This window comes from Giraffa tippelskirchi, chromosome 14 (genome assembly GCF_054371585.1).
Source record: "Giraffa tippelskirchi isolate mGirTip1 chromosome 14, T2T-mGirTip1v1.2.pri, whole genome shotgun sequence".
Taxonomy (NCBI): Eukaryota; Metazoa; Chordata; class Mammalia; order Artiodactyla; family Giraffidae; genus Giraffa; species Giraffa tippelskirchi.
The window spans coordinates 46467209-46539297 of record NC_137288.1 but is presented as its reverse complement, the minus strand read 5'-3'; the positions used below and the strand labels follow the sequence as shown (position 1 = coordinate 46539297).

Sequence of the window (72089 nt, the reverse complement as noted above, 5' to 3'; positions counted from 1 at the left end):
GTGCATTGTTTCTGCACTATTTGGGCTTCAGGTGGTAAAGGATCTGCCTGTAATGCAGGAGACCTAGGTTCGATCCCTGGCTAGGGAAGATCCCCTGGAGAAGGGAATGGCAACCCACTCCAGTATTCTTGCCTGGAGAATTCCATGGACTGAGGAGCCTGGTGGGCTACAGTCCAGGGGATCCCAAAGAGTTGGACACGACTAACACTTCTACACTTTCATTTCTCACTAAGACCCTGGACTTCCTGGTCGAAGAGTTGATTTCTATCTATAGTCAAGGACTGTTTTACAAGTATTTCTTTCCTAAGTTTGGATGTAATTTTTACATTCAAATCTCAGAGTATCATCTTTATTTTTTTGAATTTCTAGTCTTTAGGAAGTGAATAGTAATTCCCTCCAAAAAAGGTTATTTCCTTAGAATAGATTTCCAGAAGTGGATAAATATTTTCAAAGCACTAATAAAATAAAGGAAGACTTGTCCATGGCTCTTTTTTTAAAAAGAAATTGCCTCCTTAATTCCCTTCTGATCTTTTTTTTTTTTTTAATAAATTAACTTATTTGGCTGCGCAGGGTCTTAATTGCAGCATTCAGAATTTGGTTCTCTGACCAGGGATCGAACCTGGGTCCCATGCATTGGGAGCGTGATGTTCATGGTTCTTAATCATTCACCCATTCACTGATTATTTGACTTACTAGGTCATTAAGTGAACATTTCTTTAGTGCTTATTATATGCCAGGCAAAACACTCTCTGTGTCTTCTCTTACTTTGCTCATAATAATTCCTCTCGAATGAGGGCTCCGTGTGGATACAGCCTTTGCCCCTTGTTGGCTGTTTTGTCTTAAGTACCTAAAATTGTGTCTGCCACATACAGATTTGTTGGAAAAAAAAATAAGTGGAGGTAGGTAATATTATGATGTCCCTTTACAGATAATGAAACTGAACCTTAGATGGGTTAAAGAATTTGCTTAAGGATTCAGAACTCATACCAAGCAGAGCAGGCATTTAATTTCATGTGACTCCAAAGTCCTTAAGATGACCTCTGTTTTCTAAAGCACTTACAATTTAGGGAAGGAGATGTTATGTATTTAAATAACTCTCATACAAAGCAGAGGAAATGAGTAGAGGTAGGAGCAAGGTGTTGTGGGATCATAAAGAAAGGACTTTTTTTTTTTTTTGGTGGGGGAACCCAGGAGGGCCTCCAGGAGGAAGTGGCATTTGGATCTGGACCTTGAGGGATGAACTTCTATATTTGATCTCAGCTGTTCATTGCTGGCAAAATAAGTTTGGACTAAGCTGTGATTTAATGGAGACAAAAATGCAGGCCCGTTTCAGATTGCTTATTTATATTAAGACTTCTTTAGTGCAAATTCCTACCTGAGACCCTTCTGTCCCTGGCTGTGATGGTATCTTGTCTCTGTGGGTTTGATGGAAAGCGTGCTGCCAGTGACCGCTTTCTGAAAGGTATTCCTAAATTGCTCTGCATAGTTTTCTAAATCATAGGACTCGCATCTCCTTTTCAGAAGTTACTATTTGGATTAAACATATTTGCTTGGCTGATGACTGTAAAAATCCTCATTTCTTACTAATGGTGGAAAACTGCTCTGACAGTGGACTTCCCCCCTCACCCCATCCCGCCTCATCCTTCGTAATTGGAAGGGGACAGTGAATACTCTTTGCTTTTGATCAAGACATGTCTCCTGGCAGGAGAACGGAAGGATGTGTAGGAGGGAATGTCTCCGATAGTAACAATAACAAGAGTAATGAGTAAAAGTTCTCAACAGGATCTTGGGCAACTAAGTTACCCAGGCGTTTATACATGTTTACAGTGTGAGTGTTTTTTTTCTCCAGCTAACAATGGTTCCCAAATGTCTTCCTTCCCTGGGCCCCCTCCCAAGCATGTGAATGGTCCTGTTTGAACTATAGAGAAGCAGCTTTCAAAACCAGACTTTTTTTGTTGTTGTTCCTGCTTGTTTTTGGCACAAAGCTGATGGGGCGCCCATTGGCCTTTGGTCATGGAGGGCAATGCACTCAGGGAGCCTGGGTCCTGGCTCCAGGGCTGAGAGCATCATGTGACCTTATTGAGCCGCAGGCGACTCTTCAGCCAGTGCCACTGCTTGTCCAGTGAGAAAACTTTTCCTTCATTTCCCTCCCCTCTCAGCTCTAAGATAATCAGAGTGTGATCCTTCTGTTTAAGAAACAAAATGTGACTTGAGCAACAATGAACTGACTTCCTACATACCCCTCTGTGCCACCTCTTGGGTGACTTCAGAGGAAACAAGGTTTCCTCCTCCCTGGCTCTGCTGGACAGAGTCTCAACCTCCAGCTCGGGTCAGCCCAGGCTGAGCTGCGAGGCCGCAGGAAGTTTCTCTCATCCTCTCTCATCCTCCACACCCCCTTCACATCCTGGTAACAGGAGGATGAGCAGGAAGCAGAGAGTGTCAGAGCTAAGTCTTTCAAGCTCACAGTGGGTTCAGGCAGCGCAGGGGCCTCTAGGAAAACAATACAAAACTTTCCGAATGGTCCTGCTAATGGCTCTCTGCAAAGCCTTTACATGGTTGTGTTAGAAACTGTGAGTCACCAAGACTTTGGGTTGTTTAATTATTTATTTCATTTTTCTAAAAATAAAGAAAAAAGAAAAGTGAAGTTTAAGTGTTGCTCTCAGCTGCTCTTCCTGGTTGCTTGGGAGAACTTTGTGGTGGGTGGGACAGGCCACTATGAGGCCTCTTGTAGGAGGGACAGGCTGTAGCAGCCCCTCTGCTCAGGGTAGGATACGGGTCAGCTCACAATGATGCTTTAAATTTGGGAAAATGCTGGGACTTATCAAGTTGGGAAAATGCTCTTGCATACAGGTGCCAGCAGCTGGCTTGTTCTGAACCTTTGGACAGCCCATCACTTTCCCAGATGACAGTGTCTGGTTTGTAGCATGAAGGGGCTGGAATTTTTAAGATATGAGGTTCTCTGAGTTAGTGAGACCCATGTGGAGATCTTCTGGACCTCCTGGGAGCAATGAACCTCAGGTGCCCCTCAAGTCCCCTTTCTGGGGGCACGTTCTTCCCTTCCTGTTGGGAGTTGGCCTTGGAAGACTGTTTAGCAAATCTCCACTCTTTTAGTGTAAGACACGGTCTGGAGTTTGAAATTTCATAAGGTGGTTTTCCAGAGCCTTTATTTATTTATTTTTAATTTATTTTTATTTTTGGCTATGCTGGATCTTTGTTGTTCTGCAGCTTTCTCTAGTTGTGGTGAATAGGGGCTACTCTTCCTTGTGGTGCGTGGGCTTCTCATTGTGACAGCTTCTCTAGTTGCAGCTCATGGGCTTTAAGGTGCCTGGGCTTCAAAAGCCGTGGCACGTGAGCTCAGTACTTGTGGCTCCCGGGCTGTAGAGCACAGGCCCAGTAGTTGTGGTTTACAGGCTTAGTTGCTCTGTGGCATGTGGGATCCTCCTAGACCAAGGATTGAACTCGTGTTCCCTACATTGACAGGTGGATTATTAACTGCTGGACCCCAAGGGAAGTCCTGGAGTCTTTATTTTTTAAAAATACAAGTGGTTAAAAAAATTTTTTTTAGTGTAGGATTACAAGCCGCTCTCAAACATGGCACCTGCTCATAAAACCTTTGCTTTTTCACCGACTTCTCTTATTTAAGCACTCTTGCCCTTATTACTGTTACTCCACTTACTGAACAAAGCCAAGATGGAAAGTAACCCAGAATGCTTCTCCCTGGCCTCTGCCCACTGTCCATCCCTTTTCTTCTTTAGCTGTTGTGGGAGTGATAGGAAAAGGGAGGTCTGCTTTTTAGGAGGTTGGCATTTACCAAAAATAACATTTTCCCTGACTCATTTCCAGATACTGCCCATTCATTACTTTGGAATGTAAATATATTTGAAAAGCAGACCTGTCCTAAGGCACTCCCCATCTCACACGATTAGAGACCTCAGGGCATCATCGCTTTGACTCCTGGGAGACTGGCATTCAGAAGCTCCAGGCAAGATGCAGAAACCAACTCCTTCTGATTCCAAGCTAAAGGCAATGATACATGGCAGAGTTACTTCTGCACAGGGCCACTCTAAATTGAGAAAATACAGGACACAACAGAGAGACACGATCAAACTGGAACTGAAAGGGATATTTTGGGAGTTACCTTTCTCATTTGCTAGTGAAGCCCTTTTATTCCTTGTTCTATGTGAGATGGCTTGTGACAAGCGTCTGGCACAAAATGGGTCCTCAGTTAATGTGAGCATCCTTCCCTGTTCCCATTGCTTTCCATTTCCATGAACAGGTGGGTGCAGCTGCTTAGGGCTGCCATCCTAAAAGGCCAAGGAGCAGGGGTTGGTGGGGGGGGCAGAGAAAGATCAGGAGACCTGTATCTGCTGGTGGAGAGCCCTTCTCTCCAGAATAAAACTGCACAAATGAAATGATGAGGTCTCAGCGGATACCTAGGGTAGTCTTCAAGGAAGAAGGGGGAGCCTGAGTGATGTGTTTGAAGGGAAGCAGACTTCAATGGGCATGAATTTGAGCAAACTCCGGGAGATAGTGAAGGACAGGGAAGACTGGTATGCTGCATTCCATGGGATCGCAAAGAGTCAGACATGACTGAGTGACTGAGCACACACACACACACACACACACACGCTCGTGCACTCCAATACAAAGTAAAATCTTTTTAAGAAGTATCCAAATAAAAAGGGAGAGCTTTGAAAAAACCACAGAAGAGTTAGCTGTGGTATCTACCTAACCCAGGAGGGTGAGAGATAGGCCAGCCCTGGTAGCCTACACACCACCCCTTCTTGGGTTTATCTGCGTGTCCTTGTGCATTCAGATCTCCTTCCATTGCTGTTCAGTTGCTCAGTCGTGTCCGACTCTTTTTGACCCCATGGACTGCAGCATGCCAGGCTTCCCTGTCCTTCACCAACTCCTGGAGTTTGCTCATATTCATGTCCACTGAGTCGGTGATGCCATTCCACCATCTCGTCCTCTGTTACCCTTTTCTCCTTTTGCTTCCATTGCTGCCTTGTATTTAGAATTAGGCCCAGCTGCAGGGGCAGATTGCTTTTGAGAAGTGTGCAGCTTTCCACCTTTACTGCTTTTCTGCTGTTCTCATGGTTTTGTTACATCAGCTGGTTTCTAAATTTGATGAATTTCTCTATTTATGGGAGTTTCTTCTCTTTCTTTTTCTTGGCTGTAGCTGCATAGTCTGTGGGATTTTAGTTCTCTGACCAGGGATTGAACCTGAGCCCTCAGCAGTAAGAACATGGAGTCCCAACTTCTGGACCACCAGGGAATTCCCTCTCTCTGTATTCAGGGAGGTTACCCTCTGGTCAGGTCCCCAGATCTCTGAGGAGCCTGCTCCTTGGCAGTATGGCTGGTAACTATCCTGGCAGGAGCCATGTGATTGACCCTGGCAACTGAGCCTCCCTGGCCTCCCTCAGGTTTAACCTGGATGCTGCCTCCAGGGCTCCTCCACTGACTTTGGGGGCAGTGATTTCTCTGGTAGCCTCTTTACGGTCTCAGGAAAAGGCTGCTCATCCTGCCTTATGGTTTTGAATGTGAAGTAGCTGCTTCCAAGAAAAATGTGGTCAGAATATGTTCTGTCTTCTGGATCAGAACACAGATTTGTTGAGAACCAATCCCGAAGCAGGCACTCTACTAGGCTCCCGGGTCCAGAGAAGAAAGACAGTCCTTGCTTCAACAAGCTTTCAGTCTTGGGGGTAAACACAAAAATGTCATTTCAAGACAACTTGCTAAATTGAGGGGTGAAGCAGGGGAATTCCCTGGAAAGTCCCTCAGACCACTTGGCTCAGACAAACCTGATGCTTGTGTCCAGCCTGTTTGGCTCCTCTTGTGAGTGGATGGTGCCCAGATAGACAGAACTGAAAGTCCAGGGACAGATGCAAGCAGAGCCCTGAAGAAGGACACTTAGCTGAGCCCTAGGATATGGGAGGGGAGATGCCTCAGAATCTGGGTTTCTTATGGATGACTTGAAAGAGGAGGCCGAGTTGGTGAAGGAAGAGAAAAAGGGTATATCTGGCAGTAGCATCCGCTGAGGAGAATAAAAGCAAGTGTTAGAAGGTAAGGAGTGTTCCTGCGTCCCCGGACGGCCAAGTCCATGGGGATGGGGAGGTCAAGGGGGCAAGGGATCCTGGTAATGATGAATGAGCTTGAGAGAGACCTGATCAGGTTTTTCAAAAAGTATACCCAAGTGGCTAAGAGGAAGATAGAATTGAGGGAGGTGAGGTTGGAGAAAGAAGTTTCATTAGGGACTTCATGGAACCGAGGGATTCAGGAAACAGACAACTCCCTGCTCTTATGGGGTTTCCCTTCTTTCCCTCTTTTTCCCATTTCCCTCTTCATTACCAGTTTTGAGGGGAATGACTGAAGGGCCATCCTTTTCCTCCTCTTTCCCCCTCCTTTTTTCTTTTTTTTTTTTTTTTTTTTACTTTTTATCTTGAAATGATTTTAAACTCACAAGATAGCTTCCCTGGTAGCTCAGCTGATAAAGAATCCTCTTGCAATTCGGGAGACCTGGGTTAGATCCCTGGGTTGGGAAGATCCTCTGGAGAAGGAAATGGCTACCCACTCCAGTATTCTGGCCTGGAGAATTTCATGGACTGTATAGAACATGGGGGTGGCAAAGAGTTGGACACAACTGAGTGGCTTTCACTTAAACTCATAAGAAGTAGCAATACATAGCACAGAGTCCTCTTTAACCTTCATCCAGCTCCCCACAATGGTATCAGTATAAATTCAGGAACATATCAAAATCAGGAAACTGACAATTGGTACAAAACCGTTAAGTAGGCTATAGGTTTTATTCAGTCTTCATTGGCTTTTGCATAGTGTGTGTGTGTAGTTCTGTGCAGTCTTATCTCACATGCATGTTCGGATGACCGCCACTCTAACCAAGACCGACCCCACCAGGGACCTTCTTCTGCTGCCCCTTGCTGGCTACTCCCTCCCCCAACCCCCCTTCCCCCACCCCATCCTGAAGGCCACTCTAATGAGCTAAGCGAAAGCATTCAAACTGCTGCTGACTCAGAAAGGAAAAAAAAAAGACCCTTCTTGGCACATGTAAGTCCTTTGAGTTTTTCTTCCTTACTCTGAATAGGTCACGTCTACCTCCTTGGAGAGCATGGGTGTGGGGGGAGACCCTGTACTTTGGGCCAGAAGCAGGCTTGTTTTTATCCCCCTGAGGGTTCAGAGTCCTGCCAGGTCCTGAGGCTGAGGACAGGGGCTCTTTTTCTTTGTTTGTTTGTTTTTTATATTTTGCGGCTCTTCTTGGCAAACTCTGGGAGATAGTGAGGGACAGGAGGGAGGTCTGGGGTGCTGCAGTCCATGGAGTCCCAGAGAGTCGGACACGACTGGGCAATTGAACAATTTAACTCTAAAGTACTCTTTTATGAGATTTCTTAAGTCCTCAGTAGAAGACAGAATCCAGGCTTAGTCAAAAGTGAAAAGGGTGATTTTAAACTTATAATAGGGATGCACAAGAAATAAATATGTGCTGAATACATGTTCATTTTGTAAACTTTAAATACTGTTCTGTAGAAAGGTCCATTTTTTTCCCAAATGATGAATGGTTAATTCAATAATGGTCTCTCATCCTCTTTCTAGAGTGTATTTGAAGTTCATAAGTATCATTTTATGCAGACTGACCTCATCACAGGTGCATTTCAGAGATGTACATACAAAGCATGTATTTCAATATCCACTAGCAGGAGTAGTGAAACAATGTGATCGTAATTTTGGAGATGTCATATAGTAACAGCTTAGATTCGAGTCTTTTGGTATCATCTGGTATAACTTTTTAATTTACTTTAGAAATTGCTTCTCTAAAGCACTGATGTTCATGGATGTACAGGCATAGGAGCCCACCAGTTTACATGCAGCTGCCCCCTCTGTGTTAGCTTGAATTGTTGGTGCATTTTCCATTTTGTTTGTTTGTTTGTTTTTGATTCAAAATCTATCATGTGCATTTCATTTATTTGTTATAGCTTGTACTTTCAAACTTTTCCACACACTGTCTTGTTGGATTTGAAAGCAGTTTTCTGTTTCCGTGAAACCTTCTTCTAGTATAAACACCTTCACTTCCTTTCACTGGTCCTCACAGGCCCGTTTCCCATACTCCGGGCCATCCCGTCATCACTTCCTCAGGAAGTGCCCTCATTTACCCATGTCACTATTAAAATGTGGCATGCACATTTTGTCTGTTAGCACACAAAGAAAAACAACAGCACAGTTTGAGGGATCAAACTATGTAAACCACATGTAGGATATTAAATACTTTCAACAGTATTCTGCTTTAGTGATGTAACAGTCTCTGCCTTTAATTCTCCCTAAATACCTTGTAAGAAAATTAGTCAAATGAGCACTCCCTCCATAGAGTAAGCACTTAAGGTTCACTTTCATTATTATCACTAATTTAAAACAATGAACACAATATATTTTAAAAACAGCAAAAAGACCCCCCCAAAACAAAAACCTCTAAACAGCCACAAAGTCACACATCAAAAGGCATGAATATAGGGAAAAGTGAATAGCCTAGAACAATAAGGTAGCTCTCCACACCTTTTTTTCTTTCTATTGAAATATAATTGGGGAATTCCCTGGTGGATCAGTGGTTAGGACTCTGTACTTTCACTGCTGGAGCCCAGGTTTGACCCCTGGTCAGGGAATTAGGTCTGGCAAGCTGGGTGGATTGGCCAAAAATAAATAAGTAAATTAAAAAAAAAAAAAAAAGAAATGTAACTGACATATAACATGTAAATTTAAGGTGCACAATGTGTTGAAAGTGAAAGTGGCTCAGTAGTGTCTGACTCTACGTGACCCCATGGACTGTAGCCCACCAAGCTCCTCTGTTCATGGGATTCTCCAGGCAAGAATACTGGAGTGAATTGCCATTCCCTTCTCTGGGGGATCTTCCTGACCCAGGGGTTGAACCCTGGTTTCCTGCATTACAGGCAGATTCTTTACCTCTGAGCAACCAGGGAAGCCCCATACGATGCGCTACTTTGATACATTTGTGTGCTGTAATATGAGTGCCACTGTAGTGAAAATTAGCACCTCTCTTGTGTTACATAATTGTCATTTCTTTTTAGGGGCTGGAATAATTAAGTTCTAGTCTCAGAAAATTTGCTGATATTGCCTGTATTCACCATGCTTTTCATTAGATCTCTAGGACTTATTTACTACTGATTGCAAGTTTTTTTCCCTTAAACAATATCTATCTTGTCTCCACACCTCCATCCTGTGGGTGACTATCATTTACTCTCAGATTTTTACAAGTTTAGCTTTTTTAACATTCCACATATAAGTGAGATCATACAGTACGTGTTGTTCTCTGCCTGACATAGCTCAGTTACTAGAGCAGAGGCCAGAGGTTCCAGTCAGTTACAGACAAGCCTTCCTGACTCTTTAAGGATTCTTTCCTTTCTGAGAGAATAATGGTAAGAATCAATTCATTATTGACAGGCGTGAGCAGCAATCTTATTTCCTTGCATTCCTGAGATAAAGCCTAATCGAGCAGTGTGGTTTTTTTTTTTTGAAAAAGAGGAGTAAAGCTCTATCTCTGGGTTTTAGAAATACTTTTTAGGTAGTAACACAAATGTTTCCTTGTTTCATTAAGTAATACTAGATATCAGAAATCATCATGCTGTGTGGTGAGGCCAAAAAAAAAGTTTGGGACTTGTCTGGTGGCTCACTGGCTAGGACTCCACGCTGCCAAAACAGGGGGCCCAGATTCGATCCCTGGTCAGAGAACTACTGAGTTGGCCAAAAAGTTTGTGTGGATTTTTCCGTAAGTGAAAAAAACCTGCACGAACTTTTTGGCCAACCCAATAGATAGCGTGTGCTGCAACTGAGTGCACAGGCTGCAACTAAGACCTGACGCGGCCAAATTAAAAAAAAAAATGCATGTGGAAGAATGATGGTCCTCTAACTTAAAATCATTCTGACATCTCCTTGCTCTAGAGTGCAGAATCTTGAGGCATAGTTTGAAAGGCCTTGTACAATCTGGTCCCGTGTCTGTTATAGCTGTTTGTACACTTACCCTTAGATCAGGAATACCAGCTCACCTTTCACCTCCTGGGACCACTGGTCTCCAACACACCTTAGAGCCTTCACATAAGCCTCCCTTTTCTCTTTACCTCAGATCTCAACTGAGATCAGCCCTCAAGGAGACATTTCCAACCTCCCTTTAACCACCGCCTTCCTCCCCCCGCCACCCCTCACCAGCTAGGGTAACCTGGTTATATATCCTCAAGCGGTCCTATACTTTTTCTTTAAGTAACTTCACTTACTTACAGATAGAACATATTCACATTTATTTATATGATTGCTAATATTCTGAACTTTATATTTTAGTATTTTAACTTAAGGATATTTGTGTTACATCCCCAGCATCGTGTATGGATTATATCAACTCACTACAGACTCATGAATGAACCATGAGGGACTTCCCTGGAGATTCTGGGGTTAAAACTCCATGCTTCCACTGCAGGGGGCAAGGATTCCATCTCTGATTGGGGAACCAAGATTGGCATCACGGCCAAAATATTAAAGAAGAAACACAAGCTCTCCAAACCCCTCATGGTCTGACTCCTGTCTCCTCTCAGACCTCACCACGGTCCCCCTCACTCTCTCTGCTTGAGCCCCACTGGCCTTCTGGGGTCCTGAGGAAGTCTAAAACCGAGCAAGGAGAATTCCATTAGAACTTAAGGCTCATGGGTTTTCCTGTTTGGTTCAATGCTCTGCCTTCTGGTCACATACATGGCTCTAGGCAGGGGTACCTGATTCCACTTGGTGGGGGTCCTCTCCTACCCCAGGGTCTGCCAGGTGGTCCTGCTCCCAAGAGCTCTGGGTGGTGGCAGCTCGACCTGTTGAAACCACAGTGGTGGCCTCGCCCTTCAAAACCAAGATGGAGGCAGCCTCAAGATCTCTGAATCATCTCTGGGTCATTTTCTTTTCTTGAAGAAAGGCGTACGTTTGCAGCCCGGTGGGGCAGTCCTGTGGGATCCACAATGTTCAACAGCCTTCCTTCATTTCATCTTTGTTTCTCCATGCCTGGTCTTGGCAGTGTTTCTGCTGGTATAATCCCGTCTCTGTCTCTTCCTGACTGCCTCTGAGGTGGTGGATTAAATTTTTGGTTCATATCCATACTAATCTTCTTATCAAATGGTGTTTCAGCCACACCCTTAGTGTTTTCTGTAGAATGTTCTTCTCACTTTTTGATGCAAACCTTTTTTTCTGGCAAGGGGGATTTTAAAAAATTAATTAATTTATTTTAATTGGGGAATAATTACTTTACAATATTGTGATGGGTTTTGCCATATATCAACATGAATCAGCCATAGGTACACATGTGTCTCTCCCATCCTGAACCCCTCTCCCACCTCCCTCCCCACCCGATACCTCTGGGACTTCCCAGAGCATCGGTTTTGGGTGTCCTGATTCATGCTTCGAACTCACACTGGTTTTCTATTTTATATATGGTAATGCATATGTTTCGATGCTATCTTCCCAATTCATCCCACCCTCTTTTTTTCCCACTGAGTCCAAAAGTCTGTTCTTTATGTCTATGTCTCCTTTTATAGGATCGTAGACACCCAACCAGGAATGGAACCCTCGCTCCCTGTGTTGGAAGCACAGTCTTAACCACTGGACTGCCAGGAAAGTCCCAAGAACATGTTCTTCTCATTTTTTACTACATGAATAGGCTGAGAATTTTCCAAATCTTCATGCTCTGGTTCTTCTTGGCTTAAACTTTCCTCACTTTCTCTCTCTCTCCTCTTGCATTTTATCACAAGTGGCAAAGGTTTAGAAGCACCAAGCCTTCTAAACTTTGCTTAGAAATCACCTCAGCTAAATATCCAGTTCCATCACTCCCAAGTTCTATCTTCCACAAAATGCTAAAACACAATTCAGCTGAGTGGATGGCTTTTCCTCCAGTTCCAAAAACATCCTCTTCCTTTCCATCTGAGACCTCACCAGGGTGGCTTTACATGTCCACATTTCTACCAGCATTCTTCCTCTTTCTCTGAGAAGATAGAGGCTCTCTCTCCAGGGCCCCTGTTTTCTTTCTGTCATCAACGTTCCCTTTGACATCCATCTTTCTACCAGGAGTCCCTTCATAGAAATGAAGGCTTGCTCTCGCATGCACCTGAGAACTCTTCTGTCTTCTACTCACTCCCCACTCCCAAAGCCTCTGCTCATATTTAGGTATTTGTTTCAGCAGCATTCCCATCTCACCTCCCACCCTAGCCATGGCACCCAAGTCAAGTCTGCTTGGGCTGTTGTCACAAAATACCACCAACTGGGTGGCTTAGACAACAGAAATGTATTTCCTTACGATTTTGGCCTCTGAAAAGTCCAAGATCAAGTTTCTGGCAGGGTTCAGTTTCTGGTTTGCAGACAGCTGTGCTATGTGCTCTTGCCTGGGAAACCCCATGGACAGGGGAGCCTGGTAGGCTGCAGCCCATGGGGTCGCTGGGAGTCGGACACGACTGAGCGACTTCGCTTTCACTTTTCACTTTCATGCACTGGAGGAGGAAATGGCAACCCACTCCAGTATTCTTGCCTGGAGAATCCCAGGAGCAGAGGAGCCTGGTGGGCTGCCGTCTATGGGGTCAGAGTCGGACACGACTGATGCGACTTAGCAGCAGCAGCAGCAGTGCTGTGTGCTGTGCTTAGTTGCTCAGTCATGTCTGACTCTCTGCGACCCCATGGACTCTAGCCTGCCAGGCTCCTCTATCCGTGGAGTTCTCCAGGCAAGAATACTGGAGTGGGTAGCCTTTCCCTTGTCCAGGGGATTTTCCCAACCCAGGGATTGAACCCAGGTCTCCTGCATTGCAGGCAAATTCTTTACTGTCTGAGCCACCAGGGAAGTCCAAGAATACTGGAGTGGGTAGCCTATCCCTTCTCCAGGGGAACTTCCTGACCCAGGAATTGAACTGGGGTCTCCTGCGTTGCAAGCAAATTCTTTACCAGCTGAGCTACCTGGGAAGTCCTTGCAGACGGCCGCTCCCTGTTTTATTATCCTCAGTAGCACTGAGCACTGACCAGTATTCCTTATGCTTCACTTGCTTGTCTTCCTGCTCTGGGAGAGGAAGCACCAGGAGGGGGAGAGCCCTGCATCCGAGTGGTTCACTGATGCATCTTCAGTGCTTAGAGCCAGCCTGGCACATGGCAAGTGCCAAATGAGTATCTGTCAAAGTGAAGGAATAAGTTGCTGCCCATTGTCTGTGTGTGTGTGAGTGTAATAAAATAAAGAATATTATTTAATATTTACTTTGTTCTTACTGATGAGGAAAGAAAACCTTGTCACAATGGCTTAAAATCTAAGGTTTCTCTTCTCTCCCCTGTCCTCTCAGTCTCCCTCCTCCTCCTTCATGATTTTAAATGTTCTTGTTCATTTTTATTTCTCGACGCCTAACAGACATTTCTTCTGAGTATGTGTTTGGTTTTACGTTCCTGAGATGCTCCTCTTGAGAAAACCCATATTCCTGTTTTTCTCATCATATGTCTTAAATGGAACTGAGTGAGGGGGGTGTGTCCTAGCACAGATAACATCCAAATTGGAGAAAAGTTTCCCACTGCAGGTGGCAGATAATGTTGCTGAGGTGAGAATCCTTGCCGCCGTAGACAATTGGTTAAAATGAAATAACAAGAGAATAGAAAGATAATGTATCATGCAGCAGCTTTTGTAGCCAGAACCACCGCGGGTTTGAGGCTCATGGCCAAGTGCCAGTGAAGCCAGCCTCAGCCCCAGCTCATGGGCAGAGTCTCAGGCCAGGCCCGCCACACCCCCTCCCTCCCACACTCCGCATGTGGATGGTGACAGCCACACAGGCTCCAGGCTCTGGCAGTTCCAGGTGGGAGCGTCTGTTTGCACAGGTGCGCCCCGCAGTCTGGAGTTGCAGTTTGGCTCATACTGTGTTCCTGAATAGAAAAGCAAAAAAAAAAAAATTTTTTTTTTTTTTTTTGGAATGAATAAGAATCTCCCTTCAAACTACGGAAGCAGGTCATAGAGCATTTGACATTTTTGGACCCAGGGATGACCTGTCTTCCATTGTCATAGGGAAAGTTGATTTCTGCTCCAGACAGAAATGGACGATGATCATTCGTTGAATTTATTATGTAGTTTGAAGTCTTTAGGGATTGAAAAACAAAACAACAAAATTTGTTTCTTCATTCCCAAACTTTGTTTTATTATCTATCTATTCAGCTGCATCGGGTCTTAGGACACACAGGATCTTCATTGCACAGATTCTATAGTTTTGGTGGTCAGGCTCAGTATTTGAGCCTCAGGCTTAGTTGCTCTGAGGTATGTGGGATCTTAGTTCTTCGACCAGGGATCGAACTCATGTCCCCTGCATTGCAAGGCAGATTCTTAACTACTAAACCACCAGGGAAGTCCCATCTCAAGCTTACTTTCAGACAAAGAAAGAAAGCAAGAAAGTGAAAATTGCTCAGCTGTGTCCGACTCTTTTCGACCCTATAGACCATAGCCCCCAGGCTCCTCGGTCCATGGGATTCTCCAGGCAAGAATACTGGAGTGGATTGCCATGCCTTCCTCGAGGGGATCTTCCTGACTCAGGGATTGAACCTGGGTCTCCCACGTTTCAGGCAGATTCTTTATTTTCTGAGACATCAGGGAAGCCCTTAGTTTCAGAAGAGGTCCCCAAATCACAGGTGTTCCTTGTCTTTTGATAGTTAAAAAGAATCTGAGTAAATGATCTTCTCTATATTGCCAGTTCAGATTCTGCCTTTGTTTAATTGTACATTTGCATTACTATTATTGTTGTTTACTATTTTAAAATCTGCATTAGTCACAGAATCTTTAGTCTTCAGTCTTGAAGAGTTGATGCATGAAGTGATTTCTGAATGCTGGTACTCCGGCTTCATCAGCACAGAAACGCAGCAGTATGTGATAGTTCAAGAATACTTCTGGAGTCAGGGTGGCAGTCTAACTTTTAAAATGTATGTTACCAGTACTTACATGTCACTTTTGATGTGCCCCCTGAACTGTAGCCCGCCAGGCTCCTCTGGCCATGAAGTTCTCCAGGCAAGACTACTGTAGTGGGTTGCCATTCCCTTCTCCAGGGGATCTTCCGGACTCAGAGACTGAACCCGGGTCTCTTGCATTGCATTGCAGGCAGATTCTTTACCATCTGAGCCAACAGAGAAGCCCCTTTGATGTGCCAGACCTTTTAAAAAGGTTTAAACTGTCAAAATTCATTTAGTCCCTGTAACAATTCTGCACATTGGATATTAATGTTGACTTCTGTCTGCCGAGGAGGGGTGGTTTGGGTATTGTCCTCTTAGCAGGTGGCAGAATTAGGATCCGAATCTAGGCAACCCGAGCCTTGAGTGTGCCCTTCCCCACTTTTGACTTGTGGTTGGTGGTCTCAGGTTGCTTACATGGGGAGCTCAGGTTGGACACTGTGGGCTTGGCCACTTACCCATCTCCTGACATCACCTGTCACAGCCGCTTTCCTTGGCTGGGGCTCAGTCTCACTGTTGGCTCTTTCAGGTCTCTTGGGAGTTTTGAGAGTCCCAGGGTTTCGGTGCCTCCTCCCACACAGCAAGCATGTCAACCTGAATGCCTGCTCTCTTGCTGGGCTGTTTTTGAATATCCCTCCTTGGGATCCAAGGCGAAACTCCTACCTTTCACCTAGTTGGAATTGTTGGCCCCAGAGTGTGCAGGAGCCACTCAGTGAAGTAGGCGTTGGGAGTCTGTACTCGGAAGGCCAGAAAAGCATCTCTTTGTGATGGGAACAGAGAACGTGACGTAATCCCTTGGCATCCCAAACAGAACAGGCTGTACTGTTTTAGAAACAGCGCTCACCTCTTAATCAGTTATTTTGGGTCTGTGCATCCTGAGCTGTCACCAGAACCTCCTGAACTTCAGGGCTGACTGAAGGTGTCCGGAGAGGCAGCGTCATCCTCAGCGCCTGGGGTCAGGGGCTGGGGAGGCACCCAGACGAAGGACTAAGTGGCCCCTCAGGGGTTCTAAATAGCAACCAGCCAGGCTTGTGCCCTCTTCCATGAATGTGCTTTGCCATTTCTAATCAGTTCAAAAGAGGATGAAGTGTATTCTCCAGGGAGTTGCACTCTAGGTCATTCTAGAGACAAGCCCATGGGAGTTTTTATGGTAACATCCAAATTGTCCGACAGGGAATTCAAAGAGAGATCATTTCTTCAGCAAGTGCCCTGCTGGCCACCAGTCTTGCCCTGAGTGTCTAAGGACAGCCCTTAGTCTTTCTTTCTTTTTTTTTTTAATATGAAAGTAGCTGCATTTTTTAACCCAATTTTTAAATTATTTATTTATTTTTGAATGCACTGGGCTTTCTCTAGTTGCAGTGAGCAGGGGTTCCTCTTTGTTGCAGTGTGCAGGCTTCTCATTGCAGTGGCTTCTCTTGTTGAGGAGCACAGGCTCTGGGCACACGGGCTTCAGTAGTTGCAGCATGTGGGCTCAGTAGTTGTGGCACATAGGCTTAGTCGCCCCACTGCTTGTGAAATCTTCCTGAACCAGGGTTTGAATCTGTGTTCCCTGCATTGGCAGGTAGGCTCTCATCCATTGTACCACCAGGGGAGTAAGGATAGCCCTTCTGCCTTGACCTCTGGGGGAGACATCCCACTGGCTTTCCATGTGGGTACCAAGGAGGTGTGATCAGCAGTGACTTCTTATAGGTTTTATGTACCGTGTCCTCAAGGGACTAAAAATATGGGATTAGAATAGTGTGGATCTCAAAACTGAGCCAGGAGCCAGCATGGCTGAAGGAGAGTGGGAGGCATGGGAAGAGGAGAGCTGGGATCCCGCTCGGTAGCTTTGGGAAGCCCTCAGGGTCGACCTCTTGCAGGCGGGCACAGCCCTGGTTCCCAAGGATTGGCTGGGGAGCAGGTGCCGACCCAGACCCTTCACTGGTTTTCATAGCAGTGTTTCTTGCCAGCCTCACACCATCGAATGAGATGATCATATGAAAGAACAAGGGAAGCCATAAAGCAATAACCACACGAGCAGGGAAGGTGTTGTTGGTGTAATTTATTTCACTAGTTGAGTTTAGGATTGTTTCTGCCTTACTTTACCCCTTCCTTCCAGGCTTTTTGGGCTTCCTTGGTGGCTCAGATGGTAAAGAGTCTGCCTGCAATGTGGGAGATCTGGGTTGGGAAGATCCCCTGGAGAAGGGAATGACAACCCACTCCAGTATTCTTGCATGGGAAATCCCATGGGCAGAGGAGTTTGGTGGGCTACAGTCCATGGAGTTGCAGAGTCAGACATGATTGAGTGACTAACACTTTCACTTTTCAGGCTTATTGGCAAAACTCTTCCTTTCCTTACTTGACAATAAATATGGCCATGCAGGCTTTACCTTGCTCAAAAGTATATCCACTGTGAACCTAAAACTGTTCCAAAAAATGTTTACTGAAAAAAAAAAGAGTATCTACTTATTATTATTAGCTTCATTCATTCATTCAGGGGCTTCCCTGGTGGCTCAGATGGTAAAGAGTCTTCCTGCAATGCAGAAGACCCAGGTTTGATCCCTGGGTTAGGAAGATCCTCTGGAGAAGGAAATGGTAACTCACTCCAGTATTCTTGCCTGGAGACTCCCATGGACAATGGAGCCTGGTGGGCTACAGTCCATGGGGTTGCAAAGAATAGGACACGACTGAGTGACTAACACTTGCACTTCATGCTGTTCATTTATTCATCAGATTTGCTTGTGGCATGGCAGTTCTTGAGTGTGGTAAGGTCCTAGAAGATGGTGTTATTCCGTGGAGAGAAATATAAAGCTAATTATAATAGTGAGCCATGTTATAGTGGAGTTGTGTGTAAAGTCTTATGAGACACACAAAACTTGTACACAAATGTTCATAACAACATTATTCATAATAATCAAAAAGTGGAAACAACCCAAATGTCCATCAACTGATGGATGGGTGAATGAAATGTGGTGAAAATGGAAGTAAAGTGAAAGTGAGAAATGTGGTATATCCATATAATGGAATATTATCCAGCAATTAAAAAAAGATGAAGTACTGGCATTATAATTAAGGAAAGAGGCCAGACAAAAAAGATATTGTATGATTCTGAATGTTGATGTTGTATGATCCCATTTACCTTGAACTATTCACAATAAGTGGGGCTTCCCAGGGGGCTCAGTGGTAAAAGAATCCTGCTAATGCAGGAGATGCAGGAGACACAGGTTTGATCCCAGGGTCAGGAAGATCCCCTGGAGAAGGAAATGGCAACTGACTCCAGTATTCTTGCCTGGAGAATCCCGTGCAGAGAGGATCCTGGCCAACTACAATCCATAGGATCTCAAAGAGTGGGACATGACTGAGCGCACACACACACACACACACACATTCACAGTGGGCAAGTCTATAGAGACAGAAAGTAGAGTAGTGGTTGCCTAGGGCTGTGGCAGAGAGAGGAGGGTTGACTACTAATGAGTATAAAGTTTATTTTAGGAACAGTGAGGATGTTTCTAAGTTACATTGTGATGATAGTTGTATAACTCTTTGAATATACTTAAGACCACTGAGTTGTACACTTTAAATGGTTAAATTTATGGGGATTTTATTTTATTAAAGCTGTTAGAAATTGATATGTAAATTATAGGAAAGGAGACATTAATTTTGATTTAATATCCAGATATCCAGAGGCTTCAAGTTGAAGGGATGTTTGAATCAGCTCTTGAGTAAGTTTCCTGAGTGGAAAGTTCTGGGGCAAGCATTCTGAACAGAGGCCATGTGTCTGCAGAGGCGTGGAGGAATGAAAAGGAATGACACCTCTGAGGAGCAGCCAGAAGCCTGGAGTGGCCAGAGCAGGCGCCACGGTGGCAGGTGGTGGCAGCACATGAGGCAGGAAGGGTAGGGTGGGGCTAGACTGTGTAGGGCATTTTGAGGGGACCCAGGAGCTGGGCATGTCTCATCCCTGGTGGAAAGTCATGGAAGGGCTTTCGTGAAGAAGCATCGTGATCAGTGCTGGAAAAGACTGAGGGTGAGAAGAGAAGGGAGCGACAGAGGATGAGATGGTTGGATGGCATCACTGACTCAACGGACATGAGTTTGAGAAATCTGCAGGAGACGGTGAATGACAGGGAAAACTAACGTGTCGCAGCCATGGGGTTGCAAAGAGTCGGACACAACATAGCAACTGAACAAAAATCATGGTCAGATTTAAGCTGTAAAATGCAATGGAGAGGATGGTGTGCTGGAGTAGAAATAGAGACAAGTTATGTATGTGTGAGTGAGATGAATTCAAGCCGTGTTTGGGAGAGGGAATGCTCAGGACCTAAGGCCCAATCCTTTATTTATTTATGGCTGCTCTGGGTCTTTGTTACTGCACTTGGACTTTCTCTAATTGCAGGGAAAGGGGGCTATTCCCTAGTCGAAGCACACAGGCTTTTCACTGTAGTGGCTTCTCTTTTTGCAGAACATGGTTTCTAGGGCACATGGACTCAGTAGTTGCGGCGAGCAGGCTTAGTTACCCTGAAGCATCTGGAATCTTCCCAATCAAACTTGTGTCTCCTGCATTGCCAGGCAGAATCTTAACCACTGGATCATCAGGGAAGTTCAGAGAGGAAGAAGACATGAAGTAAGCTAGCCTGGGTGACTGGGTGGGTAGAGGTACCATTAGACAGAAGCAGGACGCAGCAGACAGGGGGCAGATTTGGACATATAGATCAGGAGTTTAGACATGTAAAGTTTGAGGACTCCTCGGGACATGTAGGTACAAATGGACAGAAGGCAGTTGGGACTGATCACAATCATTATGAATCACAGCAGCAACCAAACCTAACATCCAGAGGTGGTCTGCTACATATAACCCACTGAACTAGGCACTTTATATAAGGATTTCTGGTCATAATGAGCAGTCTCTGTAGAAAGATACGGAACATCACTTCCATTTTACACACAAGGTGAGAAATAGAGAAGTACTCTAGAAACAGACACTCTGGAAACATTGAACATTTACATTTGTTTCCTGAAACTTGACAGAATCATTCCACCATTGAAACGCAGTTTACAGAGCTTCGCTAGTGGCTCAGTGGTAAAGAATCCACCTACCATGCAGAAGACACAGGTTCGATCCCTAGTCTGGGAAGATCCCACATGCTGCGGAGCAACTAAGGCCATGCATCACAACTACTGAGCCTGTGCTGCAACAACTGAAGCCCGGGTTCCCTAGAGCCCGTGCTCCCCAGCAAGAGAAGCTACTGCAATGAGAAGCCCACCACTGTAACTAGTGGGTAGCCTCCACTTGCCACAACTAGGAAAAGCCTGCACAGCCACAAAGACCCAGGAGAGACAAAAATAAAAATAAACAAATGAATAAAAATTAAAAAAAAAAAAAGAAGTAGAATATGGCCAAGACTGTGACAAGGAGGAAAGCCAACAGAAGAATGGGAAGCATTTGTGGGGGGAGCTAGTGGCTGAGATCTTGAGAGTCCCTTGGACTGCAAGGAGATCAAACCAGTCAGTCATAAAGGGATTCAATCCTGAATATTCACTGGAAGGACTGATGCCAAAGCTGAAGCTCCAATACTTTGACCACCTGATGTGAAGAGTCGACTTGTTGGAAAAGACACTGATGCTGGGAGATATTGAAGGCAGGAGGAGAAGGGGGCGACAGAGGGTGAGATGGTTGGACTATTCAATGGACATGAGTTTGAGCAACTCCAGGAGACAGTGAAGGATAGGGAAGCCTGGCATGCTGAAGTCCACGGAGGTGGTGGTGGGGTGGTCACAAAGAGTTGGACACAACTGAGTGACTGAATAAGTTAGAAAGGAAAACTGAGAATCATCTGTGTTCATTTGGTGACAGAGTGGAGCCTTTTCATTACCACAGGGCTCCTTTTAAGTATTCACTCAGTTTAGCAACTTCAAGAAAGTTTAGTGTTCTTTCAAATTTTTAAAAAAGGTGACTGGCCTAGAGATGAATCTTCCTTCTTTTCGAATTATTTACATCTTTGTTTTCTACTAAGCTCTCAGCTCTTTTTAAATCTTGGTTTTGCTAAATGAAAGCGCCGTTTAAGTCATGTTATGGAAAGTTAATTTTTTTTTTTAAGTCAAACAATATGAAACCAGGCAATAAAATTCAGGAAAGGGGCCTGTTTAAAACTCATGGCTTTGTCTAAACCTCTGAGTGTCCATAAACAGCTTCCGAAGCAGGTGGGACACCGTCTGCCTGGCTATGGTCAGAGGGCCTGGTGTCCTTCAGGGGCCCATGGATCCCTGGGCTCTGCAGTCACATTCTATTAATGCCTCATTAGACCAGCTATTCAAGCCCTTGTCTTTACATGTTATGTGTTTGGTGAAGGGAGAGACAGATGCCAGTTTCCCAAGAGGGGGGAAAAAAAAGCAACTGGAAAAAAGGAAATGGCAGATCGTCAATGAGATAGCTTTTGTTTCAATTTTCCCTCCTTTGTTTTCTTTTGCAGCCCTCTGTGAATTACCGTACTTTCCCTTTTGGTATTTTGGACCATAGATCTCCGCATTAACCTGAATTTCACTTTTTTTTCCCTTTTCCCTAATATTCATCTGGAAAATACCCGCACACCTGACTGCCTCATTCTAGCGAGACCCACTGGCCACTTCCAGATTGATTTACCGAGGGTGAGTGGCGTGGTCCCGTGGCTGGAAGCCCAGACTGGAAGCCAGGAAATTTGGGCCACGTTCCCAACCTGGTCACCACGCCTCTGCAGCGCCCACAGGTCCCCGCTAACCTGCACTGCGCCTGCGCTTGCGCGGATGATACCCGCAGATAAGCCAAGGGCAGGCTTTGTCTGACGGTGGTTCCCACCTCCGCCATGAACTGGCCGCATGACCTTGGGCCCAACCAGAGTTCCTATCTCCGAGCCTCAGTTTGCTCTTTTGTAAACGGGGAATGAGAAACCAGTAGGTGATTACATGGAGTTGGGCATTTCAGCCTCGGTGGGCCTCACAGGGCAGACAGGATACAGGATGTGACCCTTTAGGACTAGGCAGGGTTGGGTGGGAAGGGATCAAGGAAGCAGGAATCAATCAAGCTGTGGTGTCAAGGACAAGTTGTTCTGCTCTTCTGTTTTCTCACAGTTTGGGGTAATATGAGGGGCCCCTGGCAGCAGTTATTCAGGTGGGTCCTGATGCCAGCAGGCATCAGGAGAATGGCTGTCAAGAGCAGAGAAGAGGAAAGCCCTGGCAGCAAGTGGGACCAGGCTCAGTGATGCAGGTGACGACATCCACTTACAGGGCTGTGACCTGGGGGTCTTTGTAGGGGACAGTGCCTCACCAGGATAGTCCTGGTGGTGCTGTTGAAAGTGAAAGTCACTCAGTCATGTCTGACTCTTTGCAACCCCATTAACTAGCCTGCCAGGCTCTTCTGTCCATGGAATTCTCCAGGCCAGAATACTGGAGTGGGTAGCAGTTCCCTTCTCCAGGGGATCTTCCCAACCCAAGGATCAAACCCAGGTCTCCTGCGTTGCAGCCAGATTCTTCACTGTCTGAGCCACCAGGGGGTGGGTGGTGGTGCTGGTGGTGGTAGTCTAGTCGCTCAGTCGTGTCCCACTCTTGCGACCCCATGGATTGTAGCCCGACAGGCTCCTCTGTCCTGGTACTTTCCCAAACTTTGATTCTGGCACCGATGGCTGTGGTTTTTAACAAATGTAAGGAGAGAGAAAAGAGCACTGGACTTGGATTCAGACTAAGGGGATCTTGGATTTGAGTTTTTCTTTTTCCAGTTCTGTGACCTTGGCTCATTGCCTTAATTTCTGAGCCTCAGTTTCCCCATCTGTAAGTTTTACAGCCCTGCTGATTTTTCTGGTTTGTGATACCAGCTCTGCTGATCTTTCTGGTTTGGTGTGAGGAGCACATAAGTCACAGTACACAGGTGCATTGTGTAGGCTTTGTTTTCTCATAAAACATTTTTTAAAAAAATTATTTTGGGCTGTGCTGGGTCTTCGTTGCTTTACACGGGCTTTCTCTAGTTGTGGCAAGCGGGGGCTTCTCTCTGGTTATGTTGCTCAGGCTCCTCATCGTGGTGGCTTCTCTTGTTGGGGAGCATGGGCTCAACGGCACACAGGCTTTGGTATTTGCAGCACGTGGGCTCAGTAGTTGTGGTGCTCGGGCTTAGTTGCCCCAAGGCATGTGGAATCTTCCCAGACCAGGGATTGAGCCTATTTCCCCTGCCCCGACAGGCAGATTCTTAACCACTGAACCACCAGGGAAGTCCTCTCATAGGACATTTTAAGGACAAGCTAAATGAAAGTGGCAGTTGGGTATAGACGTTGGAAGACCTTGGCATGTTCACCGTCCTATGAGGGAACAAGGTCAAATGAACGAGTAGCTGAGAATGAAGAGAGTGTTCAGAGGGGCCCACCTCCCCCTCCTTGATTTCTTCTACTAATGGACATCTATGTTTCCACTCAAAATTCCCATTCATTTGTCAGGTACAAGGCCAGATACCAAAATAGCACTTGTGTAGGGCTGGAAGTATTAGTGCTCAATTGTTTCTGGGCTTTACTTCTTTCTCTCAACTCCACCTCTCTCAGAGTGTCTGCAGAAGTGTCAAGGATGTAGTACAGGCCGGGTGATGGGGCTCAGACATGGTCCAAACATTACACACGAAGACAAGAATTTCAGAGATGTTACAGGGCATGGGTGCAAGCCTTGCTTGTGCAAGCTGATCGTCCAGTGCCAACATGTGCTGCGAGAGACCAGCTTATGCAGGGAAAGAGGCCAGTTCGACAGATGTTCAACTTTAAGTGAAGAATTTCGGATACATTTCTGTACATGCGATGGGTGTCATGGGTCAGCAGTTTGAAATTCATCACTTATGCTAACCAGCATATTCTTTTTCGGAAACACCCCAGGGGGTTTCAAACGACAGAAGCAATGAGTCTCATGTTTTTTTGGTCAACAGCTGCACTTAAATGATCTCGGGAACACGGAAAATGTCACTTTGAGGAGGCATGGAAGCCTGGAGGACAGGCACGGACTTTAGGCCACCTCTTATTTTCTGTCTTTTCCAGTCTTGTGGCCTCAGCAAGCCAGCAACCTTCTCAGTTCCTGTTTCCTCATCCTCAAAGTGGGAGAAATTATATTCTGAATTTAGGGATCATTGTGATGGGTTAAGGTAAGAACTGGACCTGGATCCAGTGGTGGTAGAAATTTGAAATGTGGAATCTTTTGTGGTGTTTGTGATTGAGCACTGCAAGCTCCTATCAGATTTTTTCCCCCTTCTTGGTACTTTCCTGGTGGTCCAGTGGTTAAGAATCCACCTTCCAGTGTGGGTTTGATCCCTGGTCGGGGAACTAAGATCCCACATGCTGTGGAGCAACTAAGTCTTTGCAGCACAACTACTGAGCCCATGTGCCCTGGAGCCTGTGGGCCACAACTAAAGAAGTCTGCATGCTGCAATGTAGAACCCACGGGCCACGGTGAAGACCTAATACCGCCACAACAAACAAACAAAAAAATATGGAATATGGTGGACAGATTTAGTAGAACTTACATGATTTGGTTTACTTAGTATCTTAGCTGATTTCCTTATGGTGGTTTACCTTAGAAATTACCCATAAAATAAAAGGAATAAAATAAACTGGTAAAATTTGTATTATATGCCAGGTAGACTGCACATTCTATGTGTAGAAACAATTAATACTCAACAGACCGCAGGCAGCGGGTGTCATGTTCCCCTCCCCCCCTCACTTTTCAGGCAAGAGGACTAAGAGTTTGGGTCATTCGATCAGGGCCACATGGTGAGTGAGTGGCAGAGCTGGGACTCAGAGGGGGGTTTTATGACACCAGAGGCCACATTCTCAGGCACTAAACTTTACTGACTCTACTCTAAAGCTGCCTGTTATTGGAGCCTCCTGCTTCAGAGCAGTTGTTAAACTTGTCATGGCTACACAGTGACTAGTCAGAAGTTTTGGGGAGATGATAAAATGCAGTGAGAGCTGTCAGTTTTGTGGGATCCACTTCTGGGCATTTTCCTTTGTATGTTTCACTGCTCAATGGCCACCCCACCCCCACCCCCCCATCCTCCCCACCGCAAGCAGATGCCCTGTCCATAGCATCCCTCTTCTTCCATTTATTCCACATGTATCTCCAAATGCACTTTCTCTTGCTTACTTTTGGTAGCACCATCTCGCTCTTTGGAGCCTGGTTGATTTCCAGTTATCTCGGAGTCAATTCAAGCCCAAGGGTCTCACGAGGCTGCCTCCAGTGACCTCTCACCTCACCTTCTCGTGTTCCATCTTCCCTTGGTCCCTGAAAGCACACCCCTTGGGTGCCCTCCATGGACTCAGCGCCTGCCCCTTGCCACCTTTGTGCCTTCTCCAGGGAGTGCTGCCAGCCATGTGGAAGGGCAACTCAGCAGCCTCGCAGGCAAGACCCAGCCCAGAAGTGGCCTTGTTGATGGATAATCCAGAAGTTTTTAAATTCACTCATGCATTCATTCCTCCATTCAACATTTTCTTTTTAATTGACTACCAGTGCTGGAACCAAAACAAATAATCAGACACCAGTCTGCACTCACAGTGTAGTGGAGGGGACAGACTCAGAAACAAAAACGATAGGTCGGCAGTATCGGTCTAACATGGTCCCATCACAGCATCACTGTGAGTGTATAGAAGGGAACAGAGGAGAAGGAGCTGAAGGACAGGGAGGCTCAGGTGGAGGGAATAGAGCATGCAGAAGCTGAGAGGTGAGATGGAGCTGCTATTTTCCCAGAAATAAAATGCTGTGATGGAAACAGATTGTGTGTATGTAGAAACGGTAAAAACCTGACTCATTCACCGGCCACCATCTCAGCTCACACACAAGTGGAGTCATTGAGATGTCACAGCCAATGCTTACAGAGGTGTGGGCATGGCTGAAATGAGCCAGTAAAGGTTGGGGACATACCCTGGGGCCAGCATTCATAGAAAGGAAGAGATGTTCCCACTTCTAGCTTAAGGGGCAAAAGGAGGAAAGAGTTATTAAAACCCTAAGAATGCTGGGGGACTTGCCTGGGTGTCTTTTAGACTCTGCACTTCCACTGCAGGGGGCTGAGTTCGATCCCTGGTTGGGGAACTAAGATCCCATATGCTGTGTGGCAAAGTCAAAAAAAAAAACAACAAAACCCAAACCCAAACAAAAAACCCCAAGAAAGCTATAGCTGTAAGCCTAGGAGAAGGCTCCCAGATAAGAACTGGGAACTTTGGTAACAGAACACAACCACTTCCAATCCACAGCCTGGCAGGGAGATAGAGAGCAGGTGGAAGGGTATGGAGAGTTTCATGGAGGGTAGCAGAAGACACCCAGCGCGGCAGCCATCAATGCCGTCGTCTCCCATCTCTACCCCATCTGTAATCTGTATCACAGACGACACACCTCGTTCTGCAAACGGTTGGGCCAGCGTGCAGCAAAAATGCACAAAGAAATAAATATAGATTCAAAAATAGAATCCAGACCACAGGAGACAAAGAGGTCAAGTATGAGGAACGGGAGAAGAAGGCTGGATAATAAAACAAATCTGTGGAGATCATTTGGACATACGTAGTCACTGTAGTTGAGCCAGAAACACGAGTCTGAGCTTCTTGGTGGCCAAAGTTTGGAGGAAGATGAGGTCAGTTATATAGCTGTCCTTGTCCAAGAGGTGAAAACAGACCAGTTTGTATCAGAAGTTGCATTTTTCCTAGACCTCAGCGTGAATAGGCATTTTCTCTGTGGGGGCATCGTGATTTAAGCAGACTGTGACCCTAAGAAAATGACTCCAGCAAATTCTGGTCAATGCCCCACATCTGTGTTGTCCGCTGGCTGTGTTCAGCTCAGTGCTAGTACACACTGATGGTGTCCAAGCCCCGTCTCTTATCGGATTTCATGTTCCTCACGATCAAGGATCATGCTTGGGATGTCTTTGCTACCCCCTGTTCTCAAACTATTTTGAAATTGAATCCAGTGAAAATATTTTGAGTATTAACTTTTCTTCTGTCACTGCAGAAGTAGTCTTAATACATTCTCAAGAATAATTAGACCAAGAACAGCCAACTCCCTAATCCTCTGAATGAGCTCCAAGAGCAGGTGCTCTGGGGTTCAAGGTACAGTGGAGAGTGGTGTAGGAATCCTTATGGAGCTGAGATAGAAAGAGCAACAGCAATTCATCCAGTTCTCAATTCAGCCTGAGTGATACGTAGTTGAGACCTGTGATGCTTAGCACGTGGGAGTCAAAGACCCCTAGAAAAGACAATAAAAACTAAAGACTCTCTCCCCAGAAAAAGACAAAAGTTCACAACTTTGATTTCCATTTCAGGGAATTTGCACACTTCCTGGAGCTTAGCTGTGGACTCTAGTTTAGAATCTCTGATCTAGACTATAGGCCTCATATTTTGCAGAAGGGATTTTCTTCTGGAAACTCTATGGCCCCCTTAGTGATGGGGACAAAGGATATCCAGGTATCAAGTTCATCCCATAGAGGGTGAGAGGAGTGGGCCGATTACACAATCAGCCTCTTACTCTCCTCACCACACACAAATATTCTATACGTAGGACAAAATACATATGACACGTGAAATATTATTCAGCCATAATTTGGATGGCAATTCTGATAAACGTTACAGCATGAAGAACCTTGAGGACATGATGCTGAGTGAAACAAGCTGGTCACAGAAGGACAAATGCTATATGATTCTATTATGATTCTCTAGGTAGAGGAGTCAAATTCAGAAGGACAGAAAGTGTATGGTGGTTGCCAGGGGTGGCAGGGAGGGACTGGGGAGTTAGTATTTCATACGGACAGAATTTCAGTTTTGCAAAATGAATAAAGTTCTAGAGAAGAATAATATGATGACTGCAAAGCAATGGAAATGTACTTAATGCCACTGAATTGTACACTTAAAAATGGTTAAGGGATTTCTCTGGCAGTCCAGTGATTAAGACTTCACCTTCCAATGTGGAAGGTGTAGGTTTGAACCTGGTGACTCAGACGGTAAAGAATCCACCTGCAATGCAGGAGACCCGGGTTTGATCCTGGGGTTAGAAAGATCCCCTGGAGAAGTGAATGTCAACCCACTCCAGTATTCCTGCCTGGAGAATTCCATGAACAGAGGAGCCTGGTGGGCTACAGTCTCTGGGGTCACAAGAGTTGGACACAACTGAGCAACTAAGACTAAGACTTTAAAAAACTGTCCATATAAAAATTTTTTTTCTAAAAAATGGTTAAGGTGGTAAATTTTATATTATATATATTTTACCAAAATTAAAAAAAAATTAGACAAGAGCTTAAAACACAGGAGCCTGAAGATGGAGTGTGCAGCCCTAGGCTAGTGGGAAGCCAGATAGGCCTAGTCTGAGCTCCTAGCTTTGGTGGACTGTGGATCCCCCCACCTCCTGGAAAAAAAAAAAAGTGTTCCTGGGATCTCTGCTGCCTGGTGGGCTCCCTGGGCTGTGGAGAGTGGTCGTGGCATTGAGCACGAGCACCAGGAACACCTTGACTCGCTTTGGGATGCTCCTGCTTGCAGAGGGTAGTGGCGGGATGGCGGGGAGGGGGGCGGTGCTTCCCTTGTGGCTCAGGCAGTAAAGAGTCCACCTGCAATACAGGAGACCTGGGTTTGATCCTTGGGTTGGGAAGATCCCCTGGAGAAGGGAATGCCAACCCACTCCAGTATTCTTGCCTGGAGAATCCCATGGACAAAGGAGCCTGGTGGGCTACAGTCCATGGGGTTGCAAAGAGTTGGACACGACTGAGTGACTTGTCATTGCAAAAGTTTATTTCAGCCCTCCATCTTGTTACTGACATAGATTTTTCCTGTACGAGGATGGCTAATAATGGCTCTCCATATAACTTCTAAAAGAAAACTGTGGCTGCATAAGTGATTCACCATTCAGGAACTCTTCATTTTATAGGACCCATCTTTTTTATAACAGGAAGTAAATATGCGTTGCTAAGCTACTATGTCCACCAAAAAAAAATCATATAGTAGATTCCATTGTGTTCTTTGTGTTCTGTGAGAGTTGATGATTCCTCTATGTTAAGCTAGTCCTTTTGTTCTTGACCTCTTTTGCCTAAAGTTAATTAGAGTTTGGCCTGAGTGTACTTGGGGTAAACAGAAAAAAAAAAGGCATAAATCATAATTTCCCATGAGAAAACAGTAGATTTCTTTAAATTTTCTCAAAGGAACTTGAAAAACATTTATTGGCCTTTATTTTCAGTTCTGCACCTATTTATCATTTATCTATCTATCTGTCATCTCATATATCTGTCAATCTGTGGTTCTAAGATTGCACACATCAAACTTAATCGTATTATTGCAAAGGAAAAAATACAGACTGTACAGCTAAGTTTTAGGAGTTACAAGTAAGTCTTTAGACTCCCTGAGGATAGAGCATCAGTGCTCCACCTCTGAGAAGTATACAGCATGTAGAGATCACTTCAAGATGCAGCTTAAGTGATTTTGATCAAAGGAAGGAAAAGCACTGCTTGTGAGTTATCCATTTCCCCAAGATGGAGATCTCAGAATAAAAAGGATATCATTGCCCATATCAGATGCCCTGACCATCAAGGTCACAGGAGGGTCCTGAGGTAGTGGAATTATGCCATCTATGTATTTAATTTACTTGAACTCAGATAGGCATACGTTAATTTTTTTTTTTTTTTTCTCTCTTTCGGTTGCACTTTGTGACAAGTGGGATCTTAGTTCCCCAGCCAGGGATCAAACCAGTGTCCACCGTTTTGGAAGTGCTAAGTGTTCACCATTGGACTGCCAAGGAGGTCCAGGAGGGAGCCATTTAAATAGAGCTGGCAACTAGGCCTTGCATTTCACCCAAGGTCCCACCTGAAGACAGGAGGGGAACACAGGAATTTGCTAATTCGAAACTGGAATTTCTTGTGTGCTCTCTGCATAGACATCTCCTCCTGCTGAGTGTGATTCCAGCAGCTTTTCTTCCCATACAGCATGGCTCCCACACCTAAGCCATTGCCTTCATCTGATGCCACTGGTCCGTTTCGACACTAGTGTAAGAGCTGACTGTGTTGAGGTTCCTGGTAGCTGGGATGGCTGTATCCAGCACAATTTGGTCTAGCAGGGATCATAAAAATTTGAGAGAAAAGTCATCCCGCTGTGGCATCAAGGACTAAAATGTTTGTTAAAGAGACAAGTTAAATATGTAGAAGACTTTCATGAAGACTGAAATAACATCTGATTTGTGCCTGGAGGGCTTGGACCGTGAGTTGTGCCTCTGAATTTCAGCACATGTTCTAACTTCCTGCCAAGAAATATTGATGAAAAGGAATTTCCAAGAGTAATTTCAATTCTACTTGCTTTTCACTCCCTTCTGACCCTAACTCTCATGGAAATTATAATGGTCAAGAACCTGAATTTTGGGTCAGATGTCAGATTCCTAGTTCTAGCTCCACCAACAACTAACATTAATTTGACTAAGCCTCAGTTTCCTCAAATGTAATACAAGTTCTTACCTAATAGGATAGTTCTGTGGATTAAGTGGGACAATCCATGTGAAGCACCCAGCACCTGCATTTAATAAGTAATGCAATCAATGTTTACTCTGATTATTCAGGAAGCAAAAGCAATCCAATGCATTGGCTGCATGCCACTGATTTGTGGGAAGAACAAAGGACTGGTTCTGTGCTCTGGATCCAAAGCAATGAAAAAGTTTCAAAAACATATTTGTTTTCTACTCTTTTGTCTGCTGTATTCTCTATACCTAACTTCTCAACAATTTAAATATACATGTTTCCTATGCAACTGTTCACCCAGTGGAGTCGATGGATATTTGTTGAGCACCTACTGTGTGCCAGGCTAGGGGCTGGCAATGCAGAGAGAAGGCAATCTGAACAGTGGGAGGAGATGGATGCATAAACTGGGAGTGATGAGACAGCGCAGACAATGGAGTGGTGGGGGAACCTGAATAGACTGGGGTGCAGGAAGTGGTGAACGGATGAAGGGATGAGAAAGGCATGGAGGTGATAAACAGCAGGGAACGATGGGGCAACCACAAGGAAGTCAGGTGATCAGAGTGCAAATCTGTGCAGATCTGGGAATGGTGGGCAGTGACTGATCTTGGAGACATTCCTGCTTCACCAGGGGCTTTAACCTTGACCGTGAAGGCTGTGGGGAGCCGTTCACTGAATGTGTATTCTCATCAAGATGGATCATCCTGCGTGGAGGATGGATTGGAGGGGGAGACATAGGATGAGGATATGTGGATGGGACCACAGCGGCCATAAAAATGAGGGCTGGCCAGGGGACGTGAGTGGTGTCCCTGGGGAAGGAGAGAGGCAGGGCCATGGAGAAGCAAATACTAGGTGAACTCAGCAGGACCTGTGATTGCTAGGGTGCAAAGTGAGGGGAAGAGTGGAGTTGGGGTCACCTCCCAGGTGTCAAGACAACTGAGAAGATGGCAGTGCTACCAACTGAGGTATTTTCAAAATAGAAAGAACATGTCTTGAGGTGGGGAGATGATTTTGCTCCTTTTGAAAGAACTTTTTAGACCTTACAGTTTACGGAGATAGTGATTCAAGTGTGCTTTTCTTTCATTACATCTGGAATTCAGTAATCAAAAAAAATTATTTGTAATAACAAAATCTTCAGAAAGCATGTCTAAACAGGAAGTTGCATAGTCACTTATTCTCAACCAGAACCAAGCAATATCCAAGTTCAAATGACCTTCATGGTTTAAGATAGGCAGGGGGAGAATCTTTAAAAAAAAAAAAATGAACATGGAGGCTGGATAAAGGAAAACCAAATATAATAATACTAGTCCAAAAGAACTAAAAATGCTGGTCAGATTTTTCCCACTTTTTCTCTGACGTTTAATTAATTGCATTTTGATCTCTCTTCCCATCCCCCGTTATCCTGTGATGAAGATTCTAGAATGTGGTAAACACAAAAAAATGAAGTCAACAGAAGGAAGAGGGAGAAGCAGAGCTTTAATAATCTATCAATTCACAATTTATCCCCTTATATCAGGTAGAGGTTGCAGTACCAAGTAGGCAAGACTGAGAGAATGTAGGAAAGAATCTGAGGGTTTAGCCACAAATTAGCGAATCTGGTAGACTCAAACCCTTTTGCTTCTTTGCCTGGGCAAGCAGCATAAACTGCCTACATCTTTTGAATTTCATTTCTTTTAGATTTAGTCATCTGATCTTGGGTATGAATTCTAAATAGTATTCTTGCCTGGAGAATCCCCTGCACAGAGGAACCTGGCGGGCATGGGGTTGCAAAGAGTCAGACACGACTGAATGACTAACACTTTCACTCTTTTCTGAATAAGTAGTGAGAAATGGTTCCCCCTCAAACTCTGGTTAAATAAGAAGCTGAAAGCGGGATGGAAAAGATGAATACACATTCCTTTGTAGGACGTGGGTCATCTGGCAGCACCAGGCCGCCACACAAAGGGCTTCTTAGAGTTATCATTTGACAAAGTACCAGGCAGAGGGCTGACGTCAGCAGGGACAGGGCCGTGGGAGGGTGTCCCCCGGATGACTTCCTCCCCTTCCTCTCCCTGCCAGAGTGCCGTCGTCGTCTGAACCTGTAATCCCTGCCCAGGCAATTCCAGCGCTGGGCGTTTCTTAAGCAAATAGAGGAGATCCTGCCAGGGTGAAGGGTTGCCACCTTTTATAACTCATGTTCCGGGGCAGCCGCTCATGACCTTTTCTCACGACTCAGGATTACCGCCTCATCTGTGCCTTTGAAATGTCTCCCTCTTCCCGCTCCTCGTAACCCTCATGTCTCCCTGTGTAGCTGGTGCCTAGAACACGCCATGGTGTTTGTTAATTAGCTACTCTGTGGAATGGAGCACTTTCTTAGTTCAGTGATGCCACATTCTTCAGTGGGTTCTCCGGTCTGTGTCTTGCTGCCCAATGATGCAGGAAGGTTTCCGGGATGGGGAAGAAATCTGTCTGCTGCTCCCTGTATAAGTATCTTCCCCACCTCCCTCTCCCTGCCTGCCAGCCACACTCACAACAGGTATTCAACAAATGCTGCTGGACAGTGAAGCAGTGCTTCCAATATGGATGTGCATGCATATATCCTTAGTTGTGTTGGATATGGATATGTTCTCGCTTAAAAAAAAGAAAAATCAGATGTCAAAGCACTAAACATAAAGTTTCTATGAGAAATGAAAACAAGTCCCTCCACCTCAAAGGATGTGGTTCAATAGTCACAGAAAGGATGTAACAGTAACCCTTGGTAAGACCTTGCTCTGTGCCAGGCACTGTTCCAGGTGCTTTGCAAGTATCATCATTTGATTCTGGCAGTAGTCTTCTGTTTCTTATTATCCTTATTTTAAGGAGGCACCCAGTCTATGATATTTTGTTACATTAGCTCTAATGATTTAAGAAAGGAGGGAATTTTAAAAATTGATATGTAATCGACATATGATGTTAGTTTCAGGTATATAGCACAGTGCCTTGATATATGTATCTCTTGTGAAAGGATCTCAGAACAAGTCTACTTAGCATCCATCACCACACATAGTTACAAAGTTTTTTCCTTGTGATGAGAACTTTTTACTTACCTTGTTAAAAGCCTTCAAATATATAATTCAACATTATTGACTATAGTCGCCACGCTCTACATTGCATCCCATACTTACTTTAAAATGGGAAGTTTGTATGTTTTACATACTCCCTCGATTTTAACTTTTGTCTTTCCAAGCCCATGGGATCACCGAAAGACCTGTTGATGTTCTGCTTCTTAGCAGCTGTCTTTTTTTCTAGCTTTCCAGCTTCTTCTGTCATTCCACCAAGAATCAACAAACGTCATGGGAGAAAAACAGCTGTGTGCAAAAGGTTGGGGTTCCCTCAAAGACCTTCTCTTCATTCTAGAATCTTTTCATTCTAGATTCTCATGCCCTGGCTATCCAAACAGCTCTTTCATGACCTCAAACAGTTGTTCTTTTGTATTGTGTTCAGCTTTCTAGTGTTTTCTGTGGGAGTATTAGTCTGCAAAAAGCTAATATCATAGTAGGAGAGTTACATTATCAGAAACGATCATTTAATGTCAAGTAATATGGACTTCTGTATTAGTTCTCCAGAGGAACAGAGCCAGTATAGATATATAAGAAAAGATTTATTATGGGAATTGGCTAATGCAATTATGGAGGCTATGACATGCCATCATGTGCCGTCAGCAGCTGGAAAGCTGGTGGTGTAAGTCCCAGGATGAGACTGAAGGACAAAGAATGGGAGAGCGGATGCTGGGATGAGTGGAGGGGAGGGTTAGTATAAATCCCAGATATCGAGGCTAAGACCAGGAGCTCTGAGGTCTGGAGACAGGAGAAAATGGATGTGCCACATCTCAGCTCAAGAAGAGAGAAGAGAATGTGTCCTTTCTCTGCCTTGTTCGTGCTATTCAAGCCCTCCATGAGTTGGATTATGCCCACTCAACATTCTTTTATTTTTTTACTTTTTTGGCTGCAGTGGGTCTTAGTTGCTGTGTGCAGACTTTTCTCTAGTTGCAGCCAGCAGAGACTGTTCATCATTGTGGTGCTTGGGCTTCTTATTGCAGTGCCTTTTCTTGTCAAGGAGCACAGGCTCTAGGGCATGTGGGCTTCAGTAGTTACAGCAGATGCACTCAGTATTCATGGCTTATGGTGGACTCAGTAGTTGCGGTGCACGTGCTTAGTTGCTCCACAGTATGTGGAATCTCCCCAGAACAGTGATCAAACCCATGTCCCCTGCTAAAAAATTAGCAGTAAGATTTTTTTTTTTCCACTGCACCACCAGGGAAGTTCCCCCTGCCACCCACATTCTACTCAGTCTACTGATTCAAGTGTTAATCTGTTCTCTCAGACACTCCCAGAAGTAACATCTTCCTAGGTCTCTAGGCATCCCTTAGCCCAGTCAAGTAGACGTATACAAGTAACCATTACAGCTTCTGAAGACTTTTGATATGTTTTATCAAGTTGCTCCCTGGAGAGCTATTCTAATCATGTTTCTGTTGAAAGTGTATCATGTAATTATCACGTATAGACTTCTAAGGTAGTTATTGATGTGCATGGAATGTCCACTATCCAGGGGTAAGCTATGGATAGAAGAGACTGTAACTGTGCTCCCTAGCTTACTCTCAGCCCAGGGCCTCACTTACAAGAAGGTAGCAGAATGTGTGTTAGTCACTTCAGTCGTGTCTGAATCTTTGAGATCCTATGAACTGTAGCCCGCCAGGCTCCTCTGTCTATTGGATTCTCCAGGCAAGAATACCGGAGTGGGTTGCCATGCCTCCCTCCAGGGGATCTTCCCCACCCAGGGATCGAACCTGCATCTCTTATGTCTCCTGCATTGACAGGCGTGTTCTTTACCACTAGCACCATCTGGGAAGGTAGTAGAATGAGAACAGCATGGTTTCATCACTTTTTAGTTGTGCAGTTTTGAATGGATTAATTTGATTCTGTGAGCTTTAATTTTAGCTCAAAATGGTGTGCATCTCCCAGCATTGCTTACATGATTAGTTGAGCTGAAGTGTGTACAACTACAGGCACGTGATATGTGTTTGTTAAATGGAACTATTTTTATAAGTCGTGAGTCATAAATATTGGTTGAATGAATAAATGAATGAATGTGTGGATAAGGTAATGATTTAAGGAGCATGAAGCTGCCTACGTCGGGGTTCCTTGGGGTAGGGTATGAATAAGGGAATGAACGTATCGGTAGCAGGGGACAGGACAGAGCAGACAAACAGACTTGGGATGTGTCGGTGCCATTGATACTTGACAAACTTGCCAAAAGGCAAGAAGATAATTGTTAGAAAATAGAGGACCAACTCATGTTTGTTCTGTAGGCTGCTTTGAATTGCAGGGGACTTCAGAATCTTTTGTACTATTACTTCCACCCTCAGATGAGCACTGAGAAAGTGAATCTCTTTTTCTGTTACTTTAAATACATGTCAATTTGGCTTTCCATAAAGCAAAGTCAATGATGATAAATTCTTTGGTAAAAACCTTTCTTCAAGTCTTCTCCAGCAAGAAGATTTCTTGCAAAATCACAGAAACTCAGAATCATGGAAATCTCTGGAATCCTAGAACTGGAGAGACCTCAGAGATCCTTGGTCCCATATTTCATCATCACTGAAATAACTGCAGTAGAATTCCCGACTGTGGGGCTTACATCTGCTGCCTGTTTGTTCTGTGTGGCCATGAAGCCTCAGTTTCCTGGTTGGGGCGGGTTGCTGTTACTTGCTGGCCCACCAGGCACAATGCACATCTAGGAAGTGAGCTGAAATTAGCTTCTTGATAAAACCCCTCCATTGATCTGGGGTTGGTTGGCCCTCTCTTGCTGAAAGTGAAAGAGGAGAATGAAAAAGTTGGCTTAAAGCTCAACATTCAGAAAACTAAAATCATGGCATCTAATCCAATCACTTCATGGCAAATAGATGGGGAAACAATGGAAACAGTGAAAGACTTTATCTTGTTGGGCTCCAAAATCACTGCAGATGGTGACTGCAGCCATGAAATTAAAAGACACTTGCTCCTTGGAAGCAAAGCTATGACCAACCTAGATAGCATATTAAAAAGCAGAAACATGACTTGGCCAACAAATGTCCGTCTAGTCAAAGCTCCGCGTTTTCCCAGTAGTCATGTATGGATGTGAGAGTTGGACTATAAAGAAAGCTGAGTGCCCAAGAATTGATGCTTTTGAACAGTGGTGTTGGAGAAGACTCTTGAGAGTCTCTTGAACTGCAAGGAGATCCAGCCAGCCAATCCTAGAGGAAATCAGTCCTGAATATTCATTGGAAGGACTGATGCTGAAGCTGAAGCTCCAATCCTTTAGCCACCTGATGAGAAGAACTGACTCATTGGAAAAGACCCTGATGTTGGGAAAGATTGAAGGTGGGAAGAGAAGGTGACGACAGAGGATGAGATGGTTGGATGGCATCACTGACTTGATGGATGTGAATTTGAGCAAGCTCTGGGAGTTGGTGATGGACAGGGAAGGCTGGCATGCTGCCGTCTCTGGGGTCACAGAGTCAACTGAGTGACTGAACTGAACTGAACTAAGGTCCCATGGAATAATTCTAATCCTTTTTCCTAAAATGTGTTATTCAATCATTTGAAGGTAGCCCTCCACGGGAAAAACACTGGATGAGGGTCAGAAGACTTGAATTTTAAACCAAGTTCTATCACTTGCACTGTGATATTGTAGAATACTCATTTTATAAAATAGGAACCCGAGGCTTTGAAAGTTAAGCAACTGACCCAAGTCACACAGCTATTAAGTGGTGAACTAGAACTGTGAGTCAAGCTTACTATGCTGAAACTCAAGTTCCCGTCCATTATGTTAGAGAGCATCTGGGTGCTACTGTTGGTTTGTTGTTGCAGTTAATTAAACTTCAGTCTTTTCTGCTGTGAATTTCAGTCAAGTCACATTTTCTCTATTTGGGACTTGTCTGAATCAATCCTTCTCTCTTTCTCTATCTACTGATAGCTGTATCTGTCAAGCAATCATCTATTTTCTTTCTATCTATCTATCTATTTATCTATCATCTTACTGTCATCAACCCATCAATTAATTTTTACTTACATGTACTTTTCCTTATTAAATTTGAAGGGTGAAGGGTCACTGAGGGGTGGCCATCATTTCAATCTGTCAAAACGAGTACTGGTTTTTATTGTAAAACATCTCCCTTTGAGATTCAAGTTATCTACAAAACTGACAATTTTCAAATCTGAAAATTTTGGGACACTGCTAAAAATTTTAATATACTAGGCAGGGTCATATGACAGGCCACTGGCAACCAGTTGTGAACATATTTAACTGTTCAGTTATTTTAATCACGTATTTTCAATTTGACCACAATGACATCCCAACAGACTTGACCGCATTTCCTAGTGGATATGTTTGATGGTTTGACATCCTGACCTCAGTGAACCGATGCTGGCTCCATGTGATTACAGCATTCTTTTCTAAGTCACTCACAAGTCATGTAGTTAGAAATTTTATTCTAGAATGTTGCCAAGGTTTGACATCCAGAATTTGCTTTGACTGAACTGTAATTACCAGAACCTAGGTTTTCTTGAATTTCACAATCAAAAACTATTTTCCAGTCTTCTGGCACCTCCTTATTCTTCATGTGTTCTTCCCCCCAAAGATTGCCAACCGAGGTTGCATAATTACATCTCTGAGTCTTTCAGTACTTTGGGTTATGATCTGTCTGGGCTGGAAGGTGTGATCTCACTTAAATTGTGATATAGTGGAGAGAGAAGCAGACTCGAGTGTGGCCCTCATTCTTGTCTTGGTGAATCATTTGCTGGTTATTGACTTGCGGTAAATGACTAAATCTACATAACCTCTGTTTCCTTATCTGTAAATGAGGATGAAACCGCACAGGGGATTGAAAGGATGAAATGAGTTAATGACTGGAAAATTGTCTGGTGTACCATAAACTTCAAAAATCTGAATTGCCCTTAATGCCTTTTCTATCTTGGAGTTCAATTTAATTCTTTATGGTTTAAAATGTCCTGTAGAATTTGAAAACAGTTCTTCTTGCTGGAGAAGACAGAAGGGAGCCAGAACTCTTTGTGGATGAAGATGGTGTGGAGCACTGGACTGGGAGGAACAGGAGTTACTTACTCTGTGATCTTGAGCAAGTCATGGAATCACTCTGGGTTTTATTTTCATCTGTAAACTGAGGAGGAAGGACTAGGTGGTTTCTAAGTTCTTGTTCTTAGTTCTAAATCCTCTGAACCTAATTTTGCCGTTTGCCATGTCCTTGGATCATAGAACCATCTTCCTGGAGAGGGGTCTACCATTTAGCCTGTTCTTGATCCACTTTGTGCATAAATCTCAGAATATTAAAACCCCCTCACTGATCCCTTGAAACATGCTTCTGAGCTGAAAGTCTGTCGTCTGTGGGTTGACATGGACTATTAGACCAAATGAGCCCAGAATAGGATAACAATCCTGCTTGCTGTCCCCACCTCTGCTTATTATTCACCATTTTGAATTACCAGGGCTTTGATTCTCTCATTAGCTTAATGATTTAGAATTGATGGCATAATAGTGCTATGTCAACATATAGAGATGTTATGGAAATTATGGAAATAATTATGTAGCACTTTCCATACTAAAGAGGGTTTTTTTTGATACATGAGGGTGGGTTTCATATGTGAAATACAGCAATTACTCTTCACCCTAGAATGCTGGAAGAAATCTTTGGATCTACCCAGGAAGTTACTATTCATCAGTTGTGATTAATTCGGAAAAAAGTCAGATTCATTGTCCCCAAAATATTAATAATAAGAATTTTGTTGTTATTGTGCTTATTTCCTACTCTGGGGACTACAGAAAGTGTCTTCTGATTTCAAGATAATTAAATACATAGATGTATTTGTTCTTCTTTTCAGGGAAGATTTTACCAGGCAAATTTTATTCATTTGCATCATGTATACATTAACTTTTTGAAGATGTATCTCAAACACCTATTGTGTGCTGTGCCACACAGGGGCTCAGAAAAGAATTGAGGGGGTGATCCCTGCTTTTAGAGAGGTCTTCTTCGGTTAGGGAAGACTTGCTAAGGCTGACAGTGTAGTAGGGCTCTAAGAAAGTGTATTCTGGATCCTGGACCTTTCAAGAACCTTCTCAGGAGACTTGCTCTTTTGTTAATCCTTCTCTCTGCATTCCTAAACCCTTGGTTTTATCACCCCAATACTGTATCTTTTATCTTAAAAGCAAATGTGTTGTGATATGGCAGAAGCCAAATGGATACATGTATACGTATGGCTGTCTCCCTTTGCTGTTCACCTTAGACTAACACAGCATCGTTTATCAGCTATACCACAGAAGGGAATGAAAAGTTTAAAGTTAAAAAAAAACTGGGAAAGAAAATAGTCAAAAGAAAAAAAGAAAGAAGGACCCCCCCCAAAACAAATAAACAGCAAACTTCTACTAACTCATCACATCTCTCCAGGATTTCCCTGCATTTCTATTTCCCATGGAAGAGCTGTCTGCACATGGTGCCACAACCTTACCTCCCATTCATTCTTCATCTCTTCCTCCATCCCTCCAAAACTGACTTCCAAGTTACTGAATCTAATGGATACTTTAAAATTCTTATCTTACTTGACCTTTCTGTGTCATTTGAACCAACTGGTATTCCCTCTTGAAGCACTCTTTTCCTTTGAAAACACCGTCTCTGGTCTCCTCCTTCTTCAATGGCTGCTCCTTTTTCTTTTCCTCTGAGAGTTTTTCTTCTGCCACTTCTGCTGCTGATGTTCTTCATGGTGTGTTGCTGAGCCCTTTTGTCTCCTCTCCTCGGTTCTCTTTTCCTTTCGTTATTTCCCTTTTCTTTCTCTGTTCTGAAGCAACTTCATCCTTTATCATGATTTAATTCTTTGTATATGTTGAAGAGCCCAGTGCTCTTTTCTGAGCTTCAGATGGAAATATTGCACTGTGTACTTGATATTGCTGTTGAAATGTCTTGTAGACATCTCAAATACCTGAGTCCCAAATCTCCCTCCAAACATCTGCCCTTTCTGTAGGATTCTCCATCCTAGTGAATATCTCCACATGCCTGGTGCTGAAGGACATCTCTGGCCCACTCCTCCTTTTGTGTCTTGTAGGCATCTCAAACTCAACATATCCAAATCCAGTCTATTGATTTCCATCCCTGCCACTAATACTTGGCTCTCAAGAATCCTCAAAACAAAATAAATTTAAAAACACACATACACAAAGGAAAGAAGGAGGGAAGGAGGGAGTGAAGGAGGGGAGGAAGGAAGAAGGGAAAGAAGGAAGAATAGAAGAAGGAAGAAAATAAACAAATCCAAAGACATTTGGTTTTGCTTCACAGCCTCCTACTGTACTACTAGAGTCAGAACCTGGTGGTGAGTTTTGATTCTTCCTTTTTTCTTTATCCCTTGTATCAAATTCATGCAAGAAAAAGTCACTTCCATTTCTGGCCATGATGCAATAACAGGGGTTAGATTTACCCTTCCACCTTACAGATGGAAAACTGGACAAAATATATGAAATGATTTTCAGGGACACTGACAGCTGGTTGGTAGGAGAAGAGGTAGGACAGGACAATGAGGCCTGTGAGAAGGGAAATAATTCATGGGAGCCCTAAAAGTTATTTCCCAGGCTCTTTCCAAGCCCGTTAATATTTTACCTATTTTTGTGCTTGTCCATTATCTGTCTTCCTTCATTGGAACATCAGTTCCAGGAAGGGTGGGGACTTGGCTGTCTAGTTGAGCCCCTAGCCCAGGGCTCAGCCCATTGTAAGAACTCAATGAGTTTTCTGGATGGGATAAATAAATGGGTGAATCCTTGATAACATCTGCTCCTTCACTAGCCAATTCCTATCTATTCTGCTTTTAAGTTGATGTCTCTAATTCATCCACTGATTTCCACTATTCATCCACTAGTTCCCTGATCCCAACACCGTCATATCTGCCATGGACAAATATTATACCTCCTATGTGGTCTTCTTCCGTCTGCTCTTGTCTTCCTCCAATCACTTCCTCCAAACTGGTTATTTAAAGTGCGAACTTCATCCTGTCCCTGGGTATTAAAGTGTATTAATGGTTTCTGCTCTTTGAAGAATCCAAACTCCTTCCCAGGGGTGGTCAACTCTAGCCTGTCTCCTCAGTCTCCTCCCCACATCTGTGGTTTCCTAATTCAGCAGCCCCTTGGATCCATGGCACACAATTTGAAAACCAGTGAGCTAGATGATTGCTGGTGTCCTTATCTATAATATGATACTTAGACTTATTTGCCACAATCTAAGCTACCCGTTGAAATGTAATGCTGCAAATTACCTGTCAGTTCAACAGTTCTAAGAATAGTGACAAGCACAAATAGCATAAGACAATGGGAAAAATGAGCATCAGACTGTAAGAATTTATCAGGGTCACTGTGGTATCCTCAAGAGAGAGGGACATCTCATTCTAAATATTGGTTTTGGCTTTTCAAGCATAATAATCGTGGAAGGCAAATTCTCCATCTTCCAGAACTTTATAGAAATATCATGAGACAATAGTCTAGCTCCTTTCCTTTGATTCTCTGTCGACAAAACAAGGTTTTGCTTTGTTGTTTGTCTTCCAGAGTACATTTGCCCCAAACACAATGTCTAACTTTCACAAGTATGTCTTTAATTTTCAGACCAGTTTTACCTTTCTCTGTCATTTACCATGTTGTTCTCTGAGCTCATGAATCAGCCTCTTGCGGGTTTAATTAGTCTGAATCAATTTATCAACAGCCAGATCATACAGAGCAACCAGATAGCTTGCATTTTGTGGTCCTGAATGTTGGGGGACCAGATTAGAACATGAACATCTCACAAAAGGCCCCCTTAGATGAAGAAATGAGGTCACGGCAGAGGACAGTCAGACACAGTGATGTACAGCGTTGACTCAGGAAAGGTCAAAGGGGAAGCAAGGTCTAAGCAATGACCTAAAAAGGGAAAAGGAAGTAATTATAATAATAACCAATATAATTTGATATGATCCATTTCATATGTGTCATATATGAAGAGGCAAATTAGATCACATTCCACTTTAAAAAAAGTTAATTCCTTTTGTTTTCCTCCCCATTCTTAGATAAGCAGGGAATCCAGTCCCTCCTGGCCCCTCTCTCCCCTCATATGACCAGCAATCTGGAGAGTCTTGTGTGTACTGTTATCCTTATGTTGACCTCAGAACCCACAGGGTTGAGGGTTGGAGGGACCCCCTTGCTGAGTTTCAAGAACACTTCATTGTTGCTGGTTTCTGGTCCAAAAGAAGCACCCTGTCTGGGTCTCTGATTTGGGTCACAGCTGCAGACACCCGGTTGTTCTTTGACGGTAAAAGGAGTTCGAGTGCGGTCAGACCCGCCCTTCCCCCACCGGAACTGCCCTCCTCTCCTCCTACCAACACGCACCCCTGCTCCACCCCAAACTGTCCTGCTCTCAACATTCTCCTTTTAAAATCCACTCACTTCACTGCCAGCTTCCTGGGCGCTAGTAACCTTGGGAGGGCTGGCTTGGGACAGGCTCCAGTGGCCACCACCACGTGGACCCTGAGTGGCCACCACCCTGGGGTCATTGACTCACTCCCTTCTAGATCCAAGAAGAGCCCGCCCAGGAGACACATTCTTACTTCCACTTTTAGAGCCGCAGGAAGCAAATTTCTGGAAGATTTCCAACACATTTTGTCCCTAATTTCACCCTCAGGCCTTCAGAAATGTTGTGAACTGGTCTTACAACACCTCATTACATGCTCAACATCTTTAATAATTTAGAGAGTAGATATTTGTATTCTTTGTGTGTGTGCATTAAAAAAAATCTTATTAGATAAGAAGCTGTAGTGCTGGCTTTAAGAGCTGGACACCCCACACTCTGGCGACCTACAGTGAAAAGATGGAGTGTGTGTGTGTGTGTGTGTGTGTGTGTGTGTGTGTGTGTTTCAGAGAGAGAGAGAGAGAGAAGATGATGGACCTGCTTCTGTAAACACACAGGCAGGGAGAGGCTGCTGTGGGAATCCATGCAAGTCCTGTGTGCTGAGTGGATAGGGCGAGGGAGTCAAGGGAGGAGAGTTAGTGGATGTTCAGAGATGCCTTCCACAGAGACAGAAAACTCAGAGAGAGGATCCCTCTGGGGAGAGATGGGGTCTGTATGGGTAGAAGTATGTGGATTCTGGAGCCAGACTAAAGAGCAAGGGTCAGAAACATCTTCTGATAAGTAAGCTGGGTGACCTCAACCGCTTTATGAATAGAAAGGAGAAATGATGATGATAATGACAGTGATAGAGGAAAGGAATTAATATAATAAAGTAATCATAGTAAACACTGTTAAAGTGTGCACTTTTCTTATTATCTTCGTTTTTACCCATGTGCACAATGATAGATCAATGTTTTAATTTTTTTCTGAAACAATTTCTATCTTAAAGACTGTGTGTATTGCATATTCCCAAGAGCATAAAGAACTGTAAGGAGTTAATGTTTAGATTGGGCTTCCCAGATGGCTCAGACAGTAAAGAATCTGCCTGCAATGTAAGAGACTAGGATTCTATCCCTGGGTCTGGAAGACCCCTGGAGAAGGAAATGGCTACCCACTCCAGTATTCTTGCCTGAAAAATTCCACGGACAGAGAAGCCTGGTGGGTTATAGTCCATAGTCTTAAAGAGTCAGTTGTGACTGACACTTTCACTTTCAATGTTTAGACTAAAGGAAGGAGTTTTCAACTCTGTTGAGCTAGCTCTAGCCTTTTGGGTCTAGGTGGATGATGAGGTAAGGCGGGGAGTGTGCCAGGACCAGGATTTGGGGGAGAGGAGAGGTGAAGGGCAAAGCCTCTGAGCCAAGAGGGGTGACAGAGGGAGGGAGGAAGGGCTGCCTAAGGGAGAAGATAGAGATGGGAAGAATTCAGCACTTTGCTGTACAATGTGTGATGTGCATCATTCCTTCACCATGAAAAATATCTCTGTTATAAGGCCTGAGTCAGATCTCAGTTTTTGTTTTGCTTCCTTTTGTTTTTCAAAACAGGCCCTGTTAGGAGTTCCCTGGTGGTCCAGTGGTTAAGAATCCACCCTCCAAAACAGGTGACCCAGGTTCGATCCCTGGTCCAGGAACTAAGATCCCACATGTCACAGGACAACTAAGCCCGCACGCCACAAGTAGAGAGTCTGTGCGCTTCAGTGAAAGATCCCAAATGGTGCAGCAAAGGTCCCATGTGTTGCAGTTGAGACCTGATGCTGCCAAATAAATAAATATTAAACAACAACAACAACAACAATAAAACAGGCCCAGTTCTATTACAGGTATTCATGGAAAGAGCTTTGAGGCTCCAAATGAACTATGTTCATACATTTCCCCTTATCTTCATATTTCTCTCCTAAAATACTAGATTAACTTAGCATGATCCTCCCCACCTCCAATTTGGACCCATTTAAAACTTAGGTCAAATTTCTGCTCGATTTATCTTCTGCTAGCTTACCTGTCATGGAAGAGAGCCTTCTGTTTCATTCGAACATTTTTTCCCCAAGATTTTTGTGTGGATCAGACTCTTACTGAGGGTCAAGCCTTGATAATGGGGTCATGGCTCCTTCAGAATCTTGGGTAGCTGCTCTTTGGCTCCGGTAACTGTTGTTCCATCAGCTGTGTCTAGAATGTTCTGGGCATTTAATATCTTCCATCAGGGTGTTTCCAAACTGGATTTGGGAAGAAAATTTCCCTAAAAACGTCATTTAGTCTCTTTTTCCCCTTCCATCTTGAATCAGATCTTTCAAACCATGATCAAAAGAGGCCCCAGAGCTTTCCAACCAGGCTGCCAAGTTCTCTTACCCCTGTGTTGGAAGCTCCCTAACAAGCTTAACATCCTTTTTGTTGCCCCATTTCTGGTTTACTCCTTTTCCTCAAACTGTGTCTCCCTGTCCCTCTCACTTGATCTAGTCAGTCTCTATATTAAAAGAAAAGATACCCTCTCCCAAAATACAGGTGTTTGTGTTTGTTTTTAGCAATTAGTGGTCATACAGATTTTTTTAAAAACAAAACTTTAAAAAATTCATGGCAAATGCTTTTCTTGGGCTCTAGTAATATTTAAGCAATAACCTGGCTTCAACTAATTTATCTTTATGTGCTTCTTTTTAATCCCCACCCCCCCACTTTTTTTCTTTTTTTTTTCCAGTTCACTGCTTGTGGGTTGGGCGTGGTTCCCTTTTTAAAGTTGGGTAAGTGCATAATAGCTTTCGTTGAGTTTTCTGCCAGAATGTGGAACTAAATCATGTTGTAACTACTATTAGCTCGTGGTTTCTCTGAAAATACTTTCTATTTAAGTTCTTATCTGGCACTCAAAGCCGAGACACGATATTTCCTTTGGTTGTGGATTCTAAAGAGCCATCATTTGTTTGATCCTCAGCCCGTGCCTCCTGCCTTATCAAACTGTTTCGTCAGCTTGTATGATAACACGGGGTCCACCATTTTTCTGCCTTGCCTGATCCTGTGGTTTCTTCACTTTCATTTAACATTTTTAGTTCCATCTCACAGATTTTTGGCTTTATAGTAAGCTGCAAGGGAGGTGGGGAAATACAGTCTTTATTTTAGGCCACCCTGTGCCCTCTGATGTCTGAGAATTCTTTTAGGGAGTAACATTAAATATTGGAGATCAATTAGAAATTCCTGACATAGATGTTGTGTTCAGTCTCTCAGTTGTGTCCAACTCTTTTTGACCCCATAGACGGTAGCCCGTCAGGCTCCTCTGCCCATGGAATTTTCCAGGCAAGAATAATGGAGGGGGTTGCCATTTCCTACTCCAGGGGATCTTCCTGACCCAGGGATAGAACTCGTGTCTCTTGTGCCTCCTGCATTGGCAGGCAAAGTCTTTGCCACTGTGCCACCTGGGAAGCCCCATATATACCTTAATTTCAAATAAATTCCCAACTAACCCCTTCTATCATCTCATCTATAGCATCTAAAGTTGGGGAGCTTTCTATTATTATTTTGGGCTTCCCTGTGGTTCAGATGGTAAAGAATTTGCCCAAAATGCAGGAGACAAGGGTTTGATCCCTGGGTTGGGAAGATTCCCCTGGAGAAGAGAATGGCTACCCACTCCAGTATTCTTGCCTGGAGAATTCCATGGACACAGGAGCCTGACGGGTTGCAGTCCATGGGGTTGCAAAAGAGTCGGACACAACTGAGCGACTATGACTTTCACTTTATCTCAATTTCTTATTTTTCTTTATCTTATTTTCTGGCTTTATTGAGATATAATTGATACATAATATTATGTAAGTTTAAGATGTACAGTGTGTTGAATTGACACACTTAGATATTGCACAACTATTTCCACCATGGTGTTAGCTAACACCTCCATCACCTCACATAATTACCATTTCTTTTTGGTGGTGAGAACATTTAAGATCTCCTTTCTCAGCAATAGTCAAGGATATAATACACTGTCATTAACTGTGATCAGCATGATGTCCATCTGATCCCCAGAATTTATTCGTCTTATAACTGGAAGTCTGTATCCTTTGACTAACATCATCCCCTTTCCTCTAACGCTCCTTTCCCACCAAGCCCCTAATAACCACCACTCTACACTCTGTTTCTGTGTGTTTGGCTTTTTTTGATTCCACATATGAGTGAGATCATACAGTATTTGTCTTCCTCTGCCTGACTTTCTTCATTAGCTGAATACCCTGAAGGTCCATCCACATTGTCATCAGTGGCAGGATTTCCTTGTTTCTCATGGCTGAATAATATTCATATATATCTCACATCTTCTTTATCCATTATGTTGACAGACACTTTGGTGGTTCCCCATCTTGCTGCAATGAACATGGAGATGCGGATATCTCTTCCAGATCCTGTTTTCATTTTCTTTGGAAATGTACTCACAAGTGGGATGGCTGGTTGGGAACTATTTAATTCTACAGCCTTGCCTTTGGGGACACAAGACCTAGATCTGAACATGATTCATTTAATGAAGAACTTATTCCTGTTCTCGCTGGCTCTCTCCTACCCTCCCCAGCACCATAAGTGATGCCACCTTTGCTCAGACGCTGAAGACTCAAGAATCTGAGAAAAGATTCTACTCGTGACAGTGTCAAAGGCTGAAAGTCTCTACTAAAGATTTCATTTTCTACTTGCTGAGTCTTCTGTTTACCACACTTTCTCTCTCCTAAACCCTCCGCTCGCTGATGGGAGGTTTTGTGCACTCCCTGCCTTTCCCTTTCCTCCTGCCAGATCTCCGTGTTTACATTCATTTCACATTTGAACATTTTTTTTCTTCCTAAAATTTGCATGCTTTGCTTTCCACCAAGTTTTTAACATCTTTCCCAGGGCTTACCTTACTTTGGGTGGAGGGTCTATTTCTCTTTAGATTTTGGCATTAGTCGCACCACTTTTAACTTGCTACAGAAGTAACTGTAAAAAAGAGCGGAGAATGTCAGGTAAAAGGTTTACATGATACTTAAAAGGTCAATTAGCTGTATTATACTAGCAACACTCATTCAAGAGCCATTTTGATTTTGAGTGCTGATTGCCTCTGCTAGTAAAATATGTTTTGATTACATGTAGCTGCTTGGTTATCCTGTTATAGATTAAAACATGATCTGGCAAGTGTATACTGCATTGATGTGCATGCTCCATCCCCCACAACTTTGTAAATTTTAAAGTTACAGGAAACTAAGCCAATAAGAATATTAACCTTAATTTTAACCATGTGTCTTAGAAATTAAAAAGAAAACTTCCACGATGACCAACTCGGTAATAAGTGTTGCAAAATTTAATCTGAAAGATGAGTCCCATTAGTCATCAGTTCCTCTTGCCTGGTGCCCCTGCCGCTGCCCTGCCCACAGTTCCACTTGTCCTTTCCTCTCCTTCACATCTTGTGTCCAGTCGTTCACAAGCATCTTTCCTTTCTCTGCAGAGTCTCTTGGATTTGTCCCTGGGTCTTGGTTTCAGCTGTCACCTCTCAGAGCCAAGTCCCTATCAAATCTCATATAAATGACTGCAGCAGCCTCTTAACCAGCTTTTTTTCGTTTTCTGTCTAACCCACAGGCTGTTGCCAGACTCAGCATTGCTGCCAGCATCTCCCCTGATGAAGGTGTTGTTCAGTTGCCCAGTTGTGTCCGACTCTTTGCAACCCCATGGGTTGCAGCACGCCAGGCCTCCCTGTCCCTCACCATCTCCCAGAGTTTGCCCAAGTTCATGTTCATTACACTGATGATGCCATCCAGCCATCTCATCTTATGATACCCTTGTCTCCTTCTGCCTTCAATCTTTCCCATCATCAGGGACTTTCCCAATGAGTCGTCTGTTTGCATCAGATGGCCAAAATATTGGAGCTTCAGCATCAGCATTGGTCCTTCCAGAGACTATTCAGGGTTGATCTCCCTTAAGATTGACTGGTTTGATCTCCTTGCTGTCCAAGGGACTTTCAGAAGTCTTCTCCAGCACCACAGTTCAAAGACATCAATTCTTTGGGTTCTGCCTTCTTTACAGTCCAGCTCTCATAATTGTACATGACCATTGGGAAAAACTATAGCCTTGTCTACATGGACCTTTGTCAGCAGAGGAATGTCTCTGCTTTTCAACAGACTGTTGAAAGACTCTGATGAAGACCTTCCACTAATTAATTTAATTTTGGTCTCCTTAGCCTGCTAACAATAAGCCTTGCTCTATAAATCATATTTTAAAATTTTCTCTCACAAAGTATCTCATTGCACATATCCTACCCCAATAAGTTCATTTTCTTTTCTCTCCTTTACTCATATTTTTCTGGGCTTCCTGGGTGGCACAGTGGTAAAGGACCCGTCTGCCAGCGTAGGAGATGCAGGAGACATGGGTTCAATCCCCGGGTCGCAAAGATTCCCTGGAGAAGGAAATGGCAACCCACTCCAGTATTCTTGCCTGGGAAATTCCATGGGCAGAGGAGCCTGGCGGACTACAGTCCATGGGGTTGCAAAGAGCTGGACACAACTGAACATGCATGTACTAGTATTTTCCCATTTTCATGTCTTTGTTTATGTTGCACCTTCCTTGGAGAAGTCCTTACCTCCTCTCCAGTAATTCACATGATCCCTTCCCTTCAGTATCCTGAAGGCTCTGTGCTCTCACCCCATTCCATAGTGACCTTTTGTTGTATGTAATAGTTCTGACTTTAGTCTGCATTTCCCAAATTACGTCCAGTGAACTGAAGATTGCTTTACCGTTGTTATATGGTTGTTCTATTTAGTCACATCTCTCCTCGACTGGTCTGTTTTATCTGCTTTCCAGTCCTAAATGTGTCTAGCTAGATGTAATTGATATTTGATTTTATTAAAGAAAAATGATGAGATGGGAACCATATAAGATTCAACACATTTATTTTCATGGGTTTGCTTTAGTGTCTTCATATCTGTTCTTGGGGGCTTCCCTGGTGGCTCAGCAGTAAAGAATCTGTCTTCAACGCAGGAGACCCATGTTTGTTCCCTGGGTCGGGAAGATCCCCTGGAGGAGAGCGTGGCAACCCAATCCAGTATTCTTGCCTGGAGAACCCCATGGATAGAGGAGCCTGGCAGGCTACAGTCCATAGACTTGCACAGAGTCAGACAAGACTGAAGCAACAGCAGCAGCATCTGTTCTTGGAGTGGGGATAAGATTTAAGTCTTTTTATTTTATCCACAAAAGTCCATATTGATCACTCTTTTAAAAAAATAATTTTATTTATTTATTTTTGGCTGTGCTGGGTCTTTGTTGCTGCATGGGCTAGTTTCTCTAGTTGTGACGAGTTGGGGCTATTCTTTGTTGGGGTGCATGGGCTTCTCATTGCAGTGGCTTCTCTTGCTGTGGGGCATGGGCTCTAGGTACATGGGCCTTAGTAGTTGTAGCATGAGGGCTCAGTGGTTGCGGCTCTCAGACTCTAGAGCGCAGGCTCAGTAGTTGTGGTGCACAGGCTTAGTTGCCCCATGGCCTGTGGCATCTTCCCAGACCAGGGATCGAACCTGTGTCCCCTACATTGGCAGGCAAATTCTTAACCACTAGACCATCAGGGAAGCCCCATATTGTTCTTGAATGTACCTTTGTTGCTTGTCTTTATGGCCTGATAATTTCCATTAATTACTTAAATGAAACAATGATGAGATGCAGATCACAGTAAGCCTAAGGGTGAATGCTATGAAACCAAGAAAGGAGAGGAGAAAGTAAAAAAAAAAAGTGCTTTTCTGGGATCTGTGGCCTACTCTTGTTGGATTTAAACATTTTGAAAATTTTCAAATCCATGCCTTTAGAACAAGGGACAGTGGCCTATTTGTTCCCCTACTAGCGGCGCCATCAATAATTGATTCATGTAGGCTGTTCACCATGACACTGGCTGAGATATTATGTTTGTTATGATCCTTGATAAAATATCGTGTATAGCCAAATAAAAATAGGTTAAGTTTAAGATGAGTTAAAAGGGAGAAACCGCTGGGAAAGATGTGCATGCGTGCTCAGTTGTGTCCGACTCTTTGTGGCCCCATGGACTATAGCCCGTCAGGCTCCCCTGTCCACGGAATTTTTCAGGCAAGAATACTGGAGTATTCTTACTCCAGGGGATCTTCCCAACCCAGGGATTGAACTTGCATCTCTTATGTCTCCTGCGTTGGCAGGCAGATTCTTTACCACTGGCACCAAGTTACCTTAAACTGTCTCTCAATGTTCATTTGTCTTAGCTAGAAACTACGCTTCAAAATTCAGAGGCTCAGGCTAGCTGCTAGGCTTAGATTATAGCTAGAACTGGGGCCCAAGAGAAGGCAGTGGTGCCAGGTCACTCATCACCTTTAGACCACAGATAAAGGTCCATATGTTACTTGAAGAGTATTGCAAACCATTCACAGATTTTAAATAAAGGTCCTGATTTTGTATGTGTGTGTGTGTGTTTTAATCACTGACTGCAGTTTGGAGGACGGATTTGAGAGAGAAAACAAGAAGATGAGTCAGGATACTGAACAACCATCCTTGCAAGATAGGATGGTGGCTTAAAGAAGGATGGAACTGGATGGATTTGGGTGGGAGATGAAAGGATGATTTTTCAGATGGATTGAGCATGAAGGGTCAGGGAAAAGAGGAATAAAGATTTATTAATTAATTCACCACTGATTTAACACTTACTGTGTGCCAGGCACTCTTCTAGGCTCTGGAGACAGAGCTGCTGCTGCTGCTGCTGCTAAGTCGCTTCAGTCGTGTCCAACTCTGTGCGACCCCATAGATGGCAGCCCACCAGGCTCTGCCGTCCCTGGGATTCTCCAGGCAAGATCACTGGAGAGGGTTGCCATTGCCTTCTCCAACGCATGAAGTGAAAAGGAAAAGTGAAGTCACTCAGTCGTGTCCGACTCTTTGCAACACCATGGATGAAGCCTATGAGGCTCCTCCATCCATGGGATTTTCCAGGCGAGAGTACTGGAGTGGGTCGCCATTGCCTTCTCCAGGAGACAGAGCTGAAAACAAAACAAATCAAGTCCCAGCTCTCCTTGACCTTGTATCCCAGTGGAGAGAGACAGAGTGACTGACGACATCTGTCAGGAAGAGATAGTGAAATGAAATAAAGCATCATCGTGGATAAAGAGTGACGTGGAGGGCTAGTGTTAGATAAGATGATCAGGGCATCCTCTTGGCTAGGGTGATACTGGAGCATGGAGGTGAAGAAGGAAGCCCTGCTGCTCTCTGAGGCAAGGAGGCTCCAGGAAGAGGAAGCAATGGATGCAGAGGCCCTGGGGTGGAGCCATGCGTGGCACATCTGAGAAGCAGCATGTAGGCACTATGGCCTGAGAGGAGTGGACAGAGAAGAAGTGGGAGGGGACGAGGTCATGGAGAGGTAGGCAGATGGCAAACCATGGGAGAAGCTCAGGACTTGAGGTTATTTTGAGATGGAATGCCATTAAAGAATTTTGTAGAGAGGAGCAGAAGCAGAGAGACCAAGCAAGACAATAGTAGACTTGGAAAAAATATGGTGGTTTTGTTTTGGCCACTGGTTCAGTGGTTTGCTTTTTGCATGAGAAAAGAAGCCTGACCTTTGAAAAATTTTCATATAGTCTCATATAATTCATAGCAATTGAACACTTACTTAACATGTTACTGTTGTTGTTTAGTCATTAAATCGCGTCTGACTCTTTTGTGACCCCCTGGATTGTAGCCCACCAGGCTCCTCTGTCCATGGGATTTCCCAGGCAAGAATACTGGAGTGGGTTGCCATTTCCTTCTCCACAGGATCTTGCAGACCCAGAGATTGAACGTGGGTCTCCTGCATTGGCAGGTGGTTTCCTTACCACTGAGCTAAAAGGGAAGCCCTTAGTAAGTATAGGTCTTATACTAAGGGCTTTGCAGACATTATCTTGCTCATTATTATTATTTCCTCCATCTACTAACTTTGGGCTTTGTTTTTCTTTTTCTAGTTCCTGTAGATGTAAAGTTTATTTGAGATTGTTCTTGTTTCTTGAGGTAGGCCTAACTGGTAGGCTTGATGATGACATTTTTGAGTAGGGGAAGTCAGAGGAAGAAATAAGGGAGAAGAAATCAAAGTTCTGTGTAGGACAGATAGAGGTTGAAATGCCAATTAGATACACAATTAGAGCAATCGAAGAGATATTGCTAGTTGAATATTTGAGTTTAGAACTCTGGAGAGGGCTTAGAAGTAGATGTAAATTTGGAGTTGCCAGCCCAGAGGTGGTCTTCAGCACCCCCAGACTAGATGGGGTCACCCCAGGAAAGACTTGATGGTGAAAAGAGCTGTGGCTCTGGGGATCTCCATTTTCTAGAAAGTAGTGCAGAGGGGAAGGAGATGGGAAGGAGGACCCAGTGAGGTTGGATGAAAATCAGAAGAGTTTAATGTTACAGAAGCCAAGATAAGAGAGTGTTTCAAGTTAGAGTGCTCAACTGAGTCCAACTGTCAAGAACCCAGGAGGAGGAGAGACAGGAAAGTGGCCATGGGGCTGGACATTGTGAAGTCACTGGTGACCTTGCCAGGGAGGGGTGAGTACTGGAGATGAAGATGTGGACAAGGGACAATGATCAGCTCTTGGGACAAATTTTGCCAGGAGGAAGACAGAAACATGGCAGTTAGGGGCAGGAAATGCTATTTCCAGGAATCAAGCTCTTTTTCCTGTTCTTTGATCTCTCCTAGATGTTAGGGGACAACATTGCCTCATATGGTGTTAGACCAGTTTGTGAAGCACTGTGGCTTAAGGTGTTGTTTGTTTCATATGTATCTGCGCTGTGAAAGGAGGGATCTTGTCTTTCATCTAGTAGATAGTCCAATATATGTGGGTACCAAGAGTAAGGGCTTCCCTGGTAGCTCAGTGGTAAAGAACCCACCTGCACTGCAGGAGCCACAGGAGACTCAGGTTCGATCCCTGGGTTGGGAAGATCCCCTGGAAGAGGAAATGGCAACCCACTCCAGTATTCTTGCCTGGAAGAATCCCATGGACAGAGGAGCCTGTCGGGTTACAGTCCATGGGGTCTCAAAGAGTCGGACATGACTAAAGTGACTTAGCACCAAGAATGAATATTCTGGCTAAGGCAACTCCAGAATGTGTGTGCACATGTGTTTGCATGTGGGAGTGTAAGAGTGTGCATGTGTGTGTGTGAGGGTGTACATGTGTGTGCACATGTGTGCATGTGTGTGTGAGCACATGCATTGTCTTCGATCTGGGGGGCTGGAAATCTTCCTGACAATCTGTTGGGCATCAGGGATTTTTATCTCCAGATGGGTGCCCTATTTTTCTTCTTGATAACCTCTTACTCACGAAGAGCCTGGGATGGGAGTTCCATTTACAAACGGTGAATCATTAGAAACAGGTTTGTAGGTGGAGGAGCATCTCCCAGCAGCAGAGGCTCACTTCTGAGGTCTGCAGTCGGTTTCCTGCACCAGTGGGCCCAGCGAGTGGATCTGCAGAAGGAAAGAAGACTCCTTACCGCAGTCCACTCCCTCCCAGTGCCATTCTGACCCCAGCCTTCATAGAAAAAAGCCCGAGGGCAAAAGGACAAACTCTCCCAAGTCCCCGGCCTTCCCTCTCTTTCTTACTTTCTTCTTTACCAGTTTTCTGGGGGACTTAAAAGTTTGCTTGAATTACAGCTGCTGTTGGTTGGCTGTGACCCACTCTCCCAGCCCATCTCTGAGCTCCCTTCCCTTATGGAGGCAGTCCCCTGTGGGCGGCCGCCCTTTGCCCTTTGTTTGCCTGCCTGGCCTGAGAGGACACCTGCTCCCACTCAGAAGCAGGGAGTTTTTCTGTGATTCAGACAGTGTAGACAATGCCAGGATCTCCACGCCTTCAGAACCACGGTGAAAGGCAGGCTGGACCCGTGGACTTGCAGGAAAGAAGACTCAGGTCTTTTTTTTCGAAAGAAAAAACCCACTAATGCTAATTATTTACCTAGTTTAAAAACCAACCAGCCACATTCTAGAATCTGTGATGAGATTCTACCTTCCCAATTCCGAACCCCTCATCCAATGATGTTCTGAAAGGTTATTTCATCTTGCCCAGCCTTTTTTTGGGAGGCAACCATACAGGCTGCAGGATCATAGTTCCCCAACCAAGGGATTCATGAAACCCATGCCCCCTGCAGTGGAACCTTGGAGGCCTAACCACTAGACTGCCAGGAGGGAAGTCTCCAGGCGCCTCCTTCTAAATCCCCATCATCTGATCCTACTCATCACTTTCCATCCAACCACCAGATGAGCAGGGTACCTCCTTTGTGATTTTTTTTTTGCCATATGTATGTACCACTAATGTTAATTATTTACCTAAAATTTTTCTTTAAATCAAACTCACCATTTCACTGAAAATACTTAATAAAGAAATTTTATTACTACATAAATAGAAATTCAGGGTAAACAAGCTATAAATAAAGACTAGAGATTTCTTCAAGAAAATTAGAGATACCAAGGGAATGTTTCATGCAAAGATGGGCACAATAAAGGACAGAAATGGTATGGACCTAACAGAAGCAGAAGATATTAAGAAGAGGTGGCAAGAATGCACAGAAGAACTATACAAAAAAGATCTTCATGACCCAGATAACCACAATGGTGTGATCACTCACCTAGAGCCAGACATCCTGGAATGAGAAGTTAAGTGGGCCTTAGGAAGCATCACTATGAACAAAGCTAGTGGAGGTGATGGAATTCCAGTTGAGCTATTTCAAATGCTAAAAGATGATGCCGTGAAAGTGCTGCACTGAATATGCCAGCACATTTGGAAACTCAGAAGTGGCCACAGGACTGGAAAAGGTCAGTTTTCATTCCAATCCCAAAGAAAGGCAATGCCAAAGAATGTTGAAACTACTGCACAATTGCATTCATCTCACATGCTAGCAAAGTAATGCTCAAAATTCTCAAAGCTAGGGTTCAACAGTACAGGAAGTGTGAACTTTCAGATGTTCAAGCTGGATTTAGAAAAGGCAGAGGAACCAGAGATCAAATTGCCAACATCTGTTGGATTATCGAAAAAGCAAGAGAATTCCAGAAAAATATCTACTTCTGCTTTATTGACCACGCCAAAGCCTTTGACTGTGTGGATCACAACAAACTGTGGAAAATTCATCAAGAGATGGGAATATCAGACCACCTGACCTGCCTCCTGAGAAATCTGTATACAGGTCAAAAAGCAACAGTTAGAACTAGCCATGGAACAACAGACTGGTTCCATATCAGGAAAAGAGTATGTCAAGCTGGGTATTGTCACCCTACTTATTTAACTTATATGCAGAGTATATCATTTGAAATGCTAGGCTGGATGAAGCACAAGCTGGAGTCAAGATTGCCAGGAGAAATATCAATAACCTCAGATATGCAGATGGCACCACTGTTATAGCAGAAAGTGAGGAACTAAAGAGCCTTTTGATGAAAATGAAAGAGAAGAGTGAAAAAGTTGGCTTAAAACTCAACATTCAGAAAACTAAGATCATGGCATCTGGTCCCATCACTTCATGGCAAATAGATGGGGAAACAATGATAGACTTTATTTTGGGGGGCTCCAAAATCACTGCAGATGGTGACTGCAGCCATGAAAATAAAAGACGCTTGCTCCCTGGAGGAAAAGTTATGACCAACCTAGACAGCATATTAAAAAGCAGAGACATTACTTTGCTGACAAAGGTCCATCTAGTCAAAACTATGGTTTTTCCAGTAGTCATGTATGGATGTGAAAGCTGGACTATAAAGAAAGCTGAGCACCAAAGAATTGATGCTTTTGAACTGTGGTGTTGGAGAAGACTCTTGAGAGTCCCTTGGACTGCAAGGAAATCCAACCAGTCTATGCTAAAGGAAATCAGTCCTGAATGTTCACTGGAAGGACTGATGCTGAAGCTGAAACTCCAATACTTTGGCCACCTGATGCGAAGAACTGACTCATTTGAAAAGACCTTGATGTTGGGAAAGATTGAAGACAGGAGGAGAAGGTGACGACAGAGGATGAGATGGTTCGATGGCATCACCAACTCGATGGACGTGGTTTGAGTAAGCTCTGGTAGTTGGTGATGGACAGGGAAGCTTGGCATGCTGCAGTCCATGGGGTCGCCAGGAGCTGGACATGACTAAGTGACTGAACTGAAATGAAACAATAAATACAAACAAAACACCAGATTTATGTTCTCGACTTCTAATTGCATGCTTATTTGCCAAAGACTGTAAGCTTGTTGCCCCTTCTTTTTTTAAACAAGGGGCATCATAAAATATTAGTGTTATTAAAGATATGGCAACACCAGATAGATTTTCCCCTTGACTCAGTCTGAAGAATTAAAGAGAAGGGCTGTGGACTTCCCTGGTGGGACAGTGGATAAGAATCTACCTGCCAACCCAGGGGACACAGGTTCGATCCCCAGCCTGGGAAGATCTCACATGCCTTGGAGAAACTAAGCTCGCAAGCCACAAACACTGAACCCACGTGCTGAATCTACTGAAGCCTGCACGCCTAGAGCCAGTGCTCTGCAGCAAGAGAAGCCACCGCAAGGAGAAGCTCACACACTGCAAAGAAGAATACCCCCCGCTCACTGCAACTAGAGAAAGCCAGCGTGCAGCAACAAAGACCCAGCAGAGCCAAAAATAAAAAATAAATAAAGAGAAACATGGTGAATGTATCAGAAGCCACTAAACGATATGCTTTAAAAAGGTTCACATGGTCGATTTTATGTTACGTGAATTTACCTCAATTAAAAAAAGAGAGGCGAAAATTAATTTTGATTCAGTGATTTTATACCATATCAACCACACCAGTGAGACTGTAATGCAGGTGACTTGGTCCCAGAGAAGTGCTGCTGTCTGAAGCCCACTCGTCCAAAGAAGTTAAACTAAGCCAGTTGATATTATATATAAAATAGATAACTAATGATAATCTACTGTATAGCACAAGAAACTCTACTCAATGCTCTGTGATGACCTAAATGGGAAGGAAATCCAGAAAAGAAGGGATATATACATATACATATAGCTGATTGACTCTGCTGTACAGGAGAAGCTAGCACAACATTGTGAAGCAACTATACTCCAATAAAATTTTTTCAAAAAAAGAAGACATGACAGGGTATATATAGTTTCAAAACCAAGCAAGCAAGCAAGCAAGCAAACAAGCAAATAGATTATTCTGAGATTGATTTTCAGAATCACTGGTTGTTGAGATATAATTATTTCCACTTAAGAAGCATGGAATTGTTATTTGTTTTTCTGTTGAGTTTCTGCTGAATTCTCCACTAGTACAGTTCTGTAGGTTGGAACTTTGCCAACCTGGTTTAATTAATTAATCTTCACGTAAAACCAGAGCATCTTTAGAATATGTCTGGGATTTCCTTATGAAACATCATCACTTTTGGTCCACTCACATTTTGCTGTTTTTGGTCATCATCATTTGTATTGTTGTGTTTGGCAGTGATCCTGGAAATACAATTTACTTTATGCTAAAATGATGTCTAAGGAAAAACTGCGACTCCACTGTGGAGTGGAATATGGCAAACACTCCTTTGCATTGTGTTCTTGGTTTTGGATATACATCAAACTAGAAATGATGTGTTCTTTCAAACTTTAGAACTTGAGCGTAGGAGGCAGGGAACTTTCAGATGCCACAAACACACTTTAAAAAGTGTTTCAGAGCCAGTCTTCCCTAGGAAGAGACAAATTCTCCCATCTTTCTAACCAAAAAGAAGGGTTCAAAGACAAGCCCTGGGATGGGGAAACAAGGAGTATCTCAGTAGAGATTTCTAAGGCATCTGAAAAGATGAGCAAGGTATCATTTTTTGTATGCTTCAGGCACAGTCTGGCTCCTGGAGTAACTAAAGCCATATGAAGTGTTTTATGATGGGTTTTACAGTTCATTAAACACTCACTTACAAGGAGGATCTGTTAACACTGTCATTCCTGAGGTAGGCATTTTCCTTCCCAAAGTCCAGAAGAGTGCAATTCTCTATAACGAGAATCGGGTGTTTGGCAAATTAAAGAAAGTTGGATCTCCCTCTTCCAGGCTTTTAAACTGTGTTTTCAGCAGATGAAGTCATTTGAGGAGTATCCTGTGTAAATCTCTCTCATCCTTTGAGCAGAGCAATTCACATCTTTTTTGAAAAAGAGCTTTCCAAACACCTACATCTTAAAAATGAAGGCATGGATATACATGTATTGAAAGCTGGTATTAAATGTGTCCTTAGACTCACTGTTATTGATCAGTGTCCTAGGTCTGCACTAGAGAAACTCTGTGGGTTTTTCACCAGTAACCTAAACTGATTATAAATTTGAGAAATTTCGACTCATCAAAGAGGCTTGGCCGTGGCATAACTGATCCACTTGGCTGTACACTTGAAACACACAATGACACTCAGATAAAAAGTTTTTTAAAAAACCACTAAATAAAGAAGCTTCATTATGGATTATGGTTCTCTGGAATAATACTAACTATAGGAAGCCAAGCATAGTTTTGAAACATGACTTTTATTTATTGATCTATTTTGGCTGTGCTGGGCCGTTGTTGCTGGGTGGGCTTTTCTCTAGTTGCAGCAAGCAAGGGGCTGCACTGGCAGGCAGATTCTTTACCGCCGAGCCATCAGGGAAGCCCCCAAGCAGATTTTTTTGAATTCAATTTAATTAATTCTGAAACAGCTTCTCATTGGGCTCCCTGACCTGCTGTGAAACTGGACTGCCCTGAGTTTAATCCCTTGTGAGTGTTGTGGAATCATCATGTTACATAAACAAGCAAGCCTCTTGCCAGGTTTGGGGTCCACCTTGTTGACAGCCCCGAGATGGTAGCTTGTGTGAGTGCAGGGCGAGGGTCTGGCTCACGGGGCCCGAGATCACGTTCTGTTAGACAAACACTGTTCACTCTGTTTCGGTGCAGAAGGTCTGTGTGATTAAGCAGACCCATGGCTCTTGGCGGTGCTCTAAAGAGGAACAGGCTTGCTTGGCAGTTGGAAGGAGAGATGTTGGCTTCCTCCTGCTTTGTCTGAGCGGCGCAGGTGAGTTGAAAATGTTATTGTTGCTTGAGCTTGTTGCTCAGAGAAAAGACAGGGTGGGTGTTCAAACCAGGAGCCAGGAGCCATATCCTAACCCCACCCCCTGCATAGCCAGAGGCCCAGCACTGAGTCGTGTCCCGTCCGTCCCCCACCCCCTCTGTCTACTCCATCTGATCCCAACAAGTCTGGGTCAGCTCTCCATCCTTGTCAGCAGGCGCTCCTGGGACGTTAATTCATCTTCAATGACCTTTGTGTTTGTTTTCTGTCCTTTTGTGGCTTTCAGTTACTTCCCCTTCATCCTCAGGCAGTTGTTTTTATTTTGCTCTGAGTTTTTTCACTTCCTCTCCTCTAAAAACACTTGTTGGCAAAGACTCTTTGCACTGAGGTATCAGTGGCTGATAAATGATGTGCTTCTGCTCCCAGGAGTATCTGCATGAGAGCAAGGATCTAAATTTCCAAGGGTGGAGTTTCAGATCAGCTGGCCGGGTGGGAGGGGCTGAAGGGTGAGGGATCTCCCGGAGGCCATGGTAGGCCTGCTCCCTGAAACGCCGAGCTCCAAGGTAGCCAGGCCTGGTGCTGCAGGCTGGACCAGACTGCTAGTCGTGGGAGGGCCTGGGTCCACGGCCGAGCCCCTGGCCTTGCTCCACGACTGGAATTTGAAATCGTGGGGCCCTGTCTGAAAACCCTGAGCAAGAATCTTGCTTATCCTGGAGGAATGTTTGAAATACTATTCCATTTGTGGTAAATGTTTCATTATCCTACTGTTTTCTTCAGCTGGTGTGACAGACACCTCTTAGTTTTAAGGATTCTTGAACTTGTCCCTCAGTGAAACACCCAGATTTCCCACATATAGGTTAGCTCCTGATGACAGAAACCCTTTAGGCTCATTAGTCCTCAGCTTGTCTGAGTCAGAAGTGTTTTCCATAGTCACATGTCAACCTCTGGGCAAATGAAAAATTGTGAAGTCACAATGAAACATTTCCAGTCTTGAGCACAAACTACATTCTTGGGCGCATCGCTACAGAAGGGGGTCACAGGGGCTGATGTCAGGACAGGGAACACTGGCATCTGAGGAAGAGCCACCCCCCCAGCCCCTGCCAGCTTTCTGACAGGAACTTTGAGTGCCCTGGTTCTGCCTGATCTCAAAGAAAAAAAAACAAAAACCCCAAAACCCAAAAAACCCCCTCCACATTAAAAAATCCAGCAAGCTCCATCTAAATAAAAGCAAAGACTATTGGTTCACATTATTTTTTCCCTAAAACAAATTAACATCTTAGACTAGTTTTGACTGTTTTATCCCAGTGAGTTGAAAATTCACTCTGCTTTTCCTCTCCTCTGATGTTTATAGGTGCTGAATAACCAGGCAGAACTGTAGTGTATCAATTGTGCATTTGCTTGGTTTCTTGTTGTTGGTTTTTTATGGAAGTACGGTTGCTGTACGATATTATAAGTTTTGTTGTTGTTATTTAGTCTGATTCTGTGCGACACCATGGACTGTAGCCTGCCAGGCTCCTCTGTCTATGGGATTTTCCAGGCAAGAGTACTGGAGTGGGTTGCCATTTTCTTACCCAGGGCATCTTCCTGACCCAGGGATTGAACCCACATCTTTTGTGTCTCCTGTATTGGCATGCGGATTCTTTTCCACTGCACCACCACCGGAAAAATGATTAAAGATGCTTATTTCTAACCTTATTTTTGTAAGTTAAAATCTTTCATTTCCTGACTGTTTTGTCTACAGCATTCAGAACTTCCAATATAGCCATAATAATATTGTTTATACTATAACACACATAAACTTCAGAAACACTGTGCTCAGTGAAAGAAGCCAGTCACAAAGGACCTCATATTATATGGTTCATTCATATGAAATGCCCAGAACAGACAAATCTTTAGAGACAGAAAATAGATTTGTTGTTGCCTCGGGCTGAGGGGAAGAGAGGAAATTGGGGGAGGGTGACTGAGGAAGGTATGAAGTTTCTTTGGGGGTGGTGAGAAAAGATCTAAAATTATACCATGGGGATGGTTACCTAACTTTCTAAATATACACTCCGTTGTACACCTTGAATGTTATGGTATGTAAACTATATATCAATAAGACTGTTAAAAATGAATAAACTATTGCCCTGGGTATAAAAGAAAGAAAATGAGAGGTCTAGGCTTGGACTATTACCATTCTTAATTGTGGGAAAAAGAATGAATTTTAGAACTTTATTGATCCAGTACGGAAGAGCTTTGTGTGGATATGAAAATGAAGATGAAATGAGAGCTGGTAGCGTTTGGGGATGAAAAGGAAGCTGAGGTGGGGGGAATTAAATTTGAAGCCAAGGGACTTGTGGACACATCTAAGATGAGGCTCAATGGCCCAACTTGTGTAATTCCCTCCTCTTGAACGTGAGTGAGACCCATGATTTGCTTCTGACCAATAGAATATGGCTTCCCAGGTGGTGCTATTAGTAAAGAACCCACCTGCCAATGTAAGAGACAGATGCAAGTTCGATCCTCGAGTCAAGAAGATCTCCTGGAGGAGGGCATGACAGCCCACTCCAGTATTCTTGTCTGGAGAATCCCATGGATAGAGGAGCCTGGGAGGCTACAGTCCATGGGGCCGCAAAGAGTCGGACACGACTGAAGCGACTTAGCACAAGCACAGTAGAATATGGCAAAGGTGATGGGATCTCATCCCCTTGATTGTGTTTTGCTCTGTAAGACTCCATCTCAGCAGTCTGGTGGAGAGATTCTCCTGGTAGCCTTGAGGAAGCAAGAAGCTCTGATGTAGGCTTCCTGTGCAGAAAGCCATGGGACTGAGAATAGTAGGGGGCCTCTAGGACTTGACAGTGGAGGTAGGGACTCTAGTCAATTGCCAGCAAGAAGCCAGGGACCCTCAGTCCTACAATCACTAGGAACTGAATTCTGCCAACAACCACACAAGCTTAGAAGAGGACTCTGAGCTCCAGAAGGAATGAAGCCCCTCTCCCCATACCTTGATGACAGCCTTCTAAGACCCTGAGCAGAGGGCCCAGCTCAGCCGTGCCTGGATCCCTGGCTTACAGAAACTGTGAGATAATAAAAGTATGTTGTTTCAATCTACTAAATTTGGATAATCTTTACACACTAATAAAAAAACTAATACAGAGCCTTTATAGAAAGAAAAGGTAATTTCCAGGATCATTTTAGTTGAAGGACTTCTGAAAGAGAAAGATTGGGATGATGATAAATTGAGGTTGAGACAGGGACCTTGTTATTGACATTCACAGATGACAATTAAGATGAGCAAAGATCTAACGACTCAAGGAATATGGGCTCCTGTCTACTCAGATCTGTGCTTGGAATTCACATCCACAGACAAGCCAAGAGATGCCTTGCAAAGCAGAACAATATTAAAATATTGACTATTATTAAAATAATGGTAACAACAATGATCATATAGTGAAGATTACTGTGTGCCAGGCACTGAGTTAAGCCCTTTATATGCATATTTTGTTGTTTCATTTTAAGGATATAGAGAATATGTTCCAGCTCTGCATTTGATCCATCAGATTCCAAGTTCTGGCTGTCAGCTTACCAAGCGAGGCACTTAACACCCTTGCCTCTCAACCTACGCATTTGTAGAACGGGCTTGGGGATCGTATCTACTTCATGGAGTGGATATGAGGATTAAATAAAGCAATCACTGTCTGATTCCTGGACCAGTGCCTGGCACGTGGTAAATACTCAACGACCATTAATTGTCATTGCTGTTTCTCCTACTGTTGATTATTGTTGTATCTCATGGTAACTAAGAGTCCCTCCTCTGCCACTTAGTCATCAAGTGACCTTGGGCAAGTTACCCTCAACTTCAGTTCCTTGTTTCTAAAGTGGGATGGAAACAACCGCTTTCCCATAGGATTTTCATGCATATTAAATGCTGCCCGTGGTGGCTGGTGAGCTGGTCTGACAGGTGAGTCAGTCCTCATTCCCTCCAGCAGGGTAGAGCTATGCCTCCTGCAAAGAGGCCAAGTGATGAATAAGACCTTCTAGTCGCTTCCTTCTTTCAGTAGTTTTGCCTGAAACTTGGGAAAAGGCACCTCGCATGGCAGTCAGTGTGTGTCAATTCTCAGTGAGTGTTAGTTACCATTGTTATTACACATGATAATCACGACTCTTTTCCAGTTAAGTTTTTTTTTCTTTAATTTTTAAAATTTTTAAAATTTTAATTTGTTATTTTTTGGCCACACTGTGAAGTGCGAGGGGTCTTAGTTTCCCAACTAGGGATTGAACCTGGGCCCACCGCAGTGAAAGTACAGAGTCCCAACCACCAGACTGCTAGGGAATTCCCAGTTGGGTTCTTTATTACCGCTGTTTGATGTATACAAAAACTGAGGCTCAGGGAAGGCAACTCATCTAATGCCAAGCAGCCAGAATTGAAAGACAGATCTCCCTTTCCAAAAGCAAGAGTTTCAGGAAAGCATTTTTTTGTTTTTTTCAGGAAAGCAATTTTTTTGTATGGATGAGGAGGGCAAAGACCCTTAATTGGGGTCAAGGCAAAGAATATACTTGGAGATGAAAGTTTGGGGCAGATAGGTAAACAAGGACAGTCAGTAAACGTAGATGATGACAGGGAAGAAAAGGAAACATACGCTAAAGGAAATTTGGGAAAACAAGCCCATGGCATTAAGACATAGCAAATTCCTCTTTTTTTTTTGTTGTTTTGTTTTTGGGTTTTTTTTTTTTTTCACAGGTAACGTGATTTTTTACAACAAAACAGTGACACTGGGTTCAGAGTTCACATTTCCTGGCTTCAGGGTGGAACGCGTGGACAACCCAAGTGAGCATTTCTGTGTCTGATTTCTGTGGGCCATGATCCGAGACAGATGCAATTACAAAATCTCTTGGTCTGGCTGGAATTGGGTGGGAGGCAGGAATCAATTGGCCTCTTTCTGCAACTAAGCAAAGGAAGACAACGAGCAAGTGGGATGACGTTATGCCAGGGCCACACGCTTTGTTTTGGGCCAGCTTGTACCCTGGCTTGACTCTTCAGAATCCCAAGGCCTCCGTTGACAGTCTTTCCTACCATCCAAGAATTAGCATGACACCAGATCAAGCTTTGGGGCAGCCCCAAAGGCTGCCAGATGAATACAATTTTGTTTGTGCAACAAAGTTACCACCCCACGGCTGGCTGTGTAACCAGCCCAGCTAGAGCGGTTTTGTAATAGGAGATGAACACGGTGACATGCTGGACAGGGATGTGATGGTAATGATGGTGGTGGTGATGGTGATGATGATGTTGGTGATGGTGATGGTGCTGCTGCTGCTGCTGCTGATGGTAGTAGTTATGGTAATGCTGATGATAGCTACCATTTATTGAGTCCATTGAGGCATTATGATGGGTGTTAAGAGCACAGACCTGAACTTTGTATTGTCTAGGTTTAAATTCCAGGCCTGTTACATACCAGTTGTGTGACTTTGGGCAAGATACTTCAGATGTCCCATTTTCTTCATCTGTAACATGGAGGTAGTTACAGTACCTACACCATAGAATTGTTGTACTGTATTATATGTTATTACCGGCAATATGTGTATGTGTGCATGTGTATATAGTTACATAATATATAAAAGCACTTAGCACCATGATTGGTAGCAATACTAGAGGGTTTCCTCTGTGATAAGGATATGATCTCATTTAATCTTTACAACAGTTGTCACTTTTCCATTTTACAGATGAGAAGACTGAGGCAGAGTGACATGCTACAGGTCACTCTCTGATGGAGTCATGTTTTAAACCCGGTCTGACTTCAAAACCTGACTATGCGAGGGTCATCTCCTCAGAGACTGAAGCAAAGGAAAACCTACACACAAATATCATGGTGCCTATATTTCTCTAAATTATCCTTAATTTATATGCCAGAGAAGAGACTCAACTCTAAACCATATCAGCATCTGCATGGTTTTAGTACAAAATGAGCTACAGACACTGTAGTAGAAACCTGAACTTTACACGCGATACTTAGAATGCATGCCACTGGATCAATGGGTTTTACAACTCAAAGAGAAAGATTGAGTGTGATGGGAGAGATGATTTACTGAAATGAGAATTTTTTTCCTCTTTTCTTTCCAAAAGCTCACTCTTTGTCCAAGGATGGTGAAAATTGTAATCAGGTATTAGTTGCTGAGGGCTCAAAGATGAGCAGCCCTGAGACCCACAGGTGAGGGGCATTTGTTCAGGGGAGACAAGTGTGTGTGAAGTGCAGTGGTCCAGGGAAGGGCATGTCTCTGCGGGTTTGGAGTCCTCAGAAGCTTCATGGTGGAAGTGAGCTGGACCCCGTAAATGAATGAGGGCTCACCAGGCACAAAGAAGGATAAACGCCTTTCAGGTCAGAGGAATTATATTTGCAGAGGTATGGAGATTGGGTGAGGCTGCAAGCTCAGGAAATAGAAGGAGGTTTGGTCTGGTTGGAGCCAAGAGTGAGCGAGGAGAAGGAGGGTGCAGGGGAATTCGCAGAGGTTGAGATTGATGGGGGCCCAGATGGGGAGGACATTGTGTTCATGTCCGAGAGCATGGACTGTAGCTTTGGGAAGTGATATGAAGGACAGCAGTGACATGACTGCTTGCATGTTAGATCTTGTAAAGACAGGAACAGGGAAAGGCTGGGGAAAGATGGCAGAGAGGAGGTCAGTGCAATAGGTCACGGTCAGAGAGGACGAGAGATTGAATTAAGGAAATCAGAGCAGGATGGAGTGGAAGGAGGGGCTGGGAGAGAGGTGCATGGTGTGGAAGCAACAGGGGTAACTCTCAGGTCACATGGGAAGCTTGAGGGATAGGGGGAGACACTAAGGGTAACTCTGAGATTTCTACTCTGGACAACTAAACACTATAAATAGGACATACAGAAGGAGCACTGGCAGAAAGAAAATGAAATACCAAGTTTGTGATGGATGTGGGCAAGACAGCAGGGTCTTAACCAATTTTTATTGCAGGTGGAAGGCAATCCATTCATGGTTGTTGACTTTGCTGGATTCTGGTTTGGGGAGCCTATGGGGAGACAGAAAGTGGCCCTAGGACCCAGGAGAGTTGAGGAGGAGAGACCCAGACTTGGGATCACTAGGATATGGCTTGCAGCTCAAGCCACAGGTGAAAGAGCTAGTCTAGGAGTGAAAGGAGGGGTTCTGTGAATGTGAGCACCCCCACGCTGAAGGAGAGGGGCTGGGGGAGTCCTGGGTGACTCATAGAGTAGGCAAGAAAGTTAAAGTCAGTTAGTCAAGAGGACAGAAAGTTTCCAGAAGACAGAGGTGGGAGTGTCAGATGACAGGAAGTGGCCGTCTGGACAGATTTGAAAATTGGTGTTGGGTTTTCTCACCAGCAATCTTTGGAGAAGCCAGCAGAGCACTGCGGGAGGAGAAAGGCATGGGTGGGAGGTTGTTAGGATCAAAGGCAGTCATTTATGTGAAAGTGCAGTAATGATTGTCCAGGGTGGGGACCCGCACAGGGAGTCCAGTATAATCTCATTCACGTCATGGGATCTTTTTATAGCCCGCTGTCACCAAATCCTAGAAGCTGGGAAAAGATTTCGATTAGGCTGATGTTGTTTCTGGCATTGATGCTGATGGCTTGTGGAAGCCTATGAAATAGGAGAATTTGGAGGAAATGCAAAGGTGTGTTTGATGAAAAGAAGAAAGAGCATCTCGGGTGGGAGGGCCAGCAAGTGGAAATGGTTTAGGAGCAGGCAGGTGGGAGGGGGAGGGTTTGTGGGTCTGTGCTGAATGTCTGGCATGACTCGTAATGACTCTGAAAACCCATGACTAAGGCCTTGGATCTGACCTGAAAGGCCAGCGGGAACCACGGTAAGTTTCTGAAAAATCAAGTGATGTTATCAAAACAACACAGTAAATGCAGCATCAGGGTACAAGGCTACGATGTCAGAAACGACCCCCATGTTCTGGGCTCAGTCACCCAGTCTGAGAGGGAGGCGACCGTGGCATGGGCGGCTGACACCACACTCAATTGCACATGCAAATACAGTAATTATGCCTGAAAAAAAAAATTAGAGGTCAGCAGGAGGCCAGCGGAAGATTTGGCCTCTCTGCATCCAGATTTTGAAATAGCAGATATGCACAGCTCACTATCTTCCGCCAAGACCTGGTTCCACATGCTGGCCAGGATCTCATTTTACAATTTCCCTTCTTTTAAAGAGAAAGCCCCACACAATGGTGACTCTGGCCAATCAAAGTCAACTTTCTCTCATACTGCAGGTAGTCACAGCTCCTGCTCCCATACCTGCTGGCTCCCTGGAACCCTGTGTTCATGCCACGGAGGAACATCTCCACACAGACCATGTCAGAACTTTCTTAGAAACTTTTTGCGAGAGAAGGACCACATGGAGTCCTGAATCTTGTGTGTGTGTGTTAGTTGCTCAGTTGTGTTTGACTCTTTGTGCACCTATGGACTGTAGCCCACCAGGCTCCTCTGTCCATGGGATTCTCCAGGCAAGAATACTGGAGTGGGTTGCCATTCCTTTCTCCAGTGGATCTTCCAGACCCAAGGATTGAACCTGGGTCTCCTGCATTGCAGGCAGATTCTTTACTGTCTCAGCCACTAGTGAAGCCCTGCCTACATCTCATATGGCACAATGATCTTAAATATTCCAGACAGGAAAAGTTTTTTGTCAAAGCTTCTGACAGTTTAAACTTTAAAGCTTCAGCAAAACTTTTAAACTTTTAAACTTTGAACCCGTTTGAACCTCTCATGATTTATGAATTATTAAATGTACCACTGAAAATCACAGACTTTCTCTTTAACTAGTAAAGCTTTCTGCTTTTTAAAAGCGACCGAGAAGAGGGTGGCTGAGGGGGAACACAGAGGGAAGAGAGGGGCTTTTCTCTCTTGGGGTGGAGTTTTTAGCCCAGAGATGCTCCTCTGGGTTGGGTAAAACCCTAACCCAGAAAATAGGGCATCAAAGTCTCAAACTGAGGCACAGAATGGAGGAGAGAGAGCAGAAAGGAAAGTGTAGGCTGTCTGAAAATAGTTACATAAATATATATAAATAAGAGGTTAGCTAATTTGTATATATTCTATTTTGTTGTTGTTCAGTCACTCAGTCATGTCTGACCCTTTGCAACCCCATGGACTGCAGCACGCCAGGCTTCCCTGTCCTTCTATCCTATATATTTTCTATACTGGTGATGAAATATGTTAGTGCAACATATCAAATACAAATATATCAATGCAACATAAAAATAACCAACCCCATTTTAACCACTTTTTAAGTATCCAGTTCTGTGGCAGTAAGTGCGTTCACAACGTTGTATAACCATCACCAGCATCCATCTCCACATTTTCATCTTCCCAGACCAAAACTCTGTCCGCATTAAACACTAACTCCCCTTTCCTCCCTCCCAAGCCCTAGTGACCTCTGTCCTAGGAATCTGAATATTCCAGGTACCTTGTATAAAAGTAATTTACACATACACACAAATATTGTATGATTCCACTTGTATGAGGTACTTGAAATAGACAACATATAGACTATATATATATACACACATACATGTAGGTATATATATGACTACACTTATAACAACACACAGGAAGAAGGTATAAGACAGGGAAAAATCTGAAGTTTTCCATGCATTTTAGACAGAATTGAAAGGCAAGCAAAGTGAGTTCAGATTTAAAAAAGAAAAGGAGTTGGGTATAATTTATGCTCCCAGAGGGCACAATTCATTTCAGTCCCCAGGAGTCTAAATCCCTGTTAAAATGTCTGGGCTGATTGGAGCCCTGAGACAGCCTGGTCTTGGGGGCTCTGACAGGCAGGCAGGTAGGGGTGGGCAGGCGGGGGCGGGCGGGCTGGGTGAGGAGGGCCCCGGGAAGCTGAGCCTGTGGCGTCCCCTGCTCCCAGCACACAGACTGGCTTACTTCCTGTTTGCGTGTTTTCATGGACTTAGTAACCAGTTCATAGCAATGCCCCCTCGCCTCACAGCCTCCAGTGTAAGCTGTTTTTCTTCGGTAGTCTAATTATTACTTGATACAACTTTATGTATTTTAAAGAAGTTGAGGGAAGAAAGGAGAGAAAGGAAATATTTTTAGAGTCTGCTGTATTTACTTTCTTGTTTACATTACATAGTTCTCATCATTTGTGTCTGTGGTCAATTTGATATTTTCTTACTCCCATACAGCTTTCCCTCCACCCAGGAAGTGTGAACTCTGCATTCATCTTAGCAGCCCCCAGGGGCACAGGCAAATTTAGGAATTACCTGAAGAAGTTATGGTAGCTCAGTGGTAAAGAATCTGCCTGGGTTGCAAGAGACCCAGGTTCGATCCTTGGGTTGGGAAGATCCCCTGGAGAAGGGAATTGCAACCCACTCCAGAATTCTTGCCTGGAGAATCCCATGGACAGAGGAGCCTTCCAGGTTACAGTCCATGGGGTCACTAAGAGTCGGACAGGACGGAGCGACTCACACTTCACTTCAGGCAACCCTGGGAGGTGCAGCCAGCCCAGTAGCGGGTTGACAAATTAGCAGGGATTTGTTCCTTTAATCACTTCCATTGTTAGGGAGACGAGACCAAGCCCTCAAAAGTCTGGGGTGAGGAAATGTACAGTCTCAAGAGGAAGAAAGGAGGGAAGGCAGGGCCATCTAAGTGGGTGGGAGCCCCTCCCCATGGCACGAGGGAACCAGGTCCCCAGGAGGGAAGAGGATGGGGCCCCTGAAAGGGGAAGGGTGGAGCGGCAACGGGCAACTGTTTGCATCACCATTTGCCAAGCGCTGCCCCTTGCCTTACTTCTTGGAAACAGCTTGTCCCCATGCTGTTGGTTGGTCGGGGAAGGTGAACAGATTTGCCTAGAGTTGCTTAAGTGATCACTGGATCTGTCCACTTCTCCATCCTAGGTAAGTGTGCACACTCTCTGTGGATCCTGCTGGGATTCTAGGAAAGACAGGAGGAGGATTGGGCTGCGCAGGGTTCCTGCTTCTCCTACCGCACCAGCTGGAAGAGGGCAGAGCCGACCACCAGCAGGGGTGGGCAGGGTTGACGGAGCCCTGGAAAATTGGACTGAGCTTTGGGAGCACCTCCTGCTCAGGGTAGAGTAGGACGAGGCAAGAGGAAGGGCGCCCCAAGACAGATGCTCAAGAGAGAGCTCACTCCTCTTGCCTCGGCCACCATCATGGAGCAGCATCCTCAATGGGAGAATTTTCCTTTCTTCTCCCGTGGTGGCTTTCCTAAATCTGTGCTGTGCTAGATCACCTCAGCCGTGTCCTACTCTTTGTGACCCTATAGACTATAGCCTGCCGGGCTCCTCTGTTTGGGCAAGGATACTGGAGTGGGTTGCCATGTCCTCCTCCAGGGGATCTTCCCGACCCAGGGATGGAGCCCGCATCTCTTATGTCTCCTGCATTGCCAGGCAGGTTCTTTAACACTAGTGCTACCTAATGGAGGTTTTATTCCATGATGGATCGCTCAAGAGTCTTTGTGCCAAGGACAGCATACATATGCCTTGGTTTAGCGGGCAGCCGCACTGGGTGGAGTTCCCTGAGCTGCCTCTGACAGTCTATTGCTTAACTCTGACCCTACCCCAGGAGAGAAACACCCCCCACCCACATTCCCCAGTTGCCAGAGAGGTAGTTTACTGCTCCCTCCCCTTCGCTGACCCCCATCCCAACCCCAGGCTGCACATCATGATCACCAGACACTGGAGAGAATGAGAAGATGAAAAAGAGGGCAAGACAGCCCAGGACACTGAATGAAACTTGAGCAGCCTAGATATTTAAATATGGATTAATGTCAACAACCAGAGCATGTGAACTGAGAGAGAGACAGGAAGGAAGAAAGGCAGCCCTGAGGTCAGCAGAGGCGAAAGGTTTGGAAGAGGGAACCCTGGTTACCATCCCATCATTTACTGACTGCTGCGTATCGAGTGAGCGCTGGCTATGTGTTTTATTTATTTGTTTTATTATTTATTCTCTTTTCATCTCGGAAGACTTCTGGAGCCAGACTGCCTGGGTTTAAACTCTGGTTCCATCACTTACTTCCTATGTGACCTTAGGCAACTGTCTTAAATACTTGCTGATTCAATTTCCTTGACTGTAAAATAGAGATAATAGTAATACCTAGCTCACAGGGTTGTCCTGAGGATTGTCTGAGACAGCACTCGTAAACCTTTTAGAGCAGTGCCTCCCACGCAGTAAATGACATTTGTGTTACATGTATATCTCCATCCGTGTGGATAAAGAAACTGAAGCTCAGAAAGGTTAAGTAACATGCCAGAGGCTGCCCGGCCAAGATTTGAGC

At 44.3% G+C, this 72089-nt stretch overlaps 1 long non-coding RNA gene across 1 annotated transcript; it reads right to left on the bottom strand.

Annotated features, from left to right (window-relative positions):
• Positions 1-42142: 42142 nt before the first annotated feature.
• Positions 42143-54803, bottom strand: LOC145534681 (uncharacterized). Its single transcript, XR_014074866.1, has 5 exons — positions 54775-54803; positions 54148-54290; positions 47733-47809; positions 44880-45093; positions 42143-42364 (listed from the first exon to the last, which is right to left on the bottom strand). It is a non-coding gene; the product is annotated as an uncharacterized LOC145534681 (long non-coding RNA).
• Positions 54804-72089: the final 17286 nt, after the last annotated feature.